The sequence below is a fragment of the Copadichromis virginalis genome, linkage group LG15 (assembly GCF_057382275.1).
Source record: "Copadichromis virginalis isolate Kocher_CV1m ecotype Utaka linkage group LG15, C_Virginalis_male_GT1.1, whole genome shotgun sequence".
Classification (NCBI taxonomy): domain Eukaryota; kingdom Metazoa; phylum Chordata; class Actinopteri; order Cichliformes; family Cichlidae; genus Copadichromis; species Copadichromis virginalis.
The window spans coordinates 18,557,551-18,629,138 of NC_140632.1; the positions used below are offsets into that span (position 1 = coordinate 18,557,551).

Below are 71,588 nucleotides of genomic sequence, written 5' to 3' on the forward strand. Positions count from 1 at the left end.
GAGCCTTTGCACACTTTTCACACTGCAGTCTGAACACACACCAAATAACTGAGACCTCAGAGTGAGCAGAAATCAAAGAGTGTTGCTGAGACTGAGAGGCACGTCGTGGACCAGCTGTAGGAACATACAGCGAGATGTTTCCAGAGCAGTGAGTCTCCACAGAGCAGGACGATTGAGCTGCACAGGCTGACGATAAACCACTACTGATCCTCTCATTCCTGCCTACCAGTATTATATTTATACATGATCACGTCTTGTTGTCCGTGCACTCTATATATTTAGGATGTTTGTTTTTCTATTCCTGTTCAAATGTGCCAACGTGAATCACCTGTGCCACACCGACACCCATGCATGAAGAGCACCACATGAACAGGTGAGGAGGAGGAGTGAAGCTCCCCCTGATCACCGCAGCTTCACACAAACTGGTGCTGTTTTTCTACAATTACCTACGACGACGGCGTTGTTTTACTGTTGGATGGTTTTGTTGTCCTGAAGGCGCCGTGGCGGCTCAGTGGCTGTGCGTGTTTGTAGATTTTCATTGTGTTGGGAAGTGAACGTGTTGAATCTGTAAGTGGCTGCTTGTTTCTTACCACAAGAATAACAGCAAAAGAATAAAGTGAGAAAAAAGGACAAATCTGGGTCATGTTTCTTTTTTTATGTGAATGTTTTAGGTCAGAGTTGTGTAAATTAATTCACAGGTACAATAGAAAGAAAGAAATTTCATTCCTGAGATTTCAGGGATACAGGACCGTAGCCTACATGTACACATAGTTACATAAGTATAAGAAATGAGCACATATTGTACAGAACAGGAGCGTCTTTACTTTAAAACATAGGTATAGAACATGTAGTCCATTGGCCAAAGCCAGAGGATCCGGTCAGGCCCACTGGGTGCTTTTGAAAAATGTGCAAATTATTAAAGTCAGAAAAGCACAAAAACTGTTCCTGTGTGAAAATATATGCATGTTTAAAGTATTTCATCTGAGCTTTTGCATATATAAGCACACCTTTGTGCTTTTGCAGATGTATGAAGTTTAAGACAGGTGTAATGAGAGTGTACTGAATTTTGTAAGTTGATGTTTAAATATGACTCTTTTCAGAGTGTACATCTTTACCATAACTACTTTTGTCATTTGCCAAAACAGAAAAACAAACATCACTTAAAACAAACACGACTTTAGTGTTAGTAACATTACTATACTGTGTTTTATTTTTGTTTTTTACTTCTTTTGGTCTTAATAATCATTGCGTGAAATTCTGACATTTTGACAGCCCCATATAAATTTACAAAATGACTGTAATAAACTCTTTTCTATACCTTTTTATTCAAACAAACAACAGGAGGACCCGCTTTAATAGATAAAAGAGAAAGGACTAAACTTTATTTAAAAAACAAACAAAAAAAACCCCATCATGGGCCCAACCCACATACTCAACTCTGCTGCTCAACCCACAAATGTATTTTTCTAACAAATGCTGGAACATTTAAGGGGAAATAAACAGGCCTTCCAATGTTATAAGATTTATTGCCAAGAAGCATTGTTACAACAACGGAATAAGCATACAAACACAAATTTCCTTACTTTCTGTGTCAACTTTATATTTTTTACTGGTTCTCATCATTGGGAAGATGGTATGTTTGTACTGATTGTTTTCTTATTTGGAGCACTATCTGGAGTATAAATTACCACTGTGGTGGACTGCCATAAATGGACCTGAAGGTACTTCAGTATCCACAAATGTGCTTCAGGAGACAGAGCACAGGGTAGATTGTCTTCAAGTGCACACAGAGTCAAAGTATGGGTCTATATTTAGTCTTTTAGTTGTACCTGCTGTGACATAACATGTTACAGGAGTCCTCACCCAGAAAAGAAGAATTTTCCTCCTCATAACTTCCTTAGAAATCCTCCAGTGAGCAGCAGATTCAGATCTATACCCTTCTTACTAACTGCTGCAGCACAGTGCCATCTAACTATGTGTGAACAATAACTAATGAGATCAACATGCAACACACTGGAACAGAAGCACCATTTACATGCAGATACGCAGAAATGGTATCCGGTAATACTAGTTAATCTACCCGTTGTGTGGCTGTCTGATCACATTCATCTCACAACAAATTTGCATACTTTCACTTTTCAATTCTAGCCTTAATGCCTGAATACATGTTAGTTTTCTGTCATGCTCAGTGGGGAAAAAATATTTAATGGTTGAAATCAGGTTGAATTCAAGTGCAAGTAACATTCTCAACTACATAGTGAAGCCTTTATAAAGGCCATGGCTGACCGACCTGATTTAGCCATGAAAACGTCCATGGCTGTCCACTGCTTGGTAGGTGTTTTCTAGAGACACCTACTATGACAGGTACTATAACAAAACCAGTTTATACTCTATCGTTTGTTTTATCCGTATGTCTATTTGAATTGTATTCTGCCATAGTAACAACACTGACATTAGAGTCAGATACAACAAAGACTCACCTGAACCGTGATGTCCCATTTTAGGTAAAATTTGTTCAACCAGTGAAGCCTCATGAAAAGGCCAAATATTTGTTTTATTTCTGGGTAGAAGTACTGTTTTTTGACTTGGAAGTACTCTGAGTTTGTTACAATTGAAAAGTAAGCTGTAAAAAACAAATCCAACAAAAAGAAACACAAAGCAGCATCTCAGGGGTGTCTGTAGAGCTCACAGAGTGCATGAAGGGAACAAAAACATGTTATTTAACCTTCGAGTGACTGAGTGGAGTCATTTATGTGTGACCTTGTTGTATTTTTTAATTATGAAAATGTTTCCTTCCAACTTTTTATTTATATATTTTTTTTACAGAAATGGGTGCGCTGAGGATAATGATATTTTTTAACATTAAAGGCTTTGATTTAAAAATCATCAATTAATGTAACATCCGTGTCTTTGGACTGTGGGAGGAAGCCCACACAGGCACAGGGAGAACATGCAAACCACACAGAAAGGCTCCAGCTGCCCAGGGAATCTGACCCAACATCCCTTTTATCTCCCTGTGAACTGTGGTGTAAAGTAATATCTCATACATGGCAGAAACAGTAGAGGCATGATAAACACAAATAGATCCACTATTAACAAAAGCTTTCTTTAATAAAATATATGATCATGACTTGATCATACAGGTTATTCAAAGGTTTTTTTAATAGTGGCCGAGTCCAGTCCGGTGATTCAGTCACTGAAACGTCTCGGTCGCTTGAGGGTTAAACACAGAACATGAAGGTGTGGAGAAAACATTGTTAAGTTTGCCGATGACACTACAGTGCTCGGACTTATATCCAACAACGATGAGACAAACTACAGGACAGAGGTGCAACAACTAGAGTCATGGTGCCACGACAATAACTTGGTCTTAAACACCAAAAAGACCAAGGAGATCATTGTAGATTTCCGGAGGAAGGGTCATAACAACCATCTGCCTCTCTTCATTGGCAGTGAGGCGGTGGAGAGGGTGAGCAGTTTTAAATTCTTGGGGGTAACTGTGACCGAGGACCTGTCCTGAGGCAACCATATCACCTCAGTTGCACGGAAGGCCCAACAGCGCCTCTACTACCTGAGGAGACTGCGGAGCGCACACATTCCCAGATCTCTGATGTTGAACTTCTACAACTGTGCCATCAGCAGCGTTCTGATGTATGGATTTCTAGTGTGGTTCCCCAGCTGCACCAAGGCCGATCAGCAAGCACTCCAGCGGGTGGTGAAAGAAGCTGGCAGAATTATTGGAACAAGTCTGCCAGAGATCAGTAATATCTTCCCCACTCGCTGTCTGAGGAGGGTGCACAGTATCCTGCGGGACCAACATCACCCTGCGCGCCACCTTTTCCACCTGCTGCCCTCAGGGAGAAGGTACAGGTCTATACAGGCCAGAACATCCAGACTGGCCAACATCCTGTATCCACAGGCTGTGAGGCTCCTGAACTCTCTGCCCCCCTCTCACGGACAATAACCTTATCCAACTTCTTAATAGCACTGAACTGGTCTGCATTGGTGCATCACATCTTTATTCTCTTTCCCCCTCCTGCCCCCCCCCCCCCTTTCTTAAATAGATAACTATCATATCTGACATCATATCTCACAGTACAATAATATTGAATGGGTTGCATTGTTGTACTTTGTCATGTTTCTCAGGTCTTTGTCTGAATTTCTTATGAACATTACTTGTCATGTTCTCATGTTGTTGCTAAGGATTGTCTTATTGCACTGGAGTCACACTGGGTTAAATATTTACACTTGGGTTTTAAGGGGTATTTATTATTTTCTTCATTATTTTATTTACGGGTTGTACGGAAGCCCCAAACGCAATTTCATTGTTCTCTGACAATGACAATAAATACTTAAAAATTAAAAAAAAAAATTAAAAAAAACTTAAAAATACTCATTTACTCATGGATGTAATGCTTGACTTACAAAGCTGCAGTTACTCTTTAATTATGTCCCGTAAACATGAGTCCGTCAGTACATCCTACAGCCTTTCTGCGACTCCTATTGCTCTCTGTGGCTCTGACTCTGACTTTCTCTTTTTATTAGACCGTGAGCTCCAGCACAGACGCTCTGTAGTACACAGTAATATTAAAGGATACATTAATAGCAGGAAAAATGATAGTAAGGGCAGCTTCTTAGTGAGAAACATCAGGTACAAGAAAAGCTACCGTTGTGACTCTTTGAGGCAAACAAGTAAAGGGCATATTTTGGATTATGTTGTGTGTCAGCTCACTGAATATTTTCTGTGCATACTAACGAGCCTTTGCACACTTTTCACACTGCAGTCTGAACACACACCAAATACCTGAGACCTCAGAGTGAGCAGAAATCAAAGAGTGTTGCTGAGACTGAGAGGCACGTCGTGGACCAGCTGTAGGAACATACAGCGAGATGTTTCCAGAGCAGTGAGTCTCCACAGAGCAGGACGATTGAGCTGCACAGGCTGACGATAAACCACTACTGATCCTCTCATTCCTGCCTACCAGTATTATATTTTATGTGAATGTTTTAGGAGTTGTTGATCTCAACTTATTGATCTCTTAACTGGAGCACTGTCTCCTCCAGATGTGGAGTATAAATTACCACGGTGATGTACTGCCATAAATGGACCTGAAGTTACTTCAGTATCCACAAATGTGCTTCAGAGGACAGAGCTCAAGGCAGATTGTCTTCAAGTACACACAGAGTCAAAGTATGGGTCTATATTTAGTCTTTTAGTTGTACCTGCTGTGACATAACATGTGACAGGAGTCCTCACCCAAATTGCTGCACAGTGCCATCCAAGTATGTGTGAACAATAACTGATGGGGTCAGCATGCAACACACTGGAACAGAAACACTGGAGATACGTAGAAATGGCATCCAGTAATAGTGGTCAATCTACCTGTTGTATGGCTGTCTGATCACATTCATCTCACAACCAAACGTCAACAAAAAGACAAGTTTGCATACTTTCACTTTTCTGTTCTAGCCTTAATGTCTGAATACATATTGGTTTTCTGTAAATCTCAGTAAAGAAAATATTTTAATGGTTGAAATTCACTCTTAGTGTTGAACATCAGACACACTTTTTCATTTCGAAGTTGTTTTGCACATCAGTGTGTTGTATGTAAACCTGATAAACTGCATTCTGCCATCATGACAGCATTGGCGTCATCAGCTGATATATAAAGATGTCCTGTTGTTGAGTCAGATACAACACAGTCGCACCTGAACCAGGACGCCCAATCTCCTTTGTGCCATTTTTAGGTGAAGTTAATTCAACTGGTGAGTCAGACCTATCAAAACATCTGTTTTAAAAGTAGAATTACTGATTTTGGATTTTGAAAAAGTATTGGATTGTAATAACTCAGTGTGAGAATATTTATAGAAGTAAAAGTCCTGAAATCAGAATCATGTTGTTGCCTGACTAAGAGCTTCATCATGAGCAGATTATCAAAGGTATCAAAGGCGTCAGTATACCATTTGTAAATCTTGCTACCCTACATGTTGAAATGAACAGCTTTTGGGGCTGTCAGGCCTTTAAATCCTTGTAGCTTAGTTTTTTTTGTAGCTTGGTTGGATGGTTGAAGTGAGTGAAGAAGAAAAAGCTATTTGGATAAATTCAGAATTTAGTTTTGTGCTATAAATCTGTGCAACGTGTGTAACACTGAGTAATGCTGTGTCATACTAATGGGCCATGTTGTCGAAGCTTCTCGTGTTTTCTAAAGCTTGAACATCAGACATAAGTTTCCTTTTGGGAGGTGTTTGTACATGGGTGTGTTGTACGTAAACCTGATAAACTGCATCCTGCCATCTTAACAGCATTGGTGTCATCAGCTTGCTGTCAGGTGATAGAATATATAAAGATGGACCATCGCAGATTCAGAAATAACACACAGCGAGGGTGTCCAATATCTTTGGCACCATTTTAGGGTAAAATTGCTGAAGCTTTTCATGTCTTCAAAAGTTCAAATGTCTGACAGACACCATTTTTGGATTATAATGAGAAACTGAAGAAGCCATTTATTCTAAAAAAAATAATTTTTTAGAATAAAATATTTTTTGTAGTATTTACATGTAAAACAGTCACATAAATCACAAAAGTCACATAATTCACTGATGCTCATTTCTACTCTCAGTTTATGTTACTCTTACAGTGTTATTACTCTTACACCACATTAGTGTTATTGTTGACTGCATTGTTTTTAATAAATAATACTTTTGCACCTTTCAGAGATAGATACTTTGATTATATGTCTGTGATCTTTCTGGCATTGTTTACTTTTGGTGTCACTCTTCTGTTTTCACAAATTTACTTTTTAATCCAGATCCTCAATACATTTCAGCTTGGGAAACACATCCATCCATCCAGTTCAGAGTCACAGGAGCACTCTGTCACTATCCCAACCGCGCTCTTTGACTTTGAGGACTGTGACGAGGCTGAGAAAGCAACACAGCAGAGACCTGCGCATCTGCAATTCAGAACCTGTAGAGGAAACATCACCGAGTAAGTAAAGGTTCTCACGTCCACGACTTAATGGTCACTATTTGGCCTAATGTATACTGAAGCTACATCATTAACCCAATGACACATTTCCACAAGTCTTTCTCCGTCTGCATGAGCTAATAAATGCATATGACTCCAAAAATGTTATTGAACCTTACAGGAAACCTTATGCAAGGTACAAGTAAATAAAAAGAAAGTACTGATGAATGAATAGATCAGAGGGAGGGGTGCAAGAACAACTAAGCCAAAGCCATTACTATTGTTCATGCGCTTTCAATGGCTCGCTTGAACGTTTAGATGACTCATTGTCATGTCATTGATTCTAGCTGCTCATTTCCTGATATTACAATTGAAAAGTAAGCTGTAAAAAAACAATCTAACAAAAAGACACAAGATTTTTAACATGTATTCATGTATACACCACATTTAACTCCAAATAACCAAAATGTTTCTACCCTCCAGGTGAACCGAACCCACAGAGCTCCACAGCTAAAAGGCAAGCATCAAGTTAGAGTCTCTGAACATCAACACTACCTTCAGGTTAGTTTACTGTCAGTCAGATTATAAAATAAGCCACTACTTTGACTGAAAACAAACTTTAACTAGGCTGACAACGAGTTAACATATGTTTGATCACCTGGGTTCTCCATATCTTACATGACAATTTAGCTCAGCACTCATCTAACAATGTTTCAGTGCATTGTTGTAATAACTGTACTGTGTTTGTGTTGCAGACTGAGCATTGACCAGGACAACACAGATAATCAGGCCTAACAACAGCAGAGGAACGTCACCATGGCTCATTTAGAACCCACAACTGAAAACTTGCGTATAGCTCATCTGAACATATGCAGCCTTAAAAATAAGATTCCTGACATTCACCGCTTTTTAACACGTTGTAAAATACACGTGCTAGCTCTCACTGAAACTCATTTAGGCGTAACTGTTAGAAACTCTGAACTAAAAATAGACAATTACAAGTTGTACAGATGCGATAGAAAACCTAATAATGGAGAAGGCTATCGAGGTGGTGTAGCTCTCTATGTTCAAGATCACATTCCAGTTAAGAGACACGTTTTCTCAAATCTGTCTAATATAGAAATTATCTGGGCTGACATTTACCTGCCACATACCAAACCAGTTTTAATAGGATGTTGTTATATATCAAAAAAATCCGATTTTAAGTATCTTGAAGGTATGGAGATATCAGACAGAGACCGAACAGAAAAAGACGTATTCTTGCTGGGTGACTTTAACAAGAATTGGTTCTCAGAGGACATGCTCCAAATTAAGTTGTTTTCTGAGAGATGTGGTCTAAAACAGATTGTAAACTCTCGTACCAGAGAAGAAAACTGTATTGATCACATCTACACAAATATTCCAGAACTTTGTCACACTCCTCGGTCAATTGTCACAGGCTGTAGTGATCATAATCTTGTTTTTGTTGATATAGAAAAAAAAGTACCCCAAAGAATAAGCATTCAGAGGTCATACACTAAGTTTGATGAAAACAGTTTCATTCAGGAAATTCAGAGAACATCATGGAGTGAGGTAATGGAAGAAGAAAAACCTGAGAAGGCTTTATCCAGGTTTATTGAAATCTTTATGACAATAGCACACAAGCATGCTCCATTAAAGAAGATTACAACTGAACCTAAACCCTGGTGGTGGGATGAAAACATAATACTTTTAATGTCGCTAAGAGATAAAGCAAAAAAGTGGGGCTTCACACTGGTAGCAGGAATTATTCGCGCTAGCCTTTTAAGAAGGTTCCGTTACAGAAAGGAGAAATGGCTCAAGTTGCACCATGAATTTGAGCAGCTGATTGTACCAACAAACATCTTTAATGTCTCTCGGTATTATACTGATGAATCTCTGCGTTTTAGTAGTGAACGCCTGCCTTTGCCATTGTTTCAGAGATCTGAACTCACTTTTGTGACAGTTAACGACAGCAAAATTGAAGATTTGTTAAAGTCACTCCCGGGGTCTTTGACTCCTGGTACAGATGAAATAGATGAGCTTAAATTTGTGCCAATAGACGATAACAAAGTTACGCTTTTGTTAAAGTCACTCCCGGAGTCTTTGACTCCTGGTACAGATGAAATAGATGCTAGACTGCTAAAAATTACTGCTCGGTACATCTCTGCTCCCATACGCCACATTATGAACCGTTGCATTGACTGTGGTGAGTTTCCATCTCAGTGGAAGAATTCCAAAATATTACTAGCTTCACAGAGCGGAAACGCTGATTTCAGGCCAAAACATGTCCTTCCTGTTTTAAGTCAGATCCTGGAGAAAATTCTGGTGGAGCAGATGACGGAGCACTTTACTAACAATAATCTGTTTGCTCAGCATCAAAAAACTCTTCACGAAATGACACAAGACTTGCCTACAGAATCTAACAATGGTGCAGAAGAAGATGAATTCAAAGAAGGATTAACTTCATTCTTTGACACAATCAGTCCCAAACAGCTGATTGACAATTTAAAATTGAATAATTTCTCAAAAAGGGCTGTTACTATGATGAAAAGCTTTCTCTCTGACAGAAGACAGAAAGTGTACTACAACAGCTGCCCTTCTCACTGGAGAAAGTTAGACTGTGGGCTTCCACAAGGAAGTTGCCTGGCTTACTTCCTGTTCTCTGTTTATACAAATGACCCGAAACACCTTTTTAATCATATCTTCAGTTGTTATGGAAGGCAGTTACTTCATAATACATCATTCAGCTTATACCTATGAGGAGTTAAAGAATATGTGGAGAAATGAATCACAAGCCTGGAGTCACTGAATAAAACAAAACAAGGTGGCCAAATTTATCCAGGAGGTAATTGATATTCATCAACTCCTCAGATCAACACTGCACTTGAATGTGAATCAATTTTTTTCACATCCAATTTTTAGAAGTTGTAATACAGAACGAGCATATTTCCTGGTCAGACATCCGCAAGAAAATAAAATAAAAAACTGCTTTGGTATGATCAGGTAATGTTCTGTAAATGTCTCAGGGGAGGTGGGTAATTTTGTTCTTTCATTAGTGCTCTCTCAATAATAGGACTGACGCCTATGTACCATCCATTGCTGACCACACACACCTTGGTTTTCAAGTTGCTTTTGCTAGGATGTATGTTTGAGTTATGGTTTGCTGAGCATTTTGATGTTAGCTTAGGTTATGACATTCACTTTGTGAGTGTCTCCTTGTTCATGCTATGACTCATGTTTTTGTGTTTTGTTTTGCTTTTTCACTATTTAACCTGTCAACACAAATAGTTTGTAAGTGAGTGAATTTTTATTTTCTGTTTTTCTGGTGTTGGTATACTTGGGTTTGTAAAAGTTATTTTTTTCAGGTTTCAGCTAAACTGTGGTTTCTTTTTCTCTGTAGTTTTGTTTTGTTTTTTTGTTTTCTCTGAACTCCATTCATGGTCTGTAAACTGGCAATAAAGGATTTAAAACTTGTCCAATGATTACACGAGTTGTATTCTTCTAGAACTTAACATCATCCACGCATCCAACAATGGCTCAGAATTTTAAAACAGGGAAGTATTAGGAATATTTGGTTTTTAGTTCATGGTATTTGAATATGCACAACGAAATGACATTTTGATCCAGCTAGCAGGGATATCAGGTGCAAAAGCAGGTTGGGTTAAGTGTGCATTTATTAAGAAAAAGTAATACAGAACATTAATAATTATTTCCCCAGGAAATGCTAATTATCAGTTATAAAAATGCTGATAGTTCACAGAGAAGCAAAGTTGAGTACTCAATTAGAGCATATAGCTTGACATATGTAAATCTGAAAGTAACTGTGATTATCTTTGTGAAGTTTGCAGGCAAAACCAAATCCTACAGCTACGTTGGATTGGTTGAGAAGGTTGATGGTGCTGACACTGGTGCAAAGTTTTTAAGGTGAAGTCATAATAGGCCTGTGAATGGAAAGCCCATCTTCACTCTCAAAGAAAATGATGACAGTGACATCCCAAGAGAAGATGCACATAAAGAAATAACTACCCACACCACAAAACTTGGTGGTACAGCCAGAAGGGAGCAGTGGGGAAAATCAACAAGTTCATGCGGTGCTAGGCCTTGTTTAAGAAAAGGGACTTTTAATGTGCTCATGTGGCAGAACTGGCTTGTATAAAATTGGTCTTTGACGTTTGACGTTGTAAAATAACTTTAAATAAACCTTGGATGAGTAGTTTGGTGTTAAATTTGTCTAGCTTTTATATAGCATTAGTTTCGGATTTAAAAATATACTGTTTTGCTTTAATAATCAGTGGCACAATTAACCCAGTGTATTCTCGCCAAAGGCACAACTTACACACTGGGGGCAAGTTGTGCCACAAGACCACTTTTTTCAGAAAGCAATATTTCTTAAAAACTATATTTCAAATCCAAAGTGATTGTTCCCAGGGATGCACGACATCCTGATATATATTTATATATTTTAGTTGGGAGCATTACTGTCATGGCCTCCCATTAAAGTCACTTTAAGTTAAAGGCTGACACAACTCACCCCACTCTCCCCAGTATGTCTTTCTGTATTGTTTTCTGCCATTTTAACAACACTGACATGACTGAGTCAGATACAACACAGACTTACCTGAGCCAGGACATCCTATCTCCTTCACACCATTTTTAGGTAAATTTTGTTCAACTGGTGAAGACTCATGAAAAGGCAAAATATTTGTTTTATTTCTGTGTAGATGTATTGATTTTGGACTTGGAAATACTCTGATTCTTGGTGCCATGTTCTCGAAGCTTCTTGTGTTTTCTAAAGCTCAAACGTCAGACACACTTTTCAATTTGGGAGGCGTTTGTACGTCAAACTATGTCATATGTAAACCTGACAAACTACATAAAGATGCCGTGTAGTTGAGTCAGATACAATACAGACGCACCCAAGACAGGACGTCCAATCTCCTTTGTGCCATTTTTAGGCTGGTGAGTCAAAACTATCAAAACATTTGTTTTATAAGTAGAATTACTGATTTTTGACTGTGAAGAAGTGTTGGATTGTAATCATTCACTGTGAGAACATTTATAGAAGTAAAAGTCCTGAAATCAGAATCATGTTGTTGCCTTAAAGGTTCATCATGAACAGAGTATCAAAGCTATCAAAGGCGTCAGTATACCTTTTGTAAATCTTGGTACCTTACATGTTGTAATGAACAGCTTTTGGGGCTGTTGGGCCTTTAAATCCTTCTAATCAAATGTAGTTTAGTTTTTTTATCTAGCTTGTCAATGACTGGATGAGTGAAGAAGAAAAGGTTATTTGGATACATTTAGAATTTAGTTTTGTGTCATTGCACAAATCTGTGCCATGGAAAGGAAAAGGTACGTCTGGTGTTCAAGCTTTAGAAAACAAGAGAGGCTTCGAGAACATGCCGCCCTAGTATGACACAGCAATCTGCTCAGTTACTCAGTGTAATACTGTAGGCAAATTTGTGCGTGGTGCAAATTGCTGTACATAACAAAGTGTTGAGTAAGGCAGATTGCTGTGTCATGCTGGGCAGCATGTTCTCGAAGTCTGTCGTGTTTTCTAAAGTTTGAACGTCAGACATACCTTTCCTTTTTGGGAGGTGTTTGCACATCAGTTTGTTATATGTAAACTTGATAAACTGCATTTTGCCATCATATCAGCAGTGGTGTCATCACCTTGCAGTCAGTTGATAGAATATATAAAGATGCCCTGTAGCAGATTCAGAAATAACACAGAGCGAGGACAACCGATCTCTTTGGCACCATTTCAGGATAAAATTCTTAAAGCTTCTCGTGTCTTCTAAAGTTCAAATGTCAGACACACAACCTCTTTGGATTTTTCTCTAATTGTCATCATTTTAAAGAAAAACTGAAGAAGCAATTTATTTTAAAACAGATTTTTTAAAATTATTTTTTAATGTAAAACAGTAGATTGAAAGTCACATGATTCACTGAGGCTCATGTCTACTCTCAGTTTACATTACTCCCTGTATCACTATTATTCTTTTTATCACTCGCACAGCGTTATTTTATTATTCCTAGTACCACATTAGTCTTTTTGTTGACTGCACTGTTCTTGATAAATAATAACTTTTTATAGTTCAGAGTTTGATACTTTGATTGTATGTCTGTGGTCTTTCTGGCATTGATTACCTTTGGTGTCAAACTTCTGTTCTCACAAATGGACTTTTTAATCCAAACCCTCCATGCTTTTCAGCCTGGCAAACACATCCATCCATCCATCCATCCAGCCAGCCAGCTCAGAGTCACAGGAGCACTCTCTGCCTATCTTAACTGTGATCTCCGACTTTGGGGACTGTGACGAGTCTGAGCAAGCAACACAGCAGAGAGCTGCGCATCTGCAGTTCAGAGCCTGTAGAACAAACATCACTGAGTAAGTAAAGATTCTCATGTCCACAATGTAATGGTTACTGTTTGGCCTAATGTAGACTGAAGCTATGTCCTTAACCCTTTGACACATTTCCACAAGTCTTTCTACATCTGCACGAGCTGATACATGTATCAGATTGCAAAAACTTTATTAATCCTTACAGGTAACTGACTTTATGCAAGGTGCAAATAAATAAAAAGAAAGTACTGATGAATGAAGAGATCAAAGGAAGGGTTGCAAGAACAACTAAGCCAAATGGCTGCTTTCCATTCAGAGGAATGTAGCCACTGCTATTATTCCTGCGCTGCAATAGCTCGCTTGAACATTTAGTTGACTCATTGTCATGTGATTGATTCTAGCTGCTTGGTTTTTGAAGTAACAATAGAAAAGTAAACTGAAAAAAAAAAAAATCCATTAAAAATACACATGTTAAATTGCACTTTAAATTTCTTGTATGACAAGGACTGTGTCAGAAATAAATTCTTACTTCTCCATTCATTGCACTGTTATGGGCTAACAAAAGAGTCTTTAGTAGCATCAAAAGACACCACAAGCCTATCTTTCTTCCACTCCAGCTCAGCTCTTGTTAAATGACATTTACATATACAATGAACCATCAGAAGATATATTATATATAATATATAAATATATATAATATCAGTCTATGATTCTATATTTTATTTAAGCCTAAATAAGTGGGGTTATTTCTATCTCTACAAGAATCACCAACAACTCAAAACACTTTTTCAGAGATAACATCACAGCTTCATTGCTTCTCAATGACTCTCCTCTGTGACAAAACAGCATAGTACATATTTACATCTATACACCACATGTGACTCCAAATAACCAGAATATTTCTAACCTCCAGGTAAACTGAACCGATAGAAGCTCCAGAGCTAAAAGACAAGCTTCAAGTTAGTCTCTGAACATCGACACAACCTTCAGGTGAGTTTACTGTCAGTCAGATTATAAAATGAACCACTCTCAGTGCGCCCCAGGGTAGCTGTGACTACAATGTAGCTTGCCATCACCAGTGTGTGAATGTGTGTGTGAATGGGTAGATGACTGAATGTGTAAAGCGCTTTGGGGTCCTTACGGACTAGTAAAGCGCTATACAAATACAGGCCATTTACCATTTACTAGTTTGACTCAAAACAAACTTAAACATGAGGGACAAATCAAAAGAACACCTTTAGCGGACATAATGGCATGCTCCTGATGAGATGAGGGATGGTTTGAAAATGTCTCAGTGTTAGTTTTAGTCTTTTCAATAAAGTTTTTGTATCTTTTATTATTGTGTGGAGGTCATCTGTCAGAGGGCAGTTTTAGGAAAATCAGTAAATGTATTACAATAAAAACCATAGCTCCACACCTAAAAGGCAAGCATCAAGTTAGAGTCTCTGAACATCAACACTACCTTCAGGTTAGTTTACTGTCAGTCAGATTATAAAATGAGCCACTAGTTTGGCTGAGAACAAACTTTAACTAAGCTGACAAATCAAAAGAAGACCTTTAGCAGACATTAGGGCAAGGAAGGTATCCAGCAGCATTATTATAGTTTTATATTTTCCAATTAGTTTTTTTTTACATTTCAAGTTTTTGGTTTTAATTTAGTTCACTTCACTTAGTTTGAAAATGTTTCAGTTTTAGTTTTGCACTTTTCAATTAATATTTGTATCTTTTATTATTGTGTGGAGGTCATCTGTCAGAGGCCAGCTTTAGGAAAATCTGTAAATGTATTACAATAAAAACCATAAACCTTTTGAAAGCAGTTGACTTAGTGTTGTAGACATCCACAGTGTTAATAAACAAGTTGATCAATTACTCAGCAATATGATATGATTTTATTGGATTTTTTTTTTTTTTTACCAGACTAACTTTTACTAACAATAATCTTTTTTACATCAAGTTTTAGATTATATTTTCGTTTTAGTTAACTATAATAACTTTGGTGTTCAGGGAGCTCTACTCCCAGATCTACATCCAAAATAAATTCAAACTTGTACCCATTGCACCCAATTATTGTTTTTCCAAGTCATTAAAGATCCATGCTGAACAATCATTCCACCCTGGAATCAAACAGATGAAAGAAGTCATTAAAATCCCCAAATTACCATGACATTCATGCCCATGATGAGTGTATATAAACTTCTGATGACAATTACTTAATATATATTTGATCACCTGGGTTCTCTGGATCTTAGGTGATGATTTATCATGATTTAGATTACGTGAATTCATCTAACAATGTTTCAGTGCTTTGTTGTAATAACTGTGCTGTGTGTGTGTTGCAGACAGAGCATTGATCAGGAGTGGACAACACAGGCAATCAGGCCCATCAACAGTTGAGGAAGAGGAAAGCTCTGAATCATCTGCTTAAGAGGACAAACCAAGACCTCAGAGGTGCTTCTATCTGTCTGTTTAAGCCATGGCCAATTTAAGTCCCACAGCTGTAAACTTGTTTCAGTTCATTGTTATAATAACTGTGCTGTGTTTGTCTTGCAGACTGAGTGTTGACCAGGACAACACAGATAATCAGGCCTGATAACAGGAGAGGAACATGGCTGATTTGGATCCCACAACTGAAAACTTGCGCATGGCTCATCTGAACATATGCAGCCTTAGACATAAGATTCCTGACATTCACCTCTTTTTAACACGTTATAAAATACACGTGCTAGCTCTCACTGAAACTCATTTAGGCACAACTGTTAGAAACTCTGAACTAAAAATAGATAATTACAAGTTGTACAGAAAGGATGGAAAAAAGAAAAACAAAGGAAAAAGGGATCGGGGTGGTGTAGCTCTCTATGTTCAAGATCACATTAGCAAACACATTAAGAAACAGTTTGTTTCAAATCTGCCTAATATAGATCTGATCTGGGCTGTCATTAACCTGCCACATACCAAACCAGTTTTCATAGGATGTTGTTACATATCAGAAAAATCTGATTATAAATATCTTGAAGGTATCAAGATATCAGAGAAAGACCGAACAGGAAGACACATTTTCCTGCTGGGTGACTTTAACATGAATTGGTACTTAGAAAAAGATAGAAACAACATTGAGTCTTTTTCTAAAAGGTGTGGTTTAAAACAGGTTGTAAACTGTCCCACCAGGTTAGAAAACTGTATTGATCACATCTACACAAATATTCCAGAGCTTTATGACTCACCATGGTCAGTTGTCACAGGCTGTAGTGATCATAATCTTGTTATTGTTGATGTAGAAAAAATAAAAGTACCCCAAAGAATAACCATTAGGGATCCTAAACCCTGGTGGTGGGATGAAGATTTAATATATTCAATAAAGGAAAGAGATGATGTAAAAAGGGATTCAACTATAGTAAAAGAAAATAAAGAAAGTGACACAAAAAAAGCAAAGAGCTTACGCAAAAAGATTTTAGATAAGTTCAAAAACATAAAGAAATATTTTCCCCAAATTCAACCAGAAGATATCTGATATTCATCAACTTCTCAGATCCACATTGCAATTGAATGTGAATCAATTTAATCACATCAAATTCTTAGGAGTTATAATACTGAACCAGCATGTTTCCTGGTCAGACATCTGCAAGAAAATAAAAAAAACTGTTTTGGTATGATCAGGTAATGTTCTGTCTCAGGGGATCTGGGTCATTTTGTTCTTTCATTAGTGCTCTCTCAATTGTAGGACTGAGGCCTCTGTGTCATCCATTGCTGACCACACACACCTTGGTTTTCAAGTTGCTTTTGTCAGGATGTATGTTTGAGTTATAGTTTGCTGAGCATTTTGATGTTAGCTTAGGTTATGACAATCACTTTCTGAGTATCTCCTTGTTAATGCTATGACTCATGTTTTTTTTCTTTTCACTATTTAATGCATCAACAGAAATAGTTTTTAAATGACTAATTTTTTGATTTGTGTTTTTCTGGTGTTGGCATACTGGAATAAGTTATTTTTGTCAGGTTTCATCTATACTGTGGTTTCTTTTTCTCTGTAGTTTTGTTTTGTTTTTTTGTTTTCTCTGAACTCCATTCATGGTCTGTAAACTGGCAATAAAGGATTTAAAACTAGGGCTGGGTATTGTCACTGATTTCTAGAATCAGCTCAATTCCAATTCACAAGGTTCAATTCAATTTGAATCGGGGAAATTTTCCCTCAGCCTGTCAGAAATATTATAATTCTGATCATTTATCAGTACATATCCATATTGTTATATCTATGAAAAGAAAGCTGACACTTGTGAGACTATCAGAGGTGTAAGCGTCACAGCAGATGCCTTTTTGTCAAATTAACTGAGCATAAAACACAAAAAAGCACGAAGGAGATTTTCCTGGCCTGGCTTTTTATAGCAGATAATCACCTTTAAAAATATTCTGCAATAGAACAAATACGGAAGAAAACCATGAATCAACATATGAACATTACCTGATGCTGCTGAAGTGAAGTGCATCAAAGTTACAGAATCTTAATTAGAGACACAGCTAAGCATTTTGCAATTTCACATGATTTTAAAAAGTTTAAATTTCTTCAGTATTGAACAGCAGAAATGAGTCTTTCTTATTGTAAGTCAGTAAAAATTAAAAATTAAAAAAACAACAACAACAACAACAACAAAACAGAGGCCGACAGGGCTGTACATAACAGTAGACTGGTGGGTAATAAGCAAGCGGATAATGCAGAAAACAGAGATTTTTAGATGGAAAACTACCCTTGAAGTAGGGGAGACCAGGGATAGTTGTAACATTCCTGACATTTTTGGCTGTAGCTTTGAGCTCTTTTAAGGTAGTGGATTCAAAATGCAATGCAAAGTTTTTACATGTCTCTATGAAATAGTAGAGCTATTTTTTTCTGCAACGCAGTTACTAATTGCATGGTATGGTCTCAAACACAAAGAGAGAAATGTGACAATCAACCCCATGGTCTGGGTTATGTAATCATGTAATCTTTTTTATTCTACACCTGAATGCACTTATAAGAACTGATGTAGCTACAGCTAATATCTGAACATTATAATGAAGCTGAAAAAATGTAGTTGTGCACCAGCTTCATCAACTGCACTGTATGTGTTTGTGTCAAGTTTTTAATCACTATCAGAATCACAGTGATGACAGATGTATGGCACCCTTTGAGTGCAGGCCTCACGAGCCCACAGAGTACAGGTCAGGCACTTAACCCAAGCTTCTGGGGGAATGTAAGCATCGCAATTCCATTGCTCTTGCAGAAGTCAATGGCTGCAGTTGGCAGGTGTGAACTGTGGTTATCCATGGGAAGAATCACTTTCTTTACGGCTGACTTTGGTGTGGTTTGCAAAGTGCTTCAACTATAGATGAGGAACTCTGTTTCTTGCATCCATCCTGATTTATTTCCACTATACTTCCTACTGAGAAACTTTCTGGCCCAGTCCTCAAGGATTTGTCCAATGACTTTGGATATTTACATCCATGTTTCACTGCAAGCTGATATGCCAGTTCTTTTACCTGTAATTTTAATCACAAAAAATGTTAGTATTTCTGCTATACTATATTTTAAATGGCCACCATCACAAATTTCTAACTTTTCCCTACCTTATCCTCTATCAATTCCTATTGGCTTACCTCACATGGTCATAGTCAATAAAATGCATCTGCAACCCTCATCGTACTCATCAGGTATTTTGTTAATTCTTTGTGAAGACCTTCTTTCGACTATTCAATTCAATTTCAATTCAATTCAATTTTATTTATATAGCTCCAAATCACAACAAAAGCCACCTCAAGGCGCTTTATATTGTACAGTAGATACAGAGAAAAACCCAACAATCATATGACCCCCTATGACCAAGCACTTTGGCGACAGTGGGAAGGAAAAACTCCCTTTTAACAGGAAGAAACCTCCAGCCGAACCAGGCTCAGGGAGAGGCGGCCATCTGAAGGAAAACAGGATAAAGACATGCTGTGGAAGAGAGACAGAGATTAATAACAGATATGATTCAACACAGAGAGGTCTGTTACTTTTTTTCTTAAATTGTCTGTGTTTGTCAAAAGGTGCTAATTTTTCACATGTGATAGAGTAACTGAATTGGGCATGTACAGGATGAATCAGAACGAAATTAACATCTTATAGTTTCTATCCTATCCAGCTCTTTCTAAGAAGTCAGTTTAATAGGCATAAGGTTTAAATTGATCTCTCTTATCCTCGAACTAAAATTCTTATGTGTTTACATAGTTCAGACCCACTTAGACTGTAGTTCAACAGGGTGAATACAATGTTTAAATGCCACAGTGAGCGCTTCTTCCAGAAAAAAATACTGTCGCAGTCACGCTGCTAGAGTCCGTCTCCATCATGGCCGCTCAGTGGACACAGTTTCACTGAAACTCCTGTAAAAATGTAGACACTGGATCGCGCATGCGCATTGCCGGTGGCTTAGTGGGTCGCAATCTCGCGCAACTTGCTTGGGCGACAGTCGGGGTTATAGCAACGGAAAGCCCATCAGCAGAAGTAGCGGGACGGCGGAGAGAGAGACGGCGGTAGCTTCAGTGAGTAACAAGAACTTTATTAAAAACGGCCCTCCGCACGGCCCAGTCCGTGCTGTCTAAACCACTTTATCACGGGAAAAAGACTCCAATCGTCCCGTAGGTGACAGCCAGTCGTTGGCTGGTAAGGTGCGTATGTATTATCGAAAAGGCCTCCAGAGGGGGGTAACGTTAGCCTGTAAAAGTCGCGTTTTCAGTTACGCTCGGGTGTGTTAAAGTTAGCGGATACAAGTGTAGGGAAATAAAATAAGCTGGAAAAACTGCTTATTTAAAACAACAGTAGCCAAACACCCACGGAACCCCACCACAACCTGCGGGGGGCGAGTAGTTAGCCGGGAGCTAGCTGATCGGTCTGAGCAGCGCTGAAACGACTGTAACGTCAACTGTCAAAACACCGAGCCGTGAACGAAGTTCAGCCCTTAACTGTCCAACAAACCATGGTTTATAAACTATTGCATTACCAAACTTTTCATAGCCTGCTTAGATCAAACTATAAAATGCAAAATTACCTCTGCTGATAAAGAAATACAGTTTTTATCAGATTGAGCCCCTTATCTGATTAAAAACCTTTTGACAAAGAGCTCTTTATAACCGCTCCAATATGATATTATTTCAAACTAAGCAGAAGTGTCCTGTAAGTCTGAAGTTTTTTCAGTCAATTTTAACTAGTACATCTTCTTTTAATGAGTAAATTGTATTCTCTGTTATTTATTTATTTACTCTTGTTTATTTCCCGACAGTACGTCAGACTTTACCAAAAAAAAGAAAAATACTATCACTTTATAGGTCAATCTATCAGCATGATTTATTAGTAGCTTCATAATTAACCCTATAAATGTATAATAGAAAAATATTTGCTAATTTAAGCTTTAAATTAAATGTATGAGTTCTATTAATAAAAAAAAAAAAAAGAGAGGACAGCTGTGTCAGCCAACGATTTTTTACAATAAATCTGAAAATGTATCAGGACAAACCAAGCAAGTTTTTACTGGCACACATCATGTCTTTAGTTGGAGCTGTGTAAAGTACCAAATATAACATATGCATAAATAGTATTTTTGAACCAGCAAGGTGATTCCCTTGCTTAAAACTTGACATATCTCACCATGGTGTGCACAGTGTGCTTTTTAAAAGGAAAATCAGAGTACAGTTGATTAGTGGAAGATAAAGTAGAAGTGATAGGCCTATAAAATTATCTACAGCAGATGAACAGCATTTTTAAGAAACAGGAAAAAATACAGTAAAGACCTAACACAGGACCTGAGAGAAAATGCTGAGATATCCCAACTTACACAAGAACAGGACCGAAAATTAGTGTCAGTAGGTCGCATGTAGTGATGAGTCCAAATTAGGAATTTGTGTTTCAAATCATCATCAATATTTACAAAAGAGAATGAGGAGAGAGGTACAACAAGGAGTGTCTACAGCCATCTGTACAACATGGTGGAGGCTCTGTCACGTTTGGGCTGCATTTCAGTCAGTAGTGTTGGAGATCTTGTCACATGTATGAAAGGTATTATAGAACCAATTTTTTTTAAGACTCAAAAATTGCCTTTTTAAAAATCTGTAAATTATAGTTGTTGTTTTTTATTTTATTTGTTGTTGATTATTAGGGCTTGTTGCTGGATGAAAAAGGGTCATTGATTAGTATACTAACATGTTCAATCTGTTATCTTTTTTGACAGTAATTTCTGAATTTCCCATGTTATTTTTACTCTGAAAAACAAGTGTCTTTTATAATTATTGATGTGGTTTGTTTGTCATCATGATCATGAGCAGCTATCATGTTCAATAATGAAGACTGTTCAGTTGCAGAGCTTTGATTAAAATTATCTTCTAAAATTATTATTTATTATTATATTACAGTGTTTCAGTGCTGCTGGGTCAAATTCATTGGTCCGGTTACACTTTTTATGAACATATTTCTTTTGTCTATATTGTAGAGAGTCTCTAAAACTAACATTACACAAAGCAAAACACAATCAGGAGCTGAATAATGTTACATCACTTTATTTATCATTCAGTCTGTACTCACATTTTGATGGTTTTTCATTTAATCTGAAGGTTATCAAAGTGTGTTCCTATCAACATAAAATGCTAATAACATTTAAAAGAAGACCCAAATTTATATTTGACTTCAACAAGTGAAATAATTCCAGAAACAGTTGGCTGTTATGTGTGGATGGTGTTTGAAATTAGAATTATAATAGAAGGGAGTTGTCAGATTTTTTTTTTTTTTTTGGTTTGACTTGGACATTTCTCTGGAAATTTCTGGATATTTGTTTTATGTTGCCTTCATTTCCACACCTTATATCCTGAATATATAGTACCTGTGTATTAGGGATGTGTGACAACGGCTCAAGGTTATGTCACCATAGTTTAAAAAAACTTGTGATATTGATATTTCTGGTGGTATAAAATAAATCGAAACAATGTGTTATTAATGCTTGTAGCTTGCAAGTAGCAGCATTTATACGTGTTAGTAAATGAAGATAATTTTCTTTCCTTCTTTTCCAATGAACTACTGTCATTGATGACACATTACCTAATCTGAAGTGTGAATCTACTGAAACAAGGTGCCAACAACAGCAGCATTTTGCTGTATTAGCAGTGACACAGCATAAGTTTAATGTAAGAACAAAAGTAGCGTAGTTAGTATCTTCCCTGGAATTAAGGATGGATTAGGTAGAAATATATTATAAATTTGCTTGGCTTAAAAAGAAAAGAATCACTGATTGAAAAGAATCAATCAGTGGATCAAAGTCCACACGCAAACCTGATTGAAATGCTGTGGTTGGATCTAAGAGAACTGCGTATAGATGAATGCCTACAAACCTCAATGTACCAAAGCAATGTTGTAAAGAAGACTTGGCCAGAATACCACTACAGCAATGTAAGAGACTGATAAAGTCAGACAGAAAACAGCTACTTCAAGTGCTTAAAGTAGTCCTACAGACTATTGAATCACTGAGTGTATTTAGTTTTTCACAGGACTGCACAGACTCCTGAGAAAACTTTCTTTTTCACATCACTGCACGTTGTCATCACCTACCAGTCTGATCCAGAAAAAAGGTTCTAAAAACCTACTAAGTTGAAAATCCATGACAATCCGTGTCCTTATATGACCTGAAACTTGTGGCCAGCTTGGGTGTTATTTTTGCTGTGCTGATAAGAAATAAATACAGTTGTGAGTTGTTGTAGTACCGTGTCACTCTTGAATAATTTGCCTGAACAGTCGCATTGACCTGAAAGTTGTTTGAATAACTGTCAGCTTTGCATCATGGGTGGTTGAAAAAGTCATAGAGCAGACTTCATTATTTAACTGCTTGGAGTTCACAGAGTAGTTGAACTGTAGTATTTTATGTGAGGACTCTGTGTTCAGACACTGAAATACTGGAATATTTGGCAGTATTTCCTGCAGTCAGGAAGTGATTGTTCAGCACAACATCCTGTATTGTGTTTATTTTGGAGGACATCAGCTCACAGGAAATGCTGTGGTATTGTTGGATTTTTCCTTATCTCACCTGTCAGTGTGATGCGTCCCTGCTGGGTTGGTTTTTATGTTTGTCTGACGCACCTACAGGCGGTCTGAACTGCGATGGGCACAGCATGTTGAACCTGGGCTAACAGGATTAACTGGGCAGAGATTAGAGGCCCGGCCTCAGGTTTTCTGTGGCATGTCCCTCTGTAACCCTGGCGAGGGTTAAACCTCCATGACCTATTTTTATGGTTTGCAGTTTATGTATTTTCTTGTTTTGCATTCAGTTTGGTTTCAGTCAGTTTCTATTAAGAGTTTACTCTACTTTATGTTTAGTTTTTATTGTTTAAGATGTTCTTATTGAAATTTCACTGATTATTTGTTTGAGACCTCAGAAATTTCCACATATTTACGTCAGTACTGAGTCTGCCATGTTTGGGGTGCAAAATGTAGCTTCACTTACAGCATTTTAATAAAGTAGCCACACCACAGTGTTTCACATATGTTTATGAAATTATGTAAACACCTCAAATATCCGAAGATGTAAAAAAACGGATCTAGGAGCTGTGCCCTAAACTCAGCAAGAAGTCAGCCAGTTTGAATTTCTCAGTGTTTTAGTAGAAATCAGCACACAGATTTAATCACATCACGTATTTCATATTTGGTCAGCTTGAACTAAAGACCTTAATGTTGCCATATTTTGTTGGTTTTGAATTTTCTTTAAAGGGTTAAATCATTGTGACTTGGTCAATTTCAGTGTTTCAACATAATTCTAAAACTTACTTATGTAAACATGTCCCCAGACAGTTAAATTAGCACTTTTGAGTAGATGATTACCTTATGTGAAGTATAAACTGTAACCGGGCTGATACTGAACATGATTCCGGTTTCTGTCTCTAGGTCTTTGTATAAGTGGTCAAGCACAACCCAGTTCTCAGCAGTACGCTCCAACACACACCCAGCACAGGTGAGTAAATGTGTGTTCCCATATGTTTTATTACAAAGCATGCCAACTTAAATAAACGTAATAAAACATAAAGATAAAGATGTAATAGGTTATTCAAAATTACCAAATGGTGATTTAAAAAAAAAGGTAAATAAACCGGGGTGGTGGTCCCCATCTTTAAGAAGGGGGACCGGAGGGTGTGTTCCAACTACAGGGGGATCACACTCCTCAGCCTCCCTGGGAAAGTCTATGCCAGGGTGCTGGAAAGGAGAGTTCGTCCGCTAGTCGAACCTCGGATACAGGAGGAACAATGCGGTTTTCGTCCTGGTCGCGGAACACTGGACCAGCTCTTTATCCTCTCCAGGATACTTGAGGGTGCATGGGAGTTTGCCCAACCAGTCTACATGTGTTTTGTGGACTTGGAGAAGGCATTCGACCGTGTCCCTCGGGGTGTCCTGTGGGAGGTGTTGCGGGAGTATGGGGTGTCTGGCCCATTGCTACGGGCCATTCGATCCCTATACAACCGTTGCAAGAGCTTGGTTCGCATTGCCGGCAATAAGTCGGACTCGTTCCTGGTGGGTGATGGGCTCCGCCAGGGCTGCCCTTTGTCTCCGGTTCTGTTCATAATTTTTATGGACAGGATTTCTAGGCGCAGCCAAGTGGCGGAGGGCTTTCGCTTCGGTGGCCTCAGAATCTCATCTCTGATTTTTGCAGATGATGTGGTTCTGTTGGCTTCATCGGGTGAGGGCCTCCAGCTCGCACTGGAACGGTTCGCAGCCGAGTGTGAAGCAGCGGGAATGAGGATCAGCACCTCCAAATCTGAGGCCATGGTTCTCAGCCGGAAAAGGGTGGAGTGCCCACTCCGGGTCGGGGATGAGTTCCTGCCCCAAGTGGAGGAGTTCAAGTATCTCGGGGTCTTGTTCGCGAGTGATGGGAGAAGGGAGCCGGAGATCGACAGACGGATTGGGGCTGCGGCTGCAGTAATGCGGACGCTGCACCGGTCCGTCGTGGTGAAGAGGGAGCTGAGTGTAAAAGCGAAGCTCTCAATTTACCGGTCGATCTACGTCCCTACCCTCACCTATGGCCACGAGCTGTGGGTAGTGACCGAAAGAACGAGATCGCGGATACAAGCGGCGGAAATGAGCTTCCTCCGAAGGGTGGCTGGCCTCTCCCTTAGAGATAGGGTGAGAAGTTCGGCCATCCGGGAGGGGCTCAGAGTAGAGCAGCTGCTGCTCCACATCGAAAGGAGCCAGCTGAGGTGGTTCGGGCATCTGACAAGGATGCCCCCTGGGCGCCTCCTGGGTGAGGTGTTCCAGGCATGTCCCACCGGGAGGAGGCCCCGGGGCAGACCCAGGACACGCTGGAGAGATTATATCTCTCGGCTGGCCTGGGAACGCCTTGGTATTCCCCCGGATAAGCTGGAGGAGGTGGCTGGGGAGAGGGAGGTCTGGGCCTCTTTGCTTAGGCTGCTGCCCCCGCGACCCGGCTCCGGATAAAGCGGATGAAGATGGATGGATGGATGGATGGTAAATAAAATAAAAAAGATCATGAATTCTCTGTCATTTAATACGCTCCTTTTTGCCACGCTCCTGGATACACATATTCTTCATTATGTGGAGTCGCTTACTTTTACTTTATATAGATATAAACACATTTTCATAGATTAATCAGACTTATGTGTCAGTGAAAAAAGATTGTCTGGAGCCTTCAGATGTTACACTGATGTTAATATCTTTACATGTGCTTGCGTGTTTGTGGGTGCCTAGCAGGAGGATGGCGGTGAATGTCTACTCCACCTCTATGACCATAGAGAACCTGAGTCGCCATGACATGTTGGCGTGGGTGAACGACTCTCTGCAGCTCACCTACACAAAGATTGAGCAGCTGTGTACAGGTAAACACACACTTCTCGAGAAAAAGCTTCAAATTAAAATAAATGTTTTTCTTGACTTTGTGCTCCTGTTCTGTTTTTTCAGGCGCAGCTTACTGCCAGTTCATGGACATGCTGTTTCCAGGCTGCATATTACTGAAGAAAGTCAAGTTCAACGCAAAACTGGAACATGAATACATCCACAATTTCAAGGTCTTACAGGCTGCGTTCAAGAGAATGACCGTTGACAAGGTGGGAACAGGGAAACCAACTGCTGTTTGTTCTTATTATCCGAGGTGTCATATCTGTACTTTTATATTAGTTATAAGTAATTTATATTAGTGGCTCATCCCTTGCTGCTCTAGCCTACATGCCAAATAACCTTGCACAAACTTGGACTAACCCTAAGCTCTTAGAGGCATCCATCAGAGTACGAATGTTTAAGTAGAAAAACCATAGCTAAAACAGCTTGAGTGACGTTGTATATAAGAACCACTCTGTTTACTATTTAAGTCAGTACAGTTAAAGTACTGTGGCACAGTCTAAATTGTTTTTAACTGTACTGTAGATAAAGTTGTCTTTAAAGTTGTCATTCTATTATTACGAATGTGATTTTTTTTTTTTTTAAGGATCATTTACCTTGACAGAAGGAAGCAAGGTGATAACATGCAGATCATCTTAAAGATGGCTGCTGTTACCCCAAAATGACAGTTATTGGAGTATCTAATCCCAAGATTCCCTTTTATGACATTTCAAGAATGTTTTTCTCCTGCTATTTAAAAACATTTCAGATCATCCCGGTGGAGAAATTGGTGAAGGGGAAGTTCCAGGACAATTTTGAGTTCCTTCAGTGGTTTAAGAAGTTTTTTGATGCCAACTATGACGGGAAAGAATACGACCCTCTGCTCACACGGCAGGGCCAGGAAGGAACGCCGCCTCCACCTAATCCAGGTACAACACGACATAGTCAGCTGTGCGTGAACCTAAACCCTTCATTTTACTTCTCTCACATCTTCATGCTACCACATCCCCACCTCTAACCCAGGTAAACCTATTCATCATAAACCTAAAAGACCCACTCGCTCAGGTAACATCCCCTCCATGCAGCATGTGTGTGTGCAGTGTGTTACTCAGTTTATGGAGTGCTCGATCCTGGCTGGTTGTGGGCAGCACTAGGGGCTCTAATTATCTGTCTGCCAGCTCCTTCCTATTAACTCATTCACTGCCATTGACGTCTATAGACGTCAATTGAAAGCATACGTTTGAAAATGGCTGGCAGTGAATGAGTTAAGTTCAACTCTCATATTACAATTTTAGTATTTCTTCTGCATGTACAGCATTAATAATATGAAAAACTTTAAGGAAATATTTAAGACTGTAGGTCAAGCTTCTTGAATGCAGTATTTTTCCAATCTTTGAAAAATGCTGCTTTCGTAAAGTTATTGTCCTGTGAATAGGCTCTGTTTCCTATTCTTAGCTGACAGCAGTGGTACCCAGTGCGGTCTTCTGCTGCTGCTGTAGACTCGAGGTTCTATGACTAGGCATTCTCTCCACTGTGACATCGGACATCAACACTGCCTTTTCATCCAGAGAAGTGCCACTGACTCGGTATTTGCCCTTTTTTAAGGCCAGTTCCTGTAAACTCTAGAGATTGTTGTGCGGGAAAATTCCAGTAGATCAGTTTCTGAAATGTGTAGTTCTAAAATGGTATAACAGCCCATTGGCCACCAACAAACATGTCACGTTCAAAGTCACTTAGATCATCTTTCTTCATCACTTTGGATCTCAATTTAAACTTCAGTAGATGAAGTCTACATGCCTAAATGCACTGAGTTGCTTCCATATGATTGGCTCATTATTTTTTAGCATTAATGAGCAGTTGAACTGGTATACCTAATGAAGTGGCAGGTGAGTGTATGGACTTGAATTCTGATTCAAAGCTGTTAAACATCAGAGCTGCGCAGCCCGTGTTCTCTGAGGTTTGGTATTTTGTAGTGAGTCACAGCATTAAAAACAGAGGCGTACTAACTGACAGTAATATACCTCAAAGTGGAACATCATGTGGCCTTTAAAGTATCCTGAATACAAATGGGAGGATTATGTCCCAGCCCTGCCCACAAAGAACCAATTACCAGGTGAAACAGGAAACACATTAGCTAGTCATGCTGTTTCACTGATGCATGCACAATATAGTTTCATGGCAGTTTGTGGTGTCCACACGCTAAAATAAAAATGTGTACTGTTTCCTTTTCTTTGGTTTACTCAGTCAATGTTGTGAATTAGCATGGTATGTGTTCAGTGCTCTCATGAGATTTACTGAACAAACACCACTCTGGATTGAGCCATTAAGAGATGTGATGTTTTGTAAAAATAGAACTTTCTGGGGAATTAAAAGGATCTTATCGTATTTTTTAGCAAACAAGATATTATCAAAATAGCTCTTGATTAGTAAACTTACATCAAGAAGGATTTTGCTGTAAATACTCAGACATACTTAGGGGCTGACGAACTAAATAGATGTATAGATATGTAAACATGTGCTTCTTTCATATAGGCCCCATGAGAACATCTCCCACAGCACCAAAGAGTGTCCCCACCCCGCAGAGGCAGATAGCATCAGCCCGCAGGAACCCTCCTGTGACACGTAATGGAGGAGACGCTGAGCTCATAGAGCTCAACCAGCAGGTACCGCTGCCCTGATAACTTTTCAAGAAAACCCTGTAACAGAGGTCCTGTGCAGCTCTCACATCAAAACTGCATAATTACTCAAACCCTTCAGCATTAATGAAGTTGGTAGTGGTTTGGAAGCTTCCCAGATTTCTTTTTTCAGTGTGAGTACTGGTGCTGGATTCTGATTACTACTCCTTAAGAACCAGCCCACATTTCTGCTGATCTGCTCTGTGACACAGAGTCACTAACAGACCCAGGAGTACTTTTGGATGGAAATCTCTTAAGTCACTCTGCAGTGTCCCTCTCATAGCTACACATGTCAATAGTTTCATCTTTGGACATAGAAATTTTGTGCTGCCACCTTTTTGGCAGTGGAACCAGTCTTGGAGCTGGTTCCTTGTTTCTGTACCAGGACTGTGTCGGTGGGAAAAATGCAAGAGTGGTACAACAATTTAACTTTGGAATGTTTTTCTGACTCACACAAGTCAGGCTGAAAACACTGAAAAGGTTCTGATGTGACCAGCTCAACAAATCTTCACATCCTGTTAGTTGACTGTGGACATTAGTACACAAAATTGATATGTAGCTTTTTTCCTTAAAACGCTGCAGCTTTGTGAGCATGTTATGATATAATTTCTTCTCTTTTGTGTCTTCTATTTCTTTGTTTTTATTGTTGAACAACATTGTTGTTTCAGCTGCCTCCCTCATCGTTTTTTTCCCACGGTTGTTTCTGGTCATAGTTGCTCGATCTGAAGGTGACCGTAGACGGGCTGGAGAAGGAGAGGGACTTCTACTTTGGGAAGCTGAGAGACATTGAACTAATCTGCCAGGAGAAAGAAAACAACCCAGTTTTGAGCAAAATCATGGACGTCCTGTATGCTACAGAGGTAAATACAGGCCAAAATGTGTACTTACATTCAGCAATTACAGCACAGACCAGGAATTTGGGGGGGTGGACTGGTCTCAGGCTTTCATAAAATTTCTTGAGATATTACAAGAAATCAGACGATATGTTTGTTGGTTGTTAGAACATTTATTTCCCACAGTATTCAGATTAATTCCTTATCCCCTGACTTTACCGAAGGCATCACATATTTATGTCATCTGCAGGCTGGTGAACATTTGAATAGTCAAATGTTCACCAGCCTGCATTCAGAGTTACATGCTCCACACTGCTTGCAGTCATGCACATGTTTTCAGGTAATGATCCAGTTATAATTCCTTGAATTCCTGATTATGGAATTTTAAACATTTTAGGCTGATCTGAGCCATGAGCAAAGTCCAGTTTGTTTACCTTTGATCACTGTGACACGGTTCATTTGGATTCAGGCATGTGGTACGATGCTAACAGTGGCTGAGCATAGACCTTTGACACATCTGAAACTATAGCTGCTTCTATGACATAATAATAGTAAGACACAAGAGAGGACAGCTTGTCACTGCTTCCAAAAATGACTCTAATTAAACCACAAGATGCATAAAATCACAGACCTTCTGTGTTCTCTGTGAGTGCTTTTCAAGCACTCCCCAAAGCTAGCAAGTGTGAGGCAGGAGGGGTGAGGTGCTGGGACAAACTCAAGAGTACTCTGGTACTCTTTGTTAGGTGCATTATGAGTGGAGACCAGCGAGGGAGTGGAGGTGGGTGATGGTTGTACTTTCCATGGTACAAGACCCATGTCAGAAAGATTCAAAAATGAATTATACATTTATTTAAAGTGTGTTTGTAATATTACGAGGAAAATCCCATATTCCAGCTGGTACTGAGAACCTGCCGTACGTATCTCGTGATTATTATTTGATATGGCTGCATTTTACTACTTTCTGTAATCCATCACAGCATTTTGCAGCCTTTACCTAAATCTGGTTAGATTACCACAAAATTAGAAATCAGCCTGTCAGTAAAGCAATAAAGCACCTCAGTGAGGTACAGAGACATCTGAGTGAACAGCTATGTGCTTTAACGTATTGGTGCAAGGAGGAAATCTTTAAAAAAATACTGAGATTATGAACAAATGTAGCAAAAAACTTATGAAAGATGACCTGCAGCTGGTAAAGCCTGAAACACTGATCTTATCTTTTCCAGGAGGGATTTGCACCACCAGAAGATGATGAAATTGATGAAGGAGCACGAGGAGAACACGAGGAGTACTGAAATCTTCCTCTCCTCTTTATCACCGTCACCACTCCTCCACCTCCCTTCCTTTAATCTGACCTTAATTGCCATTTTTGCCCCTTTTTGTTTTCCCTCTAATTAGTTTACATTTTACAAACTCCCCTTACTTCGCCTGTCTTGTCCATGGCTGTCCATCTCGCAACATGTTTGTTGTACAGCCTCACTTCCTTTCCAAACTCTTACTAGTAAAGGACGCTTAACCCGAACCGGTCTGGACTCGGACCCAGCAGCCTGGCTTGGCTTACTCGACTTGTTCTAACCTGATGGGACAACTGTACTGCGGGGCTTCTCATCCTGCTGGTGTGTCGCAGGTTTATAGTTAACAGCAGTGAGATGACAAACAGCTCTGGAGTGCTATGAATCTGTCTGATGAGTCAGGTCACTTTCTCCCATCATGCACTCTGATTGACCACACACAGACACATATTGATCAGGGTTCTCTGCAAAGTTTATACATGAAACCACACAATGTTTTCCACATAATGTGATCAGCTTTAGAAGATTTTGACTGGAAGTGGCTCAAAGTGAGATTATAAAAAGGCGTTAAGCCTATCCAGAGAGCAGCATGCACGCTGCACACGATGACACATGTGAACGTTTAGCCCACAGACATATCACAGACTCTGAAATGCTCACATGTATGTCGTAAAAAAGCAATCATTCTGAGGTGAAGCATCACAGATATGTTTTTATTCATTAAGTCGTCCCAGCACAAAGGGTTTGCTCATGAAACTGTCCAGACAGCTTGTTTAGGAGCCATTAGATGTATTTATGTTTTTATTTATTTATATTTTTTAATCTGCTCTAAACAGTTTCTGAAAAAACACAAGATGGGGTTTGTAGAAACTGAAGGTCTTGCACTAAATGTAGCAAAAAAAGCTGACTGAAATGATCCAAAATGCCAACATGCAGTGACTGGCTACAGCCAGAACGACACAGAAAGATGCAATTTTATATTTTGTAGATTTGTTGAAAAAGACTTGTTTTTTTTTTTGTTTCCTTTGCATTGAATTCTTCAGTGGCCAAGTCAGAGGCATAAGTTTAAACTTATTTAAATGTCAGGCTTTGAATTCTATCAATGAACAAATGTAAAAAAGAAGACTATAGAGGACACTACTAAATACTAATGTTTGACCGTTTTAATTGAGTTAAACATTTTAGCTGCTATCACTACTCTTCTGTTGTTGTATTTAATTGAATTTTCATAAGTCGCATAGCGTTAACACACCACAATGGCTGCCATAGAACTAAAGGTTTGTTTTTTGTGATTGACAGCCAGGCTGAGTGTGATTGCCATTAGTTGGATCAGTCTGAGAGAAGAGAACCTCAGACCCTCTCTCACCTTGCCATGGCAGCTGTGTGATAAACTTGCATCATTTGGATTTACTGCTGGAATGAAATAAAGCTATGAGTTTCAAGAAAAGTAACAGACCTCATCACTGTGTGCTGTCTGCTTCCGTGTTTTTACAGAGATATAGACTTTATTTAATCCCACACTGGAGAAATTTCCTTGTTACAGCAGCACAAGGGACAGGAAGAAAGGTAAATTAGAGACATAATAGAAAAAAAACAAAAATAGAAAAAAATAAATAAGAGAAATAGTAAACAAAATAGCCACAATACTGTACTGTGCACACATGGTTACTACATGCAGTAAAATACACCAAGATTTTACTTTTTTATATGTGCATAAAGCGCAGTGGGAATGATAACAATATACATGCATTTTTAAACAGTATTTCTCCTGTCTGGGTATGGTACAGCCTGACTGCTGTCGTGATGAAGGACCTGTGCAGGATCAGTCCTACACCGTGGCTGTTAAGTATACTACTCAGAGACCCCACAGTCTCATGTAGTTCCTGTTTTCTATTCATTAGGAGCAGCGTTTTCTATTTACATCATTTTTGCTTATGCAAATCAGCAGCATACTGATCACATCACACACACAACAGTCAGGCCCAGCACACGTTTGCTAAATGTTGCCTCCATGCACCTCCGTAGAAGTCAAGCAGTCAGTTGCATTGATATCTCTTTGGACCTCATATTGAAAGTTACAGTGAAAAGTTCAACAGTTTGAATCAACTCCAGATCTTTTATCGGCTTAATCTGAGATGAAATAATGAGGGAACGGCCTGCTCAAATATTTACAGGCTCACATACTGGACATAGTTCAACAACAATGCATAGGTCTGCCACTATGTTGCCAAGAAAGCTTTCACACATGGAAAAATATTTATGAATCAGTAGTGAGATGTTTTCCGACCTACAAAAGAGCAAGACACACTGAGACGTCCACTCAGTTTCAGGATTATGCTTCCACTCACAGTGAGTGGAGGAGGTCTGCTGAGGGATTTGGGAGGTTTGTGCCAAACACTAAGCGACGCTGCAGGATGTACTTGACCGTCTGTTCCACAGAGATGGCAGCCAGACAGAAAACTGCAGCATGCTGATGGTTTAATTGGACCTGGCAGTTATCAGTGATGATAGCATAGAGGATGAGATAATGAACTTTTCACAGGCAAATGGAAATGAGCTGAATGTTTTTATTCAAAGCTGAGCAGTAGAGTACCTGATGTTCAGCTTCCTGTTCACAAAATAGAAAATAAGCCTTTGAATTTTACCTGTTTGCTGAGCCAGGAATGGATAATAATGGACAGAGGCAGTGATTCAAACATCACAGTTTGAGTGGGATTTTTTAAAGCATGCAGCTTCATGATAGAATTAGTTATGTGTCATATTTAGGATTTCAACTATTGGCATATATTATTATAATCCATATATCTTCAAAGCGAAACGTCAAATTTTCTAGAGGCTGCGATGACTACAAATTATTTGTTTACAAATTATTTGTTTTGTCAATTATGATCCAAAACAGATAATTGTAACACTTGAAGGTAGAACCAGTGAGTTGGACTAAATCTAGAATATCTGATGCTCTAAATATGCTTTAGAGATCATTTTCACAATTAGGTAATTATTGATTAATGAAATGACATTAAATGCCTAATATTGTCTGACTACTAAAATAAGGTAAGATAACAAAATGGTAAGTTGTATGGGTGAGAGGTATGAAAGAGGTGTGGTAGAGATTGTGACCGGAAAAAGAAAAGGTACATAGGTGGGAGAGTGGAAATTGTGGACAAAGGATGTTGGCGTTGGAGCTCTCGGGCAGGATTAAAAGAGGACCACTGTACTCTATAGAATCTAAAATGGCTCAATAATAATTAATATAGTATGGCATAACCAAATAGATAAGAGATAACCCCAAGGATATTAATTTTGGTATTAAGTTAAAAAGTATTGAAATGTAAGTTTTGCGCTAATTCTTTTTAATTTTTTTGAAAATTTAAAAACAGTTATCAAAAAGCAGTTGCTGTTTATTTTACAATAAATTGTAGATTTTTTAAAATGTATTTTATTTTTTTAAAACCGAACTCGTATTATTGTTGTATTTAGTTGTGTTTAAAATGAATCGGGGTCGTCTATGATTCCGTCTTGAAGACGCGTTTAATAAATTCCGTGTTTAAACTTGTTCCGTTCGGCTACGAACACGAAAGTTAACGGTCCAAACACATCACTCTGACGTCATGCCGACATAGAGACGTGGCACGCGGACGGTTAAACGCTCAGAGCAGTTTACGCAACGTCCTCTCGTTCATTCAGCAGAAGGGAGGAAGGAGGCAGGAAGTCACGGTACCCGAACTAATAACAGCCCATCTGGACCCGGAGACATGGCTTCAAATAACGGCTCGGTCGGAAAATGGGAGGTGGTGAAGAAAGGCAAGAAAAATAGCAACAACTCCGGCGGAGGAGGCAAGGTAGCGGCCGACAAGAAAGCCAGCGGAGAAAGGAAAGCCCTGGGCGAATCTAACCAGCCGTCCAGACGTAAGTGAACACGGCCCACTGCTAGCTGCTGAAGCTCAACTTCACGCAGCATTACTTCCTGGTATTAATTTTATCTCACACCGTCTGCAGTTTTACCAGCTCAGCTCTGAGTGGCTCTACCTTAAGTCCGTGTGTCGGCGTGAATTTTAAACTACTAGCTGAGCGGCCTTTGTGCTTCGTGCGGCTAGTTAGCTCGTTAGCAGTGTCAACAAAGTGAACGTCAGCACTGAGAGAGTGTCAGCATGTGTGAGACGCTTTTTGACCTTTGACCTCCCTTCAGCTGCTCTTTCGAACGAGCCTGAAGGTGTTTTTGTCATCTTGGAGCTGATCGGTATGACGTTAAGCAGCATTAGTTTGTTTTTACCTCGCCTACAGTGATGGCTGTCATTTCTCTGGGGGTAAATATTTAACAACGTGGCCATTTAAATCTTATGCTACACGTTTAGCCATGGTTTTACTTCAGCTTTATGCCTCATAAACAGTTATCACTGCTATTATCATCGTTTATATAAATAGATTAAACTCGTTACTCTATTTTGTTATTACTTCTGACTTTATTTTCTTACTTATTTAGAAGGACTCCTATTAGTAACAATACAACTTACTGTTCCTGTTTACCTATAATCCTCGAGGTGATCAGTGTCCGAGTTATATTTTTGTTTGAGCCTTCTGGTGTAAAGGGCAAGTTTTTTATAAATCAGAAGATGTAGGGTACTTTTATGAGTGATCTTTGAAAAATCAGAAACCTGGATGAGCTTTTCAATTCCAATTTCACCTTTAAGAAACCCGGCCACCCAGTCCTGCTTCTATCATCTAAACAATATTGCAAGGATACAACAATACTGACACTCCAGCTGTCACTTACGCTTTTCTTTCCTCTATTTAAATTGTTGTCATGCACTTTTAATATGTTTCAATCAGAAATAAGGGTCTGAGTACCCCTAAGTGCACTACATATGGTACACTGTTGTTTAGCTTGTGTCTTGGTGTTCTGTCCTTGGGATGAACCGGTCTTTGAAAGTGATGCTGGATCTGAAGTGCATTGGGATGCTATGCTTGGAGAAAATGCTTGTTCTTCTTTACTTTGAACTGCATACGTTGTTTCTACAGTAAATGATAACCACAGTGAAAACAAATAATATAAATAATATAAATAGCTAATTTTGATTTTTAAAAATGTTTTTCTGCTAATAACTTTTTATCGAGTAAAGTTTACTCAGGTTTTTACTTATGTCTTCTGATCAAACATGGAGTGAAGATTCTATTGACATTCCTCACATGAATAAAGTCACTGGAGTGTTGGATCTCAAACTTGTCCTCCTTTTAATACTATCAGTGGCAGCAGGAGAATTCTCATTGTTAACCAGAAATGTCAAAGTTGGAATTAGAGCAGGGCGATATGGCCAAAAATATTTATCACGATATATATTTGAAAATTTGCGATAACGATATAACTGACGATATAATTGATGCGAGACAAAATACAACTCCACAACATTACTAGCGCAAAAAGACAACCTTCCATTTATTTTCACTTAAACAAGAAGCTGGTTTTTATGTACATTAAAGCTTTATAAAAATGTAACAGTGCAAATGCAAATTCCTTGCTGAAAGTTTAACCAAAAGGCATTTCCAGTAGAAATGGGCTGACATATCCTGAGCATAACCATGTATAATATCCACTGAAGTTAAAAAGAGGTGCTTTGCAACATTAAACTGCAGTGTGCAGTATGTATTTTTCGGACCATAAGGTGCACGGGATTATAAGGCACATTAAGCGAAACAAAGCAGTCAGATAAATCAAACTTTATTCAACTCATTCTTCTTGCTTCCTCCACTTCTGTACCATTGATTCATTAATGTTGAATTCTCTGGCAGCTGCTCTATTCCCATGTTGTTGCAGTATATTAATGACTAACCTCGTATTGTGGATGGATTATCTCAGTTGTTCTCCTGACTGAAGTTTGGTCCGTTTACAGCATCCTGCCATGCGACTGAATTTGTCTCTAACTATCAGGAACCTTAACGTTAACTTTTATAAGTGGAAAAGTGTTAGTGTTCATCCTCCAGCTTCACTGTTTATGTTATGCTAACATAGCTGTGTCACTAGCGATCACGTAGCACATCATTATATACCAGCTAGCCCAACTTCAGTAACCCTACAAACGTCACTGCTGTTTAGTTTCCTGTCTTCATTTATGTTGGAAGTGATAGCAGAGCTGTACGTTTGAATTTTTTCAGAAATCTCTCAGTCAGAACATGCAATATCATGCTTAGGTAACTAGCGAAACTAGCGAGCTAACTTCCGCTAGCTTCCTGCTAACTTCTAACTCGTTAAATGTAATAAATTTTGTTTTCATGGATGCCTGGAAGTTAAACTTCATAGTTACACCTGGTAAAGCAGCAATGCTGATCGTTCTATTAAAGATGTAAGAATTTAGACAGTTTTTAACTCTGTGATGCTGCAGTGTTGTTTGACCTGAAGTATACGGAGTTTAGGACACAGATTACTCCCAGATTTAAGAGCATCTTAGTCCGACAAATACGACAATAACGACAGCCGCTTGCATGTTCTGCAAAAAAATGTGCTTTGTCGTGTATCTGACGGACAAACACCAAACCAGTTCCACATCACTGAAGTTGCACCATTTTTTACAAACCAATTCTGGTTCATTTGTTTCACTCAACAATCGGCCATGTGCGTATGAAAACAAAGGCACTGCGCATGCGCGTTTTACTCATATTCTATCGCGATATTTCATTTTCCTATCGTTGCCTAACATTATACCGGTATTACCGTGAACGGTATAATATGGCCCAGCCCTAGTTGGAATAAGGTGCTAAACTCAGTAGTTTGATTTACACCTTTAAAAATTGGAAAATGAAACCTAATTCGGTAACGTTGCTATGACAAGTTTAGACGTGCAGTTAGGTGATATTAATACTGAATTACCAGCAGCTTCAATCTACCACATTGCTGAAACATTATGTCAACCTAATGATGTTTTGTTTTTACTGAGTATGAAGCCCATACTGAAGCTGGAGCTCCTAATCTACTTATTCATTTTTTTCTGCCATGTTTTAAGAACCAGAATTAATTTGTGTTTTATCAAATCTTACGTACCAAACAAACCCTGCTGTTCCCTCTGTTTAGAGTCCCGCCCGGTGTCTCCTACTATGTCAAAGACTGACAAACACCATAGTTATCTTTATCTGTGTTAGAAATTACTCTTCACAAGGTCAACATATTATTTACTGACCTCTGATCAATTTCTACCCTTAAATTGACCAAAATACTTTCTGTTCACTAAATCTAGCAATAGCAGCTTGAAGAGGCTTCACTGAGTCTTTTGATTTTTGGATGATCATCACAAAATGATTATATCTCACTTTGCTGGAGCTGTTTGTTTCTGCTTCATTTTTATCACTGAATCTTACTGTCCAAAGTCTGATCACTGTGGCTGATTCAGTGGGGAAGTGGTGTAAAGCTTTAGTCTAAAGCTTATAAGAAATAAACCTGATCTGTTTAGTAAATGAACTCTCCAACACTTTATGTGAATCATTTTATTAACACAAACAACATAATCACACATTCAGAAAGATATTTTGCCAAATCTCAGTTTGTTTCTTAAAGGCTTTCATCAGGACTTGATCATGAGGCTGTTACTTTTGGGTCTGTGGTTTTGACACATAAAACTGGAGGATTTTTTTTTTTTTTAAACTTTAGCCTGGAGGGATTACGTATGTGGTTGAGCAAGAAAAGTGTTGCAGCAAAATCAGGCATTATGTAAGTGTTCAACAGATAAGAGCGTGAAGCTTGGATCACAGAGAAGAGTGGTAAATGTCTCTGCCTTTGCTGTTTGCATTATTTAAAAAGCCCTTTAAATCAGTGATGTTTATGATTGGGCGTACCTGGCCAGCGACTGCAGATGGGAATTAGCTAGTAGATAAATCTGGTACAAGACATCTTTTCTCTTATGAGGTCAGTGTTTTGGTCCCTGACAAATAAAGAACTGCTTGTATGATAACCATGCTCGGCTTTTTGTTCCCACATGTCTAAACATGTGAGAACCACAAAGCTTGAATTTAAGGAAGCTTAAAAACATCATCTCAGCTATTATTGGCTTTTAGTGGCCCGTGGATTAGGGCAGTAAAATTTGTTCTTTTTGGTATTTTGTCTTGATAGAAACTATAATCTGAAAGCTGTCACACGTTAATGATTTCTGCTAATATGCTTCTTGTAGTAAATTACACCAAAATGATCCCAAAAACTGTTGTTTCTTTGAGATGGTTTTAAATAGTTTCATAAAACTGAGATGAAAAATCTACTATCAAAATGACTAGGGAGTCTGACTGTAGACAGTAAAATGTGAGATCCTGTTAGTTGTTTCACAGTGGAGCTTTTGAGCCCACTCATAATACTACAGCTTATAGCTGCCTACCCCGCACCAGCCTCGAATGTAAAGCATAGGGTGAATGACTGCTGGAAGTCATAGATGTTACATTTAGGCTTATGTTTGAAATACTAATTACATTGCAGTGTTTCCCACTAATAGAATTTACTCAAGCGACACACTCAAAGATTTGAGTCATGAAAATATATTCTTCGCTCTTATTTTGAAAGTTTAGCTAGCTCTGATCCATCACATGTTTTGCGATTTGCTGGCTTTGTTGTCAGTTCTCTCCTTGAAATCTTTCAGCTATCTGGAGTCCTTCGTCTCAGTCAGGCTAATTTTAACACCACCATCTTGGGCTTCAGCTGGAGACATTAGTCCTCTCTCTGCTGTGGAGAACCCACATAAGATCCAGAACTAGAACCTGCAGCAGGTGAAGAACTGGTCACTACGCTGAGCTGACAGAGTTTGGAGAGCGGAAAAAGGACTGCTGTCATCAGCAGCAGTCCAGTGTGAGGAAGTTACTAGAGAGCCAGCAGCACAGTCTTGTGACAGTTCATGAAATGGTCACAACATTTAATCTGTGGATTCATATTTTGGGCTCTCTCTCGTACTGACTTGTATTCATGTACACAAAAAATGAAAAGAATATTCCCAGTTTCAAAGAGGGGAAAAAGGTGACATTTAGGCTACGTTCACACTGCAGGCGAAAGCGCATCAAATCCGATTATTTTTAAAAAAAATTTTTTTTTTAACCCTATGCGACCCATATCCGATCATGGTATGACAGTGTGAACGGCACAAATCCAATATTTTCAAATTCGATCTGGGTCACTTTCGTATGTGGTACTGAATCCGATACATATCCGATGTTTTAGAAAGCGACTGCTGTGTGAATGGTCATGTCGCATTAAATCCGTCTTTTACGTCACTGACACAAGACAGACGCCAATTATCAGCGCCAGAGAAGCGCCCGAGAAGACATCGCGAATACTTCCTGGCCATCCAGTGTAGATGTCAGTGAACCTGTGGGGAAGACAACGTTGGAGAGCGTTTGCTGTCACATTTTTCTTTGTAGTGTGAACAAGCAGACAAAAAAAAATCGGAATTGAGCATTAACACCTGCACCTTAGAGAGAGCGGGGGTTGAATAATTTTACTGCTCACACCAGAGACCAGTTCGAGTCCCACATGGGAAACATTTTTACACTTCAGTTGGATTATATTAATTGTGTTATTTAATTATTTTCAGAGCTCAATGTTCGTCCAACTCCCTAATCTCAGAAACATACAGATAAAAATTGAAGATACGGCATGATTCATTCAGAAAAATAAATGTTTAGTATGTTAAACCTTCTGTAATCCAACCTTCAAGTTAAATTTTATTAGCTTTTTGCTTCTTATTGCTCTAAAACTTTAGAATGCCTTCCCTCTTTGCTGAGCGAAGTCAGTCACCCATGCTTGTAAAGCTTGTACACAAGAATTTCACTCGCATGTTCTGTACCAGTGTACCTGCACATGTGATGTAACAATAAAAGTGACTTGATTTGATTTTGATCAGGACACATCTGTCTTTGTTTTGAACTGTTTGTCATTTACAAGGACTGCTGGTATTTCCCTAAGTCTGCAGTCATGTGCTTCTTTTTTTTAAAACGGATGTTAATTGGTTGGTTTTAAGGAAACCAACCACTTCGCTTAAAGTTCCCTGTTCACTTAGACTTTAAGTGATTATCCACTGCAGACAATAGTGCACAAGGTCCCAGATAAGGTTGCAAGGATTTCTGAGTCATATGATGCCATGAGAAAAGACATTTCAAGCTCCACATTTTGTTAAAACCTCGATAATTAACCAGAGAGTCTACTGTTTCAGCAGAATCATTCCATGAAACATCAGTTTCATCAACCTCCCCCACCCACCATCACCCTCTCAGAATCAGCTGATTTATTTATTGGGTGCAAAAACATTGGTATATTTGTTGAAGCCTTGCATAATTTCACCTCTATATTAATGTATTTTCAGAGTTATAGGTCTGTGGTGGGCTGAAATTCAGTGTTTATTTTTTTTAAATTTAGTTTTATTTATTTTCCAGTATTTTTAGGCCTCATACAAATTTGTTTTTGTTTTTCATTTCCCAGCTGAAAAAATACAGATGAAACTGCCATGCAGGCCACAAGAAAACAGCTGAGCACTAGATACCAAAGATTACAAGACTGTAAATATAGACAGGTCTTTCCATGCCTTGATCCTAAAGCTTTGATAGTGGTAACTTTCCTCCCTGACTTGAAAAATGCTATAACAATCTTTACAGTTTCAGTGATCAACACACACAAGCACACATTCATGCAGCATTTGATTGCATACTATGCAGCTCTTCTACTATCACACACACTCACATGCCTGTTAAACCTCTTCATATGTTTCTCTCGTTATATTTTGAGCTTCTCTGTAAAACATGGCACACTCATGTTTGAGACTAAAAATAGAGACATGCTGACTCTAAATCCACATGTGTGACTAAAGCTTGATTTGGTTCAGTCCAACTTCTATTTTTCTCATGAAAAAGCACAGCCGCTCAGTTATGATCACAGATAGAGTTTAAAAAGGAGCTCCATTCTGAAACGGAGTACAGGAAAGAGATAGCACTGTGACTGACACGATGGCCTGAGTTGGAGTGAAGGAAAACATTTTTCTAGAGCCAACAGAAGCAGCCCATATTACTGTGATCACTATAAATGCTTCATAGGTCAAAGGCCAATTTGAGTCGTTCGTCAAATCACCTCATTAACCACCTTAAATTTAAAGAAAAGTGATCTTAGTTCCTGCCATCCACCCCTGGTGTGTTTTGCACACAAAATGACAAAATGATTGATCACCAACAGAGTAAAAACTGGTAAGCAGTTAAATTGCTCTCTGATTTCCCCACAGTGTGTAAAGGTGTCAGATTTATTCCAAGCTGCAGGTATTTGATGGGAAATGAATAAAAGCAGAACAGGGTCAATTTCAATGTATTGCCACTTTCAGCCAGTGAGAGAGCTTTGACATCTTATAAATACAATTACTTGTTATTGCCTTTATAAAACATTGCAAATAAGTATTGATTTAATATCAAAGTACAGGCTCTAAAAAAAATAAGGCGTTCTTAACTTTGTATAGGTCCTCAAAACTGTTTACCAGAAACACACAAGGGGGAGAGCTGGAATGCTGTTGGTGCTTAACTCCAGTCCTTTGTGAATTGTATTGAGTGTGCCACAAATATTCCTTTGGGTAACAGCCCATTACACAAGGCGTGGAGGGAGGGCAGAAGGGGGTAAGCAAGACGCTGAGGAGAGTAACTTGATTTTTAGGACTCAGGATAGAGGAGTCACTGCATTTCACTGCAGCTGCTTTGTTTTGTCCTTCAGCGCCCGTGAAGATGTCAGAGAGTCTGTATGACAGCTTGGAGAAGGTGGGAAAGAAGCAGAACAAGGAGCAGGTTCCTCCACCATCCGAGCCTCAAAACAAGAAGCCCTCATCAAGTAAACCACCCAAGAAGTCGTATTCGAGCAATACAGCCTCTCCCACAACTTACAAAACCCTCGAGGAGGCGTTCAAAGCGGTCAGTAAGAGACATTTTCTTAAGTTGACTGATATTAAACTCAATGGAAATTTAGTGAAAGAAATGACCCGAAATGATCTCTAAACAAAGCAGCATTGTTACATCTTCAAAGCCAACTGTCACATGCTGAAACCGATCTAGCCTTTGCTTGGAGGGTGTGTTCTTTTTGAGACTCCAGTGCTGATATTTTTCTCTTGTCCTGTCTTCAGCTGGATGTTGCAGACCTGAAGCAGCAGTTGGCTCGCAGTCAGACCCTGTTTCCAGAAAACCCTTCGGTTTGGATCAAAGATCTGGCTGGATACCTCAACCTCCATTTAACTGCCCAGGACACGGAGCCCACACTCAGCAGCCACCCTTATGGTCAGGCAGACTCTTATTTTGATATGCCCATTTATTTATCGTGCGGTTAAAGCATTTCAATACTTAAGTCTTCCTGTTTGTCTTTTCTGTCCCAGACTACCCATACTGCCTTACAGGAAAAGAGCTGAGGGGCGTGATCAAAGGCCTCATCGGACGTTGCAGCAGCGCTCTGCCAGATTTCTTCGACCACTGTGTTTACACTATGCTCAGGGAGTTGGACAGGCAGTCAGGTAAACCCAGGAGAACCTCTTACATCCTTTTATTGATGCGACTTTACTCAGTAGAACATTAACAGACAGGGAAAAATGCGCCAAGATACCAAAGCTGCAGAAATCTCAATAATAAACTTAAATGTTCTGTAAGTTGAAATAATATTCTGATTGAATATAAAACGTTACATATGAACCAAATAAATACATGCAAATAAACAAGGGGGTAAATAGGTGGGGGGGATGTTTATGCCCAGGTTAGTGGTTGTCTTTGACCATAAAAACCATATCACCTCAATGGCAGCACAGATAGAAGTGAAGAGAAGGCCAGGTGGTGGACATACTTGACAAAGCCCACAAGGTAGCGACAGGCCTGAAGCCAACATCTGAAAGCAGATGAGATGAGAGACCCTGAAAGAAAGGCAGCTGCAGGCAATCATTATGTTCCTTCCTTGTATTCACTTTCAAAAAGCTTTTGTTGTGTCTAGATTCATCTATTGATCTAGATTGATCTTTGCACGAGCTAAACTAAACAAGCTTTTAGCGAGGAGCAAAAGTGCACTGCTGTGAAAGAAAGTGATGTGTCTTGTGGTGTGACTGTCTTGGCAGTCAGGGGACAAAAAACAGCAAAGATCACTGTTATGGTTCAACGCTAGGGTGGGGTCAAAACCCATCATGACTCAAACCTCAAATTACCAGTGTTTACCTTTTACCAAACTTTAACCAAGAGCAGTCAGCAAGGTCACCAGGATGCCTCATGAAATAAAGATTTTACCCAAGCATTGTTTCAGTTTTTAGTTAAAATTCATAAAGCAGAAAAAGAAGCCGAAAGTACCAATACCTAAAGCTTATTGTTTTTATTTCCAGGAGAACCTCTACATGGCTACAGAGTTTGCATTCAGGCAGTCCTGCAGGACAAACCCAAAATAGCCACCCAAAATCTGCCAGAGGTGAGTGTGTGACTGTCACTCCGGCAAATAATCAGCAGCTTTGCTACTCTTGTCCTGCTCTGCATGTTATTACACTAAAAGCTCAAGCTATATTTTTCCTAACTTTTCTGGACATGTGTAATATTATCAAATTATGTATTATATTTTCAAACTGGTAGTTTCAGAGGGGGTATTGCTGGATTTGTCTGTTTGAATAATTTTGCATTATTATATTGTAAAACTCTCCCTTCTTCTTGTTCCTTTTCTGCAGTATTTGGAAATGTTGCGGTCAGTTCAGAATCGTCCAGTAAAGTGTTTGACCATCATGTGGGCTCTGGGCCAAGCAGGATTTTATGATCTCAGCCAGGGTCTAAGAGGTAATAAACACTTTTACACAGAGGCACACAATAATTTCAATATTTTACATTACCGCATATCCATAAAGCCCAAAACTGCTCTGAACAAGTAGGCATTTGCCCAGTATTAGTCCAGATCTGTCTGTTTTCCCCTTTCTCCCACTTTCCCAACAATGTGTGAACACAGACATTCTGGGTTGGGGTTCACTGAAGCAACAGAGCACATTAGAGCAGTAATATTCCCCCCTGATAGCTGCTGGTGCTCCAAGTGTTATTAGTTAGTGTGACTATATTAAATGTTTACAGTGCAAAATTGCAATGAAAGTTAGGGGGAAATGGTGTCTAAAATTACTGATTTAGTACAAAATCATACCCAAAGTGTGATTAAATATATTTATTTTCACTTTAACAGAAGAAAAGCTTCCTAAACTAAAGAAAATGTTATTTGTTTCAGTGTGGCTGGGCATCATGCTCCCTGTGCTGGGAGTGAAGTCTCTGTCCTCATATGCCATCGCCTATCTGGAGAGACTTCTCTCGTAAGTCTGACTCAGAAATCCATGAAATTTCTCAAATTTCTTCATCTTCCAGACACTTCCTTTCCATTCATTTGTAGTACTTGAACTATTAAGATCATTAACAGTGATACCTTTAATTTGAATGTCATGGATATTTCAACATACTTTAATTCTTTTCCCAGACTTCATTCAAACCTGACAAAAGGATTTGGTATTATGGGTCCGAAAGAGTTCTTTCCTTTGCTCGATTTTGCTTTCATGCCAAAGAACGCCCTGTCACCAAGGTAAATGTAAACCAGTGCAAACACAGACCAACAGCAAGACATATCAGACTGTTCATAATCTCTGTTTAGAAATAAAAGCATTGCAAAAATGTTATCTGCGTTCTGAGTCCTAATATATTTTTTTCTGTTTTTTATTACAGTCTGCAGGAGCAGCTGAGGCGTTTGTATCCTCGACTGAAGGTCCTCGCATTTGGTGCCAAGCCAGAGAACACGTTGCACACGTACCTGCCGTCATTTCTGTCCAGAGCCACGCCACACTGTCCTGACGACATGAAGAGGGAGGTGAGACCCACAATTCTGTATACATTACTGCTGCTACTGTACTGTTACAGCAGCCATCACAACACGATCTTTGACAAAAGTGATTAAATAAAGCAGAACTGCTCAATAAAATTGTGTTCTCACTAAACGATGTCAAAGAATACATTATGAGTAAAATGATAAAAATTAACCGCATTGTCTTCTGCTTCTTGCAGCTGCTCAGCAGTATGACTGAGTGTCTGTGTGTTGATGTTCAGAGTTTAGGAGTGTGGAGGCAGCTCTACACCAAACACCTACCCCAGTCCAGGTAACCTGTGGACCATTTATTTTTTTGTCTTTTTATTTATGATCACATCTCCACATAAGGTAAACTGTACAAATGAAGATGATTTCAAACTGATTTCAGACTCACTGCTTTCTTTCCTCAGTTTGCTTTTGAACCACTTATTAAAGTCCTGGAACATCCTTCCACCAAAGGTACAAGTGCTGTCACAATGTCTGTTGGCTCATAAACCAAACGCACCTCCCAGGGATACTGTTATTTAAACATCAAAGCCTGTGTAATCTGATTAATAATGCAGTTTTAATGTAACTTGTATTTTTATTGTCTTTTAATCCCATCACTGTGTTTTACTTGGACTTTTTTTGTTTTTAGCTTCGGAAGAACCTCGAGGAAACGATCCAGTCTTTTAGAGTGACCAACGAAGAAATGAGAGACACCATTGAATCTCATGACCTTCAGGAGTGCAACAGCCTGTGCCAGGTGAGCAACTCGGCCTGTTCATGTTTGTTTAAAAGGAAACTCGCGATTTCAAAAAAGTCTGGGTTAGACACGAAGATAGTGTAAATATTAAATCATGAAGCACCTCTACAATATGAAAGTGAGCAATATTTATAAAGTGCTGACAGAAGGCATAAAAAGCCTAAAAAATTAAGATATACATTTAGGAACTAAAACTAAAGGAATGAAGAGAAGAATATTAAATTGAAAGCTTATTAAAGAGATCAGTAGTGTTGTGCTATTGGAACGACTGTTTTGGGACTTACTGGGTAGTTTCCAAGCATCAAGGGCAGAGTTACTGAACTGGAGAACCTGGTGAGTTGCAGATGGGAGTACTGGAGAGATGAATGCATGAATGAGCATGTGCAACTCCTCTTTAAAAACTTCTTCTGACATTATCCCTGCTTCTTGGGCAACAACTAGAGATGTATGGAATCATAAAGCTAACAGTTGGATTATGAACCTTATTTGACATGTGCTTTGTGTTTCTCCAGAATCTGCAGGTAAAGATGCGTGGTCACGGGTTCCCCTGGTCCAAGCTGCTCCTGGTTCTGCTCGTGTTCGTTGCCGGCTTCATCGCCCACGACGTCAGATCAAACGGCTCTGTCGCAGGTCTGTCAGAGTGCCGTTTACTCACCATATTCGCCTATCTTTGTATCTGTGGCCTACTCATTGTGTTTATATTACGTTTCAGATTCCATCACAGCCAGGTATCTGCACTCCTCAGGGATCACAGCTGTATCTCAGCAGGCCTGGAGCAAAATAACAGTCTACTCAAAGCAGGGCTTCAGGTACGATCATTTCTAGTCAACAGAGCCGACACTTAAAAATGATCCCTAAAATCTAAAACAAGCTTCTGACTCACTTCCTGATAACGCTCAGGCACACAGTGTTTTATTCCCTGTGGTTTGTTGGCTTTTATTTAGAATTCTATATTAATATAGATTTATTAGATTAACCTGCTGTTCTGCCATAAAATTATTTGCTTTTAAAAAGAAAATTTTAAAAAATGTATGACTTTTTCTTTTCTTCCATTTTTCCTCTAATGAAGATTGCAGTTATGATCATTATTGTCTGTATTGTGTGTTTTGTATTTTCTGTAGCTGGTTGGAGACAAACACTCCTTATTATTACTCTGAGTGTGTCCGGGTTTTGGGTCCAGTAATGGAACAAGGTTTGGAAAAGGCAAAGTCAGCAGCTGTCTTCATCTCTGAAAACACCTCACGGTTTATTGTCTGGGTTAAAGAAACCACACCTCTTGTCATAGAATGGGTAAGGCCATGGCTACAGCTCCACCTGACCTTAAACATTTAAATGTTGAAGTACAATTGTTCTTTTTGGGGGGGGGGGCTGAAGCACAGCTTTCTGGGTGTATATTAAACAGTCCAGCTGGATTATCATTTCATCCTTTTGTGGATTTATTTGTGTTTATACTGTGTCACTTTTCCCCCTTAATTAAAATTTTGAGCATTACATAAGAAACTACCAGATAACTACCAGTCTGACTCTGATTGTGTTGCATGTCTTTGTCCAGGTGAACACCAACACCCCAGAGAGTGTGTTCCAGGCTCTGGCATATTTGAAGGAGCTCCTCATCTTCCTACATCAAAACTACATCCTGCCAGCGCTGGCGTACACATCTAACCTGCTACAGAGAGCATGGGCCAACTTAGAGGACTCTTGCAAGTCAGTACTAACAGCAGCTCTTTAACAGTTAATCTTTATTACTGCATGCCCGAGTGTGGGGCAGTTAAACCGGCTGAGACTGGTTTCACAAAGATGTATTTGGTCTGTGGGGTTAAACAAGAAGAACAGCACAGCTTGTATTAGAATAATCTGACTAAAACGAAGACACCTTACCTCTGGGCTGACTAACTATAAGAATCTGTGGCACTGCTGCAACAATGATTTAACTATGAAGCCCTCGTTATGGTGCTTGTTGGGATGAAACGTGATTCACCTTTACTTATTGCTGTGTTTTATTGAAGCCATTGAGAAATGCGTGCAGGTTACCAGTTGCACTGACAGATGTAGTGACATGCCAGTTTATCCTGCTGGAGTTTGGACCTCGTTCCTATTTGTTCTTTAAAGGGAGTCGCTCACCAGAAGTTTGGCAGATCTTTGTAGGCTTTGTCTGTGTACGTTTCTCCTATTTGCACAGTACCGTCACAGCACCACACACATTTCACTTCTCAGCAGTGTGTTCTTCTTCTGTTTACTGGAGCCAGGTAGTTGCACCCAGTTGATAAACAATTGGACTATTTTCTCCATTCATTCATCCTCTGACAACTGTCCAGGTCTCGGTTGTGAGGGCAGCAGTCTAAAGCAGAGATGCATCAGCGGCCTTTTCCTTGGCTGTTGATAACCTCTGAGGTGATTGACAGATGAACTCTGTAATGATCTGTCAATCAGTTATGAGTAGTGTAGTAGACAAATGTGTTTGTTTGTATTGTTTAAAAGGAACTAAAAGCATCATTAAAGCTGCAGTGAGTGATTTTTTTTTATTTTTTTTTATTTTCTCTGTTGCAGTGGGGAGGTGTCTGTATCATGTCTGCAGGGCCACGCCTTGTCCTTTACCAACTCGACGTGGCAGCTTCTCCAACACACGACCTCGGCAATCAAGACATGGGCCCAGGATTTGCTCACTCGAGCGGGATAACGCAATACACACACAATATGCACACAGGAAGCTAAACACACCAACACACACACTCTGGCCCAGCGTGAGTCTGTCATGTCCTTTGTGACACAAGTGGATGCCGCAGGGTCAGAGGGAAACGAGCTCACTCAAAAAAAGACCCTTTTTGTCTCTTGTTTTGGTTAAATTTTAAAATCAGTTTGGTGTTGTTTAGATGTTTGTTTTTTTTCTATCAGCCTTTTTGTCACTGCTGGATACGGAGGTTGTACCCTTCTTTCTCTCTCCCTGAGTTTTATACTGCAAATTTCAGCCACTGCTTGAGCCTCTGGGTTAGGCAGGTTCTGTAATTTATAGAAAATATAGGTTTGTAGATGATTTATAAAAGTTTTTATTTAAATATAATTAAAAAAAAGTGTTGTGAAAGTTGGTAAAGGCAGGGAACATGTCAGAAACGTCTCCAAGCCACTGAAAACCTCATCAGAGGGTCAAGTCATCTTTAACACCTGGTCCTGTGTGTGCAAACCCCTTGTCAAACCTAACTAGGGAGTTGTGTCTCTGGGCGGATTTGCTCGTCCAGAGCACGGTCGTAAACACAGTCTTTTCACATCAGTCCAGAAGAAAAAATCTGTGTGTCTTGTCTCTGCTGTTTTGTTTCTGTCCCGTTTTCTAATGCTTCACCTACCAGCAGAAGCTTCTCGCCCGAGCTGCGAGAAGCACCGACATCATGTACCTGAAGGTCAATGCGTTTCTGTGTTTGTGTCTGCGTGGATCAGTGATGCCAGCATTGTCATCCTGTATGCTGTAATCTGAGAAATGACATTTTACTTAACTAACCCCCCAGCCTGTAAACAAGATGATATGGAAGAGACCAATGTCTTACTTTGTAATGTAAATGATTTGTAATAAAGACTCCAACCCCACTGCAGTGTTTTTATCAGCTGATTTACCCGAGTGTGCCACAAGCTACACAGCAAATAATAGAAACCACCTTGTTAACAGTTGTCTTGTCATGACTTGGGGCTTTGCCCTCAAACTTCAATTTTGCTTGTGTATGTTCTTATTAAAATATAATTATTAGATATGTGTATTCAGGGTCATCGTAAGAAGAAACAAATTTGTCTCACCACGTTTTAATATAGATCAAGATGAGAAGAGTACACTGGGAATGTATTTTTAGTCAAGTGTCGCTGACTCAGCAGTCCTCTTAAAAACGTATCTTGCCCCAGTAAATCAATGCTTTCCTCTCGCATGCTTAGTAGCGCTGCCGCTTATAGAGAAACACTGTGGGAAGCTGATACCATCCCCTTCGATAGCTCAGTTGGTAGAGCGGAGGACTGTAGAGGAGTGCGATAGACATCCTTAGGTCGCTGGTTCAAATCCGGCTCGAAGGAGGTGACACTTTTTTTTCTTCTTCTTTCACGGTGTTCAAGCGCAACGATCGAATACAGATTACATGGTAGATACGGTTCATCAGCCGAACCAGCACCATTGCCAGCAAACCAACAGGCTCTGTTGGCTATAGCCCAACTCGATTACATAGATATACTTTATCAGGTTGCGAGGCAGCGCACATAAGGGGGATTAGCTCAAATGGTAGAGCGCTCGCTTAGCATGCGAGAGGTAGCGGGATCGATGCCCGCATCCTCCAAAGTTTTGTGTCTCGTCGGTTGGCGTGAGTTTGTTTTAACTCTCAAGTTGCAAAATGCAACCAACCAGACCAATTAGAAAATATGGTTATTTTAAAAATTGGTAATTTTTGGGGGGGAGCTGAGACACAAAACATAAAGAAGATGCCAATGTCACATTTACATTTTCACGAAAGTTTTTGCGACGAATTTCACTGAAATCAATTCGTTCGACACTTCAAACTTAGGCAGTCTTTGTATAAGCTATTATAGGTCCCTGCTGTCAACACGTTATCACCTTCAAAGCCTAACATTTTAAGCTAGGTGACAAATCGTCGATATCTTACGCTTCCGGGGACCCAACATCAGCAAACAAGAGAACCGTTTGGAATGAATATACGCATGTACACTCGTTTTACTTACATCTCTTTGGTAAACACTATATAACATGCTGGTTAATGTTAGGGATAAGATTATGGTTAGGGTTTGGGATACGGCTAGGACTGGAGTACATGGCTGGAACATGTATTACCTCGGGAGCGTTATTGTACTGGATTTCATTGATAACCCGGCGCGTAGCATAAGAACGCGGAAGCTCACCTGTCGCGCTCCTCCGGAACATCGCAGGACTTGACAAATCGTCAGCATATCACGGGTTGGTACTGCGAACGGGCTCCTTCTGAAGCGTAGGGGGATTAGCTCAAATGGTAGAGCGCTCGCTTAGCATGCGAGAGGTAGCGGGATCGATGCCCGCATCCTCCAAACTTTTTTCTGATGAGTTAAAATATTTTAAATAGAGCATTTTAAATATCCATGTGATTTAAAACTGTTTATTGTTTATGGAGAGTAATACATTTTAAGAGTACCGGGTAAATCTGTAAAGCAAACAGGAACTGATTGATTAATGATTATTTCTTTATGGCAGTGTATATTAATGAAATATGAAGTTGATATAAACAGAACTTTAAATAAATCACCCTAATTAGTAGAATGAAGAAACGACCTGAAATAGAGAATAAACTTATTTGAATGTTTATGACTCCCCGATAGCCGTAGATGTGTCTGTGCTGCCGCCTGGAGGCACAAGAGAGAAGATACATCTGCAGCTTCAACGTTTTCTTTAACACTAATAACTATGGCAGAGCACTGAATGTATAGAAGGTGGAAAGAGAGGCATTACTATGAGATAACTGTGAGGTAGATTATTATCAATTGGTAAAAAGTGCAAATGTAATCAAGCGCACAATTAACAGGTTTTAGAGCTTTTTGTATTAAACTGTGTAAAAAGTTTACTTGCATTGACTTGATATTCTGTGCATGGCGTTTACAATGATTAAAAAGTTCATGTGAGAGACAAAACAGAAGACAAAGAAGTCCAGACGCTTTTTCTTTCCAAGCTCCTTAGACTACAATGACCTGGATGACTGAGAATCTTCACAGACAACAAGACAAGACGGTGCAACACTAGACAGAACAGGACAATACAGAGACAAGACAGTGCAATGGAAATGTGCAAAATACTAAGAATAATACTAAATACTAAAAAATTGTGCACCGAGGAAGCTATGTGAGAATGCTCTTTCTGGACTTCAGCTCAGCATTCAATCATATCATCCCGGAGATCCTGGTCCAGAAACTGTCTCACCTGGGACTCTCCACCCCCATCTGCCTCTGGATCAAGGACTTCCTGACAAATAGACCACAGTCTGTCAGACTCGGCCCCCACCGGTCCAGCACCATCACACTCAGCACCGGGTCTCCACAAGGATGTGTTTTGAGTCCCCTCCTGTTTACGCTCTACACATCCGACTGCTCCCCTACCCATCTCTCAAACACCATCATAAAGTTCGCGGATGACACCACAGTGGTTGGACTCATCTCAAGGGGGGATGAGTCGGACTACAGAGATGAGGTCAACAGACTGACTGAGTGGTGTTCAGTTAACAACCTCCAACTGAACACCACGAAAACTAAAGAACTTATCTTGGACTTCAGGAAGGGCAGAGCAGACCCGGCCCCACTTTACATTCACGGGAGCTGTGTGGAGAGGGTACACTCCATGAGGTTTCTGGGCGTGCAGATATCTGATGACCTCTCCTGGACTGCAAATACCACGGCGGTGGTAAAAAAGGCCCAGCAGCGTCTCCACTTTCTAAGAGTGCTCAGGAGGAACAACCTGGAGGAGAGGCTGCTGGTGACATTTTACAGAGCCACCATAGAGAGCATCCTAACGTACGGCATAACAACATGGTATGCAGGGTGCTCAAGCTGCGGACAGGAAAGTACTGCAGAGGGTCATCAACACAGCCCAGAAGATCACTGGCTGCTCTCTGCCCAGCCTGGAGGTCACTGCAAACTCTCGGTACCTCAGCAGAGCTGGCAATATCATCAATGACTACTCTCACCCCAGCAACCAACTGTTTGAACTATTACGGTCAGGCCGACAGTACAGGTCACATAAAACCAGGACAAACAGATTCAGGGATAGCTTCTTTCCCAGAGCTATCACCGTAGTAAATAAGCACAAAAACAATTGAACCTATTCCATACCGTCACTGTCATTATATTATGCTGCTATTCATACTGTCATTATATTAATGCTGCTATCCTGTATATATTGTACTTACTATTGTTTGAGTACTTACGATTGTTTTTTTGTACTTTTTATATTTTACATTTATATTTATTATTGAAACTTGCACCAAGGGAGTGGCACTCCAATTTCGTTGTACTCTGTACAATGACAATAAAGGCTATTCTATTCTATTCTATTCTATTCTATTCTATTCTATTCTAAAAGACACTTGGTGTCTGAAGCTGTGCGTGTGTGGAGGAGCAATCCCAGTTCAAGGTCCCCTATGTGTCTAGACTCAGCACTATACGGATGGACTCTCTAGTTTGATATTTATTAAAACAATGGAGGAGTGAACCAGTCACAATTAAACAAAGACTAATCCTAAACTAGATTTACTGCCTGCTTCTTTTGTTTTTCTTTTTAACTGCCTGGCTCTTTACTATCTCTTAAATCCCTGTGACTAGCTACCCCTACCAGACCTTACTGTTACTGGGCTTTCATTAGTCTGTCACAACACTCAGGAATGTATCCTTCACAGAAAAAAGCAACGTAATCTTTAGCCATCACCAATGGGCGATTGATATAGTCTGACAAATAATAACAAATGTGTCTTGATATTGTTTGAGTGGCACACGTCATTGCATTGTGATCGTGCTACAGTACAAGACACAGGGGGATTAGCTCAAATGGTAGAGCGCTCGCTTAGCATGCGAGAGGTAGCGGGATCGATGCCCGCATCCTCCAAAAGGCCGTAGCTTTATCATCAACACAAAAACATTTCCTTTCCACAATAAACAAATGTTCAACTGTGTTCCGTTACCCCTGGTTAAGTAAGGTTACACTGGAAGGTTGACACCAGGCGACTGTGGAATGGACTGTGCTGCATCACTGACTACAAGAAAGACAACACAGTCAGCCCACTGCATCTCTTGCAGACGAGCTTAACAACTTTGACGCAGACAACAGAGAGCAGATCCTCTACCCTCAGGAGGACAGTGAGGCTGCAACTTTAACTCCCAAAACAGAAGCTGTGAGATGGATCTTTAAAAAGGTCAATCCTCACAAAGCTCCAGGACCGGACGGCATCCCAGGCCGGCTACTCAGAGTGTGTGCAGAGGTGTTCACCAACATCTTCAACCTCTCCCTGAGGCAGTCAGTGGTCCCCACGTCCCTCAAAGCATCCACCATCATTCCCGTTCCCAAAAAATCAGTGGTCTCCTGTCTGAATGACTACCGTCCTGTTGCACTGACATCCGTCATCATGAAGTGCCTAGAGTGACTGGTCAAAGGTCACATCTGCTCCTCCCTCCCTGAAACACTGGACCCTCTTCAGTTTGCCTATCGGACAAACAGAGCCACAGAGGATGCCATCGCCCTGGCAACGCACACCACCCTCACTCACCTGGAAAAAGGGAATACATATGCAAGGATGCTCTTCATCGACTACAGCTCGGCATTTAACACCATCATCCCCTCAAAACTTGCCACGAAGCTCGTCAACCTTGGGCTGGAAACACCAACCTGCAGATGGATTCTAAACTTCCTCACAAACAAGCCCCAAGTGGTGAGAGTTGGTAAGCACACCTCCTCACCACTCATCCTAAACACAGGTACGCCACAGGGTTGTGTGCTTAGCCCCCTCCTATATTCCCTGTTCACACACGACTGTGTTGCTAAACACGAGTCCAACATCATCATCAAGTTTGCGGATGACACAACCATCATAGGCCTCATCACAGACAACGACGAGACGGCCTATAGAGAGGAGGTGATGACACTGCACGAGTGGTGTCTGGAAAATAACCTGACTCTCAACATCAGCAAAACTAGAGAAATGATAGTGGACTACCGAAAACGACCAGTCAGAGAACACCAGCCCATCCACATCAACGGTGTCAAGGTCGAAAGGGTCAGCAGCTTCAAGTTCCTTGGAGTCAACATCACCGAGTACTTCTCCTGGACCCAACATCGCCTCAAATGTTGGGTGTGCAATCGAGAGCTTGCTGACGAGCTGCATTACAGTTTGGTACGGAAGCTGCTCTACCAGCAGCCGTAAATCACTACAGAGGGTGGTGAAGGCAGCAGAGCACATCACTGGCATGAGGCTTCCTGCCATTCAGGACATTTATCTCCAGCGATGCCTCCGTAAAGCACACAGCATCATCAAGGACCACAGCCACCCAGCACATCAGCTGTTCTCCTTGTTACCATCTGGCAGACGTTACAGGAGCCTGTCTGCTCGGACTACAAGACTTAAAAACAGTTTTTACCACCAAGCCATACGACACCTCAACCACAACACTTAAACACACACAACACAGCACTCAGAAGCTACCCTGCAGCTTCACAAGTACTCTGTTAATCTGCACTGGTCACTTCACTTTATTGTTATTGATATTTATATTTAAAAGTGCAACACTGTAATTTTCTGCTGCTCATTCCTCCCGTCATATTTCTTTTCAAGATTTTCTTATTTAATCACTAGTGTACATATATTTATAGATACATATATATTTAGTCATCTTTTCTCTTTTACCATGTCTCTCTAATATTTTGCTCTTTACTATTTTCCTATTCTTTTTTTATTATTATTTTACTTTATTTTATTTTCTTCTACTGTATCATGCTGCTGAGTGACTGCTGCTCGTCAAACACATTTCATTGCAATGTTGACCCTGTGCTAACATATGCAAGTTAATAATAAAACTGAAAACTGAAGGAAATGCTATCCCAGTTCAAGGTCTACATGCAATTTGTTTAGACTCAGCTGTCACGGTCTGGCTGGCAGACCGTGGGGAAGTGGGGAAGGAGGACCCAGGCGCGGAGCTCAAAGTTCAAGCAGTGCGTTTATTTACAAAGTGAAAAACAACGTAGCAATAAATCCCCGTGTTCTCCCAGACTCCCGTGTCGTGTCTCCCCGTGAATATTCCGTGTTTCTGTGCTCTCCGCTCCCGTGTCAGCACCCCCCGGTGCTCGCTGCTCCCGTGTCTTCCACGCTCCTCCTGCGGGAAACAAAAGACGCAGCCGTCAGGACACATACAACTTGCGGGCATACACACACTAACTCGGTAACAGGACGACTAACGTGGAGTCTCATGCAATGATCCCGCGTCGGTGGGAGCTCCAAGACTCTCCTAAGTAGCTCCCCCGACGAGCCCTGATCAGCGGCAGGTGTGTGGCCAGTCCTTCCACAGGGCCACACCCCTCAGGCCTGCAGGTGGCTGAGCTCCATCCTCCAAGCATACCCGCAGACGTACACACACACACACACACACACACACACACACACACACCTACAAGCATGGAGAAGAGCAGCAGCAACACCAAAATACATATAATAATAATAATAATAATAATAATAATAATAATAATAATAATAATAATAAATAACTGCTCAGGGATCCTGGGTCGCCCAGTCCCAAGACCCTGACATCAGCACTGTGCTTATACTCCCTATATTGACATTTATCACCCTAAAACAATGGAGGAGTGAAATGGTCACTATTAAACAAAGACTTACCCTAAACTAGATTTACTGCCTGCTTCTTTTGTTTTTCTTTTTAACTGCCTGTCTCTTCAGAAATTGGCACATTGTTAGTACATCACCTGCTGAACTTTCCACTTCCATTGATGTCAATTTGCATCAGCCCTTAAATGCTGTTGGTACCTACTGTGTTATGGCCCACAATAAAGACTAAATGAAAAGAGTTACACCTTGGTTGGAAGGAGTCTGAGCTTCTAAAAGTGGGGAATTAGAATCTCTAAACAACAAATCAGAAAAGTTTGATTTTGCAGATTGAAAAGATTGATCCAATCACTCTGAAAAGACTTTCTAACAGGTCCTCTCCCTTTAATGTCTCACAAAAACTGAAAAACATCCCTGATCATCCTAAAATAATATCAGAAAGATGGCAACTTCTTCAGCAGTGACATGTGTAACTTGCAATCAGAGGGGGATTTGCTCAAATGGATTAGTGATCACTGTGAGACCTTGGGTCACCCTGTTTACATGCTTAACTTAATAACTAGAGGTGCAGTACTCTAATACAAGTCTTCTTTAGTGACCTTTAACTGATCACACATGCTGTGGTGTTGTAGAGCTGCAGATGCACAGAGCTGAGAACGGACACACGTGGGCTTTCCTTATGGAAATTATACTGGGATAGTTCCTCCTTTCAGTACGCCACAGTCAGTTGTTTCCTTTGGCGTTTTAAGACGAGAGTAGCATTCGTGTGATCAAACACCCGCATCCGTGGGGGATTAGTCCCAAACAATGGAGGAGTGAAACAGTCACTATTAAACAAAGACTTATCCTACACTAGGATGTATCCTACATGATGAGTCAAGGAGGCCATTTACGTGAAAAGGGAAAGACCATCTCTGAATCGAGGAGGGGGCCTAAGGGTACATCTTTCGCCATCTTACAATGCTGTGATTGTAGCCATTCCCCAACTCTCTGTGAATGGTACTCATGGACGTTGATCAGTGGTTGTTGATCAATGGTCATGAGAATTTGCATAATTGTGATGAAGGAACTGACCTCCCAGCCCATTGTTCCTTCAGTGGGCTGGTTTCAGTCATTATGCAAATGTACTGTTTATAAGATTTGGGGAAACCTGCAGTCAGCTGAGACTGAAGAAGTCACTTGGATGAGTGACGAAACGTTTCTCCCACAAAACACTACATCCAGATGAACAGAATCAACCTTTGGAGATTTACTTTCCTGGATGATTGAGGATGCATCAAGACTATCCCACACTAGATTTACTGCATAAATCAATGGCCTTTACAATATTTGAAAAGTTCATGTGACCAGGTACCCCTACTAGAACCTAAATGTCATGAAACTACTTTGGAAAGAGGAGCAATCCCAGTTCTAGGTTCATAAGCAAAGCCCTGGTGTGTCTGTACTCAGGACTGCATATGTGCAGCTCTGAAACACCACAGATCATGGGACATGTGTAAGCTGCAACCAGTGGGGGATTAGCTCAAATGGTAGAGTGCTTGCTTCGCATGCGAGAGGTAGTGGGATCGACGCCCACATCCTCCAAATGGGTGTTTCACTTTAAACCTCATCCTGAAAACATTTAATTTGCCGAGTGAACAAATCTCTTAATTCCCTGTGACTAGCTACCCCTACCAGACCTTACTGTTACTGGGCTTTCATTAGTCTGTCACGACACTCAGGAATGTATCCTTCACAGAAAAAAGCAACGTAATCTTTAGCCATCACCAATGGGCGATTGATATAGTCTGACAAATAATAACAAATGCGTCTTGACATTGTTTGAGTGGCACACATCATTGCATTGTGATTGTGCTACAGTACAAGACACAGGGGGATTAGCTCAAATGGTAGAGTGCTTGCTTAGCATGCGAGAGGTAGCGGGATCGATGCCCGCATCCTCCAAAAGGCAGCAGCTTTAAGCATCAACACAAAAACATTTCCTTTCCACAGTAAACAAATGTTCAACTGTGTTTTGTTACCCCTGGTTAAGTAAGGTTACACTGGAAGGAAATGCTATCTGCTGAACTTTCCACTTCCGGCCTGCAAGCATTGTGAGGGTCAAGTTTTTAGAAGTTCAGCTACTCTGCACCCATCTTGAAATTAACGTGAGTATCTTCAGGGCAGTTATTTTGAAGCATCATCTTAGTTAATGGTTCAGTTATCATGAAGACAACGTACAGACAATCCAGTCAATGCAGTATTTAAAAGTAGTTACTGTTTAGAAAGTGTTACTACATTTATGCCTGCTTCTCTTCAGCAGAGCTGGATGATAAAACTATGCAAAGTTAAATGTTTCTGTGTCGTTACAATCCCACTTGGAGGATGCGGGTATCGATCCCTGGGAGAATTTAAATTGTATCACTTTTGTAGCAACTCTGACAAAGGAATCATACCATATGTTAAAATGTATAGCTCTACAAAATACACACCAACTGAAAGATTCCTTTGATCGATTCCCGTAGGAGACACAAATCTTTTTGGGGTTGAGTCTATGGAAGTAAATCTACCTACTAAACAGCCAGAAGGGATGACCAACTTCTTGTGAGGTATTGAAGGGACATAGAGACAGCAGGGGAGACCCGAGGCGGCCGCAGGTCCGAGTGTCAGGTGAACTGAACTTCAGGTAAGAAGTTATGACCTGCAGTCTATCTGGGTCAGATATAAACCAAGTTTAGGTGCAGTTTATTTTCTTTATGCTGACTTTTTACAGTCATTTACAATAACTCTCGTACTGTGTACTAGCTAGCATGACGGAGTTTCTATACAGCATGGGTGCTATGATGTTACTGATAGTGAACTTTATTTTATTCATAAGGTTAGTTAGTAAAGTTGCCAACCATCCCGTAAAAAACGGAATCGTCCCGCATTCGGAGAAAATATTACGCGTTTCTTATTGAGCTGAAAAGGAACACAGTTTGTCCCGGACTTCAGCTAGAATGGAAAAAGACACAAAGCTGGATTTATTCTGCGTCTTTACGCTGTCAGCTGCCTCTTCTTCTCTCATTCTCTCCCCTTTCTCTCCTGTTGCTCCTTTGATCATGAAACTGATCAATGATCAGCTGATCGGCATTTCTCTCTTGTTTGTTTATCGCCCACTTTGCGTCAGAAAGAAGAAACCAGCCGATGTCGTGCTAAACAACAGCAGCACGTTTAAGCTCAGCTGTTGTTAGAATGTATTTAATATAAATTTCTACTATCAGCTGATGTTTGCTGGAGCCACAGCTGTAAAGCTGCTGGTCATGATATCGGTTTGGATATGTGGTGAGAGGGAAACGTGAAGATGAAACCAGGAGATGTCCTTACTGAATCATCAGAGCTGAGCAGGTGATGGAGAAACAGGTTTACCTTTTAGGTGACATGAATGAGTTGAAGAGAAGTTATGAACTGTTTCTGAGAAACAAATAACACCAGGATCCTTTTTTAGGTAGCTGACAGCTGGTAACTGTGCAGGGGCGGATTTAGCAAATTAACAGGGAAAGGGGGGCACAAAGAAATACTTTTCTTTCTTATTCTCATTTAAAATATCTAGTTTTTAATAAATAATTATCTGAATCTTACAACCAAAGTTTTTATCTGATGTAAAATGTATAGAGATCACATATATACCAACATGACAGTGTACATCACTGTCACAACAGCGTTTGTTTTCATTCAAAGGCTTTATGGCCTTTCCTATAATACCTGGTGGGCCGGTCTCTAGTCTAAATGCCAATGCCGATTATTTGTTCCAGTCCAGCCCTGCTTACTAGCCTGACTCGGAGTTGAAGATGCCAACATCTACCTGCTCAATCATGTCTACGCCTATCTGGACCAGCTGTGAGTGTCATGTTTTTTTTACTTTTCCAGTCGATTCAATGATTGGATGCTTCAGTGGGGGTGATGAGATGGAGTATTGGACTGTGGTGGACTCTTTGGTAGCATCTAATGGTGAAACCCCAATCATCTGTAGCTCAATGTGGACTTTAGGAGGACCAGGAAACCAGCGACACAATGTTCAATCCAAGGAGTCGAGTGGAGTGTAAAGTGGAGGACTTTACACACTGACATTAAACTGGACTGGGTTATAAACACAACTGCATTGTAAAGGAAGGGTCAGAGCCATCTCCATGTTCTGATGCAGCTGAGGTCTTTTAATATCTGTTGGAGAATGGTGAGCATTTTCTATGAGTCTGTTGTGGCCAGTGACATACTTGCTGTTGCTGAGGACTGAGGGTTGTTGATGCAACTCATTGAACTGATCCACAAGGCCAGTAACGTTGTGGACTCTGTGCTAGAGTAGCAAATGTTGCCTAAGTTATCCAAATGCACCACTGAACAACACAGGAAATCGCTTGTGTAGACTCAAATGTCATCATTGGACCCGACAAATCTTTGTAATCCAAAAGTAGATTGAATTTTGAGTTTCCCACATCTCGCATTTTTTTTAATGCTTCTATTCGTTATTTTAACTTCATGTTTTTGGTTACTGCATGGTCAAAGCCAGAAATTTCTGGGACAGAGCATGATCATGATCCACCGTAAGACTGCATTTCATAGGCTGCTCATCTTCTGCTGCTGGGTTGTCTGGCTCAGGTCTTCGTAGCAGAATGGAATACTCATTCCATTAAAACAGTACTGGGGCATCTCTGTTATTTATCTTCCTTTTCCTTTCAAATGTTTTTGGCTGAATGATCTGATCTGGAGCTATGCGCTCCACCCGCACTATGTACAATGCAGGTGGAGCACTGCTTTCCCCTCCCGAGTCGCCTGACTGTTTGCCAGAATCTTTTCTAGGCAGTACAAAAGTCTTTTTCCATGGCCTCTCCGAACTCCTCCCACACCTGAGTTTTTGCTTCAGACACTGCCCGAGCTGCGTTGACCTGTTGGTACCTATCAGCTGCTTCCAGACTCCCACAGTCTAACCAAGTCTGATAGGACTCCCTCAGCCTGGTGGCTCCCCTCACCTCTGGTGTCCACCATTTGGTTCGGGGTTTACCACCACAACAGGCACCAACCACCTTGCGCTTACAGCTCAGAGCAGTGGCTTCCTCCCCCACCATCTCATCCAGCTCACCACTAGGTGGTGCTCAGTTGACAGCTCAGGGTCTGTCTTCACCCAAGTGTCCAGAACATGTACAAATTTCTGTAAAAATACAGCCGTTAATGTGGTTGGCATTAATACCTACCTGCAGGCTCACATAACCTGGAGAAACAAAAGAGCAATAATACATATGAATGTACCACGTTTTAGTACTATATTTGGGAAAATTTCAATACAGTATAAATTGCTATGTCAGATAGAAGATAGAAGAAGAAACAACAAAAAAAAAACCTAAAACCCATCACCAATGGGCACACTGCCCTTTCTGTACCAACAAGACTATACATGAGTACACAAAGCCAAGCCATGGAGTAAGTGAGATTGGTGTTAAAGAATTTGACTAGCCTGCAAAGAGTCCTGACCTCAACCCCACAGAGCTCCTTTGGGATGAACTAGATTGGAGACTGCAAGCCGGGCCTTCTCGTCCAACGTCAGTGTCTGAACTCATAAATTCTCTTCTGGAAGAACGGTCAAAAACAAACTTTCCCATTTATGTCCCTCTTTTTGTCTTCTAACTTCTCTGCATCTCATGGACAAAGATGTTCTTTCCTGCTCCTCTACTCTTTGAATTCTCCATGTGCAAAATAGGTACAGCCTGGAAAAATTCCTCATTATGCACACGGCTAACCACATGAAAAAGGTTTAATTTTCAACAGGGTTCTATGCCATGTCAAAACTGATATTTTTTTTTTACATTATACATGCCTGCATTCAGCTATATTAGAAAACTGCTTATGTTACCATTGTTATGCAGACGGTACCTTGTTATATATATGTAGAAAGATAAATTTGGTCCTTGTGGAAAGTCTTCCCAGAAGAGTTAGATGTTAGATAGCTGCAAAGAGTTTGCCAACATAATATAAACCCTATGGATTAACTCTGGGATGCCACTCAAGTTCATATGCATGTTACTTTACATTACTCTCAGAATAAAAGGTGAGTCTGTGGGTATTGGCACAGAAGTGAAGACAGTTTTGAAATATGAGGAAATACTGTTTTTATCATCTTGTGATTTAGGCTATTAAATGTGGTCAAAGTGATAAAACCTAGGGACTTTATCTTCTCGTTAACAGCTATTTTATAACTTCTTACCAAAAATCATCTTGTTATATGGCTTTTTTATGGATGGCAGGAAATCAGCAGGATTTGGAGTCAACGTTGATTGACTGATTGATTGATTGAATCTTTATTTTGAACATGTTGAAAAAGTATAAAAAAAAAAAAATAGAATTAAAAGAGACAAATGAACAAAGCAAACAAAAGGAAAACGAGCAACCACAACTCCAAATAACGTCCATGTTCAAAAAGGAGCAGGAAGAAGCATAAGCTTATTTAATCCCACCCCTTTTCCACTATCTAGTATCAATAGACTACAGAAATACCTCCTTGTAATTACATTATATGTTATGTGTAATTTTTTTTAAATTTTTTTTTTTTTTAAATATACACATATATGTTTCTATCTATCCATACCTACGTATATACACACATACGCACATATACACATTTTCAATAACCCCATTAACACCTGAAGGATACACAACCTATATATATATATATATACATACATACATATATATACCCATACCAACAAACCCGTGCATGCGCACACACATGAAAATATTAGACAAGAACACCCTATCAAATCTCTACCTTTTCCCTGTACCCTGTAAAAACCATATCCTTAAACTGCTTTTTAAACTGCGCCATGCTTGGACATTGCTTCATATCTTTACTTAGTCTGTTCCACAGCTTCACTCCACACACAGAGATGCAAAAACTTTTTAATGTTGTACGGATACGAGGATGTTTTAAATTTAATTCCCCCCTCAAATTGTATCCCCGTTCCCTTTTAGAAAACATTTTTAGAATATTGTCAGGAAGCAGGTTATTTATTGCTTTATATATAATTTGTGCTGTGAGAAAATGAACCAGATCTGTGAATTTTAGAATTTTTGATTTTAAGAATAGTGGATTTGTATGATCTCTGTAACCAGTTTTATGGATTATCCTTATGGCCCTTTTTTGTAATATAAAGATTGATGATAGCGAACATTTGTAAGTATTGCCCCAAACCTCTGCACAGTAATTCAAATACGGTGCAATCAGGGAACAATAGAGAATGTGGAGTGATTTGTGGTCCAGAATGTGTTTTACTTTACTCAAGATTGAGACACTTCTTGAAATTTTGTTATGTATATGATTTATATGAGACTTCCAGTTTAATTTATCATCTATAATCACACCAAGAAACTTATGTTCAAGTACTCTTTCAATTTCCACACCATCTACATGAATCTGCACTTGTGCATTTCTAAGGGAATTCCCAAATAAGATAATTTTAGTTTTACTTAGATTTAGCGATAGTTTGTTCCTGTTAAACCATTTTTTAATTTTGCACATTTCTGAAGTAATTGTATCCAGCAGCTCCTTTAGATTCCCCCCAGAACAAAAAATATTTGTGTCATCTGCAAATAATACTAATTTTAATATATCAGATGCCTTACAAATATCATTTATATAAATAATAAATAATTTTGGACCCAGTACAGAGCCTTGTGGAACACCACAAGCAATGTCCAAGCATGATGAGGAATGGACACCCAGCTTCACAAATTGTTTCCGGTCACTTAAATAATTTTTCACCCATTGCAGTACAACCCCCCTAATCCCATACCGTTCCAGTTTATTAATTAATATGTCATGATTGATTGTGTCGAATGCTTTCTTGAGATCCAGAAATACTCCAGCTGCATACTGTTTCTGATCTATAGCATTCGTAATCTCCTCAATTGATTCGATTAATGCCAGAGATGTTGATCTTTTTGATCTGAATCCATATTGACTGTCAGAGAGTAATTTATATTTATCTAAGAATTTGTCTAATCGTTTATTAAACAGGTTTTCTAGGATTTTGGAGAATTGTGGTAGTAAAGAAACAGGCCTGTAATTTGTGAAGTGGCGTCTATCCCCGGTTTTATACAGCGGCACAACTTTAGCTATTTTCATTTTGTTTGGCACTTTTCCCGTCTGAAATGATAAGTTGCAAATATATGTTAGAGGTCCTACAATTCCTTCAATGACCTTCTTGACGATTTTCATGTCAATATCATTACAATCAGTAGATGTTTTATATTTACACATGTGTACAATGTCAATTATTTCTTTTTCCTCCACTGATGTGAGGAACATTGAGTTAGGGTTCCTATCAATCAGGTTTTCACTACATTCTACTGATGGCAGTGACTCAGGAATTTGTTCTGCCAGTTTTGGTCCAATATTTACAAAATAATGATTAAAGCTGTTGACCTTATCAGCAGTGTTTTCCATAATATTGCCATTATCGATAAAGTATTGTGGATAACTTTGTTGTCCAGAATTATTTTTAATGATACCGTTTAAAATATCCCATATTCCTTTCATATTATGTTTATTGTTGTTCAATATTTTACTATAATACTCCTTTCTACATACACGTATAATATTGGTCAACTTATTTTTGTATTTTTTATATTTATTTTCAGCTTCTTTTGTTCTTTGTTTTAGGTATTCCCTATAGAGTGTATTTTTCTTTTTACATGCATTTTGTAAACCCTTAGTGAGCCATGGTCTATCTGAATATTTGTGCTTTCTGTTGTATTTTATTGTTGGACAGTTTTTATCGTACAACTCCATGAATATTCTTAAAAATATGCCATATGCAATATCAATATCAGCTTCTTTGTACACCTTGTCCCAGTCCTGATTTAATAGATCGTTCTTAAATGCAGTCATAGTTTCTTCTGTCCTTACACGTCTGTATCTCAGTTGTTCTTCATGCTGATTTTTCTTATAATTAGTGTCATAAACTGCAAAAACTGGTAGGTGATCACTGATGTCATTAATTAATATTCCGCTCACAATGTTGTTTTCCATATTGTTAGTGAAAATATTGTCAAGTAAGGTGGCACAATGTGGTGTAATTCTGCTAGGCCTGGTTATTTTAGGATGTAAAGTCAAACTGTACATAGTGTTTAGGAATTCGTCGGTCATTTTATGCTTTTTTGGATTCAACAGGTCAATATTAAAATCACCACAGATAAACATAACTTTTTGATTTGTTTTAGAGAATATTTCCTCTATGAAGTCATTAAATACTTGAATACTAGAGCCAGGTGTTCTATATATACAGCTAATTATTACATTTTTTTCTTTTTCCTTATAAATTTCAATTGTTATACATTCTAGTAAATTATCAATTACAGTTGTCATACTTTCTACCACCTTGTAGTTTAGGTTTTTATCCACATACACAGCTACTCCCCCTCCACTCTTGTTCCTTCTATTTACAAAATTCACTTCATATCCCTCCAGTCCAAAGTCCATTCCTTTCTCCGCATTGATCCATGTTTCAGAAATGGCAATAATTCCAAATGGATTTGTCAACTCATTTAGATATTCCTTTATATTGTTGAAGTTGGCATACAGACTTCTGCTATTAAAATGGATTATTGATAATTTATTTTCCGTGTTGATGGTGTGCTTAAACTGTTCATCAGTGAAGTAGCAGCAGTTACAGCTGATGTTGTAGAAGAAATTATTTTCCGGGTCTATATCCTTTTCTAAGTCTAGAACATTATGGTCTGTGTATCGAAATGTTCTCAGTTCCAGATTATCATAAAGAGAATTCCAATGAGTTATGTTGATATTGTTGCCGGATGCAGATGAAGTTCTTTTGGACTGTGCCATGTGTTGTGTTGTGTGTCACGTCACATGTGTATTCATACCTCCAGAGTAAGTTGACCTCAGTATTTGTCCAGCTCTTCCATATTTCTGATGACCAACACTTTGGCTTGTTCCGGTGTTCCATTGAGTTTAATGAATACTTTGCAGTTGGTGGTCCATGTATTTTGAATTTTTCCCTGTTTCTTCAAGTAACGCGCTTTCCTGGCAATGTCCGCATTTCTTTTTATCAGATGTTCGTTCATGAAGACATCGGATCCTTTCAGTTTCCTTCCTTGTTTTAACAGTGCTGTTTTCTGTTTTCTGTTTGCAAATCTCACAATGATGGCTGGTTTGTCACTGTCATTTTTTCGGGGTAGAGGGTGGCAAGCCTCAATGTTGTTATAATCCACTTCCACACCTTTGGACCGTAGAAAGGTAACCACTTGATGCTCCGTGGAGTTGACATCTTCCTCTCCTGGCCCTCCTACATTGTCAGTGGCGACCGCCCGGGCGTATGACCGGGGTTTGATGCGAAGCCCCGTGATGATAACATCGTTCATCCGGGTGTACTGCTCCAAATCCGCCACTCTGTTCTCCAGGTACGCCAGCCGCCGATCCTTCTCGGCGTTCTGGATGCGGAGAGCCTTAACTTCCTCGACCAGGTCCAGGATGGCTTTCTGCTGCAGTTTGACAGTAGAAATCTCCTCTGTCATAAACTCCAGCGACTTCTTAATATCGTCTCCTTCCTCGGCTGATAGAACTTTTTTCGGGCCCATGCTGAGAGACGCTCTCGTAGCTTTGCCGTGACGACCGGCTAGCTACTTCCCAAAATCCAATAAACGTTTGTTTATTGATTAACAAAATAAATAAAAAGAGATTCATATCAAACTCAAAGGGAGATGAAAATGAAAGATAATCACTTATTGTGTTCTGCCACACAGCTTCAGTCAGAAACTACATTTTATTTGTCAATAAGCACATAGCAGTATGTTTGGTCTCTCATCCTTCATAAGGTCACACTGAAGCACAGACATATAAATCATAAGAATAGTGTCAAGAGATTTATTCTAAAAGACACTTCTTCAGTTGAGAGTAGAAACACACACGCTGCAGTTTTTACTTGCAAGGGCGGTCACAGAGCGCTCACACCACAGTGGGGGCCCTGTGATGTGCGCGCTCTGTTCTTGCACTTGTCTTTATTTATACACAAAAAGAGTAATACAACAGTGAATACATTTGTTCAGTGGAATGTTGATACGTGAGCATGTGCGTATGTGGTTGTGTATGTGTGTGTGTGTGCGGTTTGTGGGAGGCAGCTCCTTTTCCCGGTAGGGAGTGAAACTGTTTGTTCAGCTCTTACTTCCGCTGTGGGAAGAAACTGATAAGAAAAGAACAGAACAAGTCTTATAGTGAACAATCAGTCTAAGTCATCAAAAGGTCATCATGCATGCAGTATTCTATCACATGTAAACTTATATCATTAAAAGCTTATACTGACTACTAAGTACAATTTTCTATTGACATTCCCTCCTGTTGTCACGTATAACTTTTAAGTGAGATATCAGTATGTAACATCTTGTTGTACATTTTCTGTCACAGCATCATTAGTCACGCAAAGTCTTCATGTTCCAACAGGTCGGGGTCATCATCATCATCGTTTGTCACGGCTATGTATGCAGCAACAGTGGAAACAATTATGTGGTTAAGCATGAACTTTAAGCATGGCAGTATACATGTTACAAAAACACAAAATAAAAGTAAAAATACTCCAACTCCAATGAGTAGTCTTTTTAGCACCTGTAGCCAGGAGCCAGTGTAAAGCCAAGAAAACCAGTCACTTGTATCACTTACATAGTCCTGATTTTGGGCCTGCTGGATCTGTCTCAAGGCGTTCAGGGCGTCAGTCATGTTTGATGAGTGTACATTGTCTGGTATGTAAGTGCAGCAGGTGTTGTTAAAGATGACGCAAAGTCCCCCTTTCTCTGCTAGTATCATGTCCAGAGCTACTCGATGTTGCATCACTGCAATTCGTAATGCATTGATTTCCTGGTTCTGCTGTTCGTTGATCTTGCACGAAGCGTTCAGGAAAAGTCCAAAACGGTAGTCCAGAGTTTCAATCCTCAGCATGTTCTTTCCGGTTCCCACCCAGGGGAACAGTGAATGGAGTACTTTCTGTCTGGTAGTCCATAATTTGAATTCCTCGGGTACGTCGCTCCCCCATATTGGGTCATGTGGTTGAATTTCAGGGGGCGTTGATCTTCTTTTCCGGCGTACTGTAGAAGTGGTGTTTACTGTGGTCATCCTGAAAGTGTGGTCTGACAGGAATATGAGAGCACATGTTCCTGTCCAGCCTGGGGGCAGTATGAAATATCCCTTGCACCCAGTATGTGCCATTAGATGGTCCAGTCTAATGGTGTTCCTGGTGTTTGGTCCAAGAACACTGGGAAGTGGATGGATGTATTCCGGTTTGTCACATTGAAATTGATCCAGAAAAGTTGATCACATGCTCCTTTATCAAGTACAACATCTTCAATGGTGATTTTCTTGTGTTGTAACCCTCCTAGAAGGTTGACGTGAAGCGTGTAAATGATAGATGGGTTTGTCTTGTCGATGGTGATTTGGCTGTGTTGGAATCCAATGCCAGCGAAGCCAGCGGCACACTTGGCTTGAGTGTTGTTCATATATTTACCATATAGTGTGGAGTGTGTCGACGTGCTGGGCATATGAGAACAGACATAACAGTCTGTATTTTCCGGTTCTGCCCTGGTCCTGTTGTGGATATAGCGGTACCAGGCATTATTCATCCAAGGGTGGATGTGGTCTTGTGTCATGTCACTTAGGTGAGAGTTGTCATGCGTCCATCTTTTCTGTCTGCCTTGTGGTTTAGCTGTTGTCGGCATCAGCTGTGTTGCCGGTCAACTGCCTACAGCTGCAGTAATAGTATGAATGTGACAGACCACTCCTGGGCATGTTGCCTCCATTCCCCAGTGACTGGACTTTATTTTGATTACAGTCCTTTCGAGACTAAGATCAACTCGGCGAACACTCTGTCATGACTTCTCAAGGGCCCTTTAATGAGGTAGGAAGAAATAAGCGACTGCATAAGTATCCATTTTTTCCTCACGATGGATGTGTGATAAGAGAGAAAGTGTCTTACAGTTGTCTGCCCCTGAAACCTTTGACTCTTAAGTGTAAGGTATTCAGTTGCTCTTAGGAAGTGAACATCACTCTAAAAGCCAATAAGCCTGACAACATGCCAGCTGGATGAGGAAAGTGCTTTTGGAAGGCTGACAAAAGGGATGCTGTATGAAGGAAATTCTCTTTTGTGATAATATTTTGTACATGCATTTCTGTTGACCTGTCAACTTAGCGCATTATGAGCTGTTGTGCAAATTAGTTGGTTGATACTGGATTTGGAAAAATGACTGGATTATAAAATAAGTGAATAAGATGTAACAAGGGTTGAAATTATTTTCTTATTTCTAGTGTTTGGAGGAAGGTTTTATCATGGCACACATCTGTTTACATGGGAGGAAACTCCTTATGTGATATGACATTTAGCAATTTGCAAATGTGCAGCACATCAGAAGGATGACTCTGAAATTACAAAGGGAAACAATTTTGCTGACAAAGCTGCAAAGGCAGCACCCACAGTCTTATTAACATCACATGAAAAAGACACCATTTCACTATCAGTACTGCAGGGCGAACAAAATCTTCCCAAATCATTACACAAAACATCTGCTTTAGTGAGCCATGGTTTGAGCCATGTCTCAACGGGACGAATGGTCTTTATGATAAACCGACAATTCTACACTATAAATTTTGAAACTTCAGCAAAAGAATATGTAAGAACATGCATTACCTGCGAAAAACACAATACCCAAGGTAACTTAAGACCAAAAAGAGGACATTTTCCTACACCTGATCAGCAAAGTATCTGAAGCACTAGGTTTCAGTATAAAACACCATTGTGCCTACCATCCACAGAGTGCAGGATTAGTGGAAAGAACAAATGGCACTATAAAACAAAGGCTCAGGAAAACAGTGGAAGAAACTGGCAGACCATGGCCAGAATGTGTAGGCCTAGTCAAAATGTGGATAAGAATAACACAAGGAAATAACAAACTGTCCCCATTTGAAATTATACATGGGCGACCTTTTTCACTATCAGTTATTAGTGAGCCACTAGATAAATCAATAAGGCTCGAAGGACCAAAATAAATGTCAAGAGATTTATTCTAAAAGACACTTCAGCTGAGAGTCAGAGAGTAGAAACACACACGCTGCAGTTTTTACTTGCAAGGGCGGTCACACCACAGTGGGGGCCCTGTGATGTGCGCGCTCTGTTCTTGCACTTGTCTTTATTTATACACAAAAAGAGTAATACAACAGTGAATACATTTGTTCAGTGGAATGTTGATACGTGAGCATGTGCGTATGTGTATGTGTGTGCGTGTGCGGTTTGTGGGAAGCAGCTCCTTTTCCCGGTAGGGAGTGAAACTGTTTGTTCAGCTCTTACTATCGCTGTGGAAAGAAACTGATAAGAAAAGAACAGAACAAGTCTTATAGTGAACAATCAGTCTAAGTCATCAAAAGGTCTGTCACAATCAGCAGGGCTGAGTGTGTGTAGAGTGAAGGGTGGACCCAAATGCAGACGAAAACAAAATGTGAAACATGACTTGAATAACAGAAAACGAGCCGTTTATTGAGGCTGGCAAAATAACTGTAAACAAAAGGCAAAAGGCAAGGCTAACAATAAACTAAACTGGGTGAGCTAAATTAACTAAAAACCTACAACAGGAACATGGACTTGACATGAGGAAACTTGACACAACTTCTTGGCTTGCAAACAAAGCAGACAATCTGACAATGACACACTGAAAACAGAGGACT

The 71,588-nt window shown here is 39.8% G+C and overlaps 3 protein-coding genes, 2 long non-coding RNA genes and 4 other non-coding genes across 12 annotated transcripts in view; all 9 read left to right on the forward strand.

Moving 5' to 3' along the window:
- LOC146692254 (dihydropyrimidinase-related protein 5-like) overlaps positions 1–4,987 on the forward strand; it is a 35,485-nt gene extending 30,498 nt beyond the window's left edge. Inside the window, exon 15 of the mRNA XM_085432316.1 lies at positions 4,785–4,987. Within this exon, the coding sequence (XP_085288442.1) occupies positions 4,785–4,821 (37 nt within the window). The 3' untranslated portion in view covers positions 4,822–4,987. The remainder of the gene's footprint in view (positions 1–4,784) is intronic.
- Positions 4,988–5,702: 715 nt separating this feature from the next.
- LOC146692255 (uncharacterized) lies at positions 5,703–7,921 on the forward strand. The gene is made up of 4 exons (XR_014915159.1): positions 5,703–5,766; positions 6,828–6,988; positions 7,451–7,528; positions 7,723–7,921. It is a non-coding gene; the product is annotated as an uncharacterized LOC146692255 (long non-coding RNA).
- Positions 7,922–12,638: 4,717 nt separating this feature from the next.
- LOC146692256 (uncharacterized) lies at positions 12,639–17,414 on the forward strand. Its single transcript, XR_014915011.1, has 4 exons — positions 12,639–13,358; positions 14,227–14,303; positions 15,653–15,761; positions 15,864–17,414. It is a non-coding gene; the product is annotated as an uncharacterized LOC146692256 (long non-coding RNA).
- Positions 17,415–19,752: 2,338 nt separating this feature from the next.
- LOC146692257 (microtubule-associated protein RP/EB family member 3-like) lies at positions 19,753–32,420 on the forward strand. Of its 4 annotated transcripts, none has more exons than XM_085432319.1 (9): positions 19,753–19,985; positions 24,235–24,301; positions 26,047–26,174; positions 26,257–26,402; positions 26,942–27,101; positions 27,196–27,237; positions 28,705–28,835; positions 29,561–29,707; positions 30,904–32,420. In XM_085432319.1, the coding sequence occupies exons 3-9, from the start codon at positions 26,054–26,056 to the stop codon at positions 30,970–30,972; spliced, it is 816 nt and encodes a 271-aa protein (XP_085288445.1). In that variant the 5' UTR covers positions 19,753–19,985; positions 24,235–24,301; positions 26,047–26,053; the 3' UTR covers positions 30,973–32,420. The 4 variants fall into 4 exon arrangements, with proteins under 4 accessions (XP_085288445.1, XP_085288444.1, XP_085288446.1 ...); XM_085432318.1 differs by having other exon boundaries at positions 19,753–19,859; XM_085432320.1 differs by having other exon boundaries at positions 19,753–19,859; positions 26,050–26,174.
- A 2,169-nt stretch (positions 32,421–34,589) lies between these two features.
- tmem214 (transmembrane protein 214) lies at positions 34,590–50,120 on the forward strand. Its single transcript, XM_085432322.1, has 17 exons — positions 34,590–34,878; positions 42,674–42,867; positions 43,077–43,227; positions 43,323–43,457; positions 44,304–44,386; positions 44,637–44,742; positions 45,176–45,257; positions 45,419–45,520; positions 45,661–45,802; positions 45,997–46,088; positions 46,210–46,258; positions 46,437–46,544; positions 47,057–47,174; positions 47,257–47,353; positions 47,666–47,834; positions 48,097–48,248; positions 49,092–50,120. The coding sequence occupies exons 1-17, from the start codon at positions 34,725–34,727 to the stop codon at positions 49,219–49,221; spliced, it is 2,064 nt and encodes a 687-aa protein (XP_085288448.1). The 5' UTR covers positions 34,590–34,724; the 3' UTR covers positions 49,222–50,120.
- Positions 50,121–50,503: 383 nt separating this feature from the next.
- On the forward strand, positions 50,504–50,591 carry trnay-gua (transfer RNA tyrosine (anticodon GUA)). Its single transcript is given in 2 exon segments — positions 50,504–50,540; positions 50,556–50,591. It is a non-coding gene; the product is annotated as a tRNA-Tyr (tRNA).
- Positions 50,592–50,775: 184 nt separating this feature from the next.
- On the forward strand, positions 50,776–50,848 carry trnaa-agc (transfer RNA alanine (anticodon AGC)). The gene has a single exon. It is a non-coding gene; the product is annotated as a tRNA-Ala (tRNA).
- A 666-nt stretch (positions 50,849–51,514) lies between these two features.
- Positions 51,515–51,587, forward strand: trnaa-agc (transfer RNA alanine (anticodon AGC)). Its single transcript has one exon. It is a non-coding gene; the product is annotated as a tRNA-Ala (tRNA).
- Positions 51,588–54,071: 2,484 nt separating this feature from the next.
- On the forward strand, positions 54,072–54,144 carry trnaa-agc (transfer RNA alanine (anticodon AGC)). The gene has a single exon. It is a non-coding gene; the product is annotated as a tRNA-Ala (tRNA).
- The last annotated feature ends 17,444 nt before the right edge of the window (positions 54,145–71,588 follow it).

What these genes read in the sequence shown, in the direction of transcription:
- LOC146692257 (XM_085432319.1), top strand. Translation starts at nt 26,054, where the DNA reads ATGGCGGTGAATGTCTACTCCACCTCTATGACCATAGAGAACCTGAGT. An exon ending in TAAAAGACCCACTCGCTCAG is followed by an intron (nt 27,238 to 28,704) that starts GTAACATCCCCT and finishes TCTTTCATATAG; the next exon opens with GCCCCATGAGAACATCTCCC. An exon ending in TCATAGAGCTCAACCAGCAG is followed by an intron (nt 28,836 to 29,560) that starts GTACCGCTGCCC and finishes TTCTGGTCATAG; the next exon opens with TTGCTCGATCTGAAGGTGAC.
- tmem214 (XM_085432322.1), top strand. Translation starts at nt 34,725, where the DNA reads ATGGCTTCAAATAACGGCTCGGTCGGAAAATGGGAGGTGGTGAAGAAA. An exon ending in TCTCAGCCAGGGTCTAAGAG is followed by an intron (nt 44,743 to 45,175) that starts GTAATAAACACT and finishes TATTTGTTTCAG; the next exon opens with TGTGGCTGGGCATCATGCTC. An exon ending in AAGAACGCCCTGTCACCAAG is followed by an intron (nt 45,521 to 45,660) that starts GTAAATGTAAAC and finishes TTTTTATTACAG; the next exon opens with TCTGCAGGAGCAGCTGAGGC.